The following is a 72,089-nucleotide window of genomic DNA, read 5'->3' on the forward strand; positions in this document are numbered from 1 at the left end:
ATAGAGTCTGAAATTTTATCTCATAAACAAAATACTGGGCATCTATGAAGCCTGACCGAAACATCTTGGACAAAAGTAAAACTAAGTTTTAGGTAGGAAGTGCTGAGAGATCATTTGAAAATGCCTACGTTGTATACATACAGAATGACCACGGGCAGGGTTTCTGAAGATCTTTTGAGAGGTCAGTTTTGGTATCTCCACTGAATGTGAAGGTGCCTCCCTCAGTATGGCATGTGAGGCTGTCCAGCCTTTAAAGCAGCTGGCATATCATGGAGCAACATGCTCTTGTGAGAAATGGATGCAGCAATAGACAGATATGACTCACTCAGGAGGTGAGAAGGGTGAATGCCTGTGTGCCAGATGTGGGGATTTCAAGCAGGAAGCAGGACAACAACAGTGGAAGTGAGGGTATTACAGAATTGAAGGCAAAGCAAGAAAGTAGGATCCCAACTTCTCAGGTGCACCAGAGAACATGCATAACCAGAGTTCTGGACCTTAGCCCTTGAAATGAGGGTAGGTTTAACATTACACCATCATCAATCAAATGTTGACATTTCCAGGACTACCTTTCCTCTGCAGAAGTCCGAACCTAGAGGCTTATCAGGGTTCTTCTTATTTGTCTTGCTTGTAGGAAGAGAGATGTACACCCAGCATAGCATGGGCCTGACATTTGAGGTACCTTCCTGGACCTTAGGTTCATGTCCCCTGAGGCAGTGGGGATCTAGTACTCACCTTTCTCTTCCATCAATGTTTTAACTACTAGATTATAATAGAAGAGAGACTCAATCACAGCTGTTATGTTAAACCACAGCTAAACTTTCCCGTTCCAGCAGGGAGAATATAGGTGTCACAAGGAATAAATCTAATTTTCCTTCTTTATAGAAGGAGGTTCCTATCCTGCAAGAATAGAGTGTTTCTGAGTACACATGCCTCTAACTATAGACAACTTGGGAGCTTTCCACAGACTACAGGGAAGCACATACAAGGTTTTAGCACTGAGGGCTGAGTAAGGCTGGCGTGTAGGCAGTCCAGATTATTAACTGGGATTTAGGTGGAACTTTGGTGCTTAATTCACAGTTTTGACTGGTTACGGAGGGATGGCATGTGAACCTTAATTTTTAAGCAAGGGACCTAGTAATATCATAGAATCACTAGTTTTAAGAAGTAGATTTTTTAAAGTAAAACAGTAAATCTTACAGCAGTCACAATAAACATTGCAATACAATTTGATAGAGCCAATATATCAGAAAAATAGATTTTTCCCATCCCAAATCCTGCAAATGCTAATATGCTTTTTATCTGCTAAAGATAAGGTAAGAATTCAGTTAACAGAAGGCCTGAAATATAATTTAATCTTAGTGGGATCATTAGCAAACAAATGCAATTGCAACTACTAACACACCTAAATCAAGCAGGAATCCTTCATTACAGGAAGAACAATATTCTGCAGTAGTTTCTGTTCTGTTTCCTAGTAGTACTTCTTTAGTGTTCATGGGAAAGTAATTAATATTATATGAAGCAAAATGCTGACGTAGTAATAATTGACAGATAATGCATTGCAGTTTAGGCTAAAAACAAGCAAACGAACAAGAAAAAAACAAAACACACACAAAACCACACAACACAGACAACACATAGATCTGAAGAAAAGCTTTTGAGAACTATGGAAGTCCGGTTAAGATTTGTATCTTGGGTCACTAGCGCCTTCCCTTGATAACTTGTCTCCCTTTCTGTGAAGTATTTGTTGAATCATAGAATTATAGAATCATAGAATGGTTTGGGTTAGAAAGGACCTTTAAAGATTATCTAGTTCAACCCCCTCGCCTCCTGCCTTGTGCAGGGACACCTTCCACTAGATCAGGTTGCTCCAGGTCCCATGCAACCTGGCCTTGAACACCTCCAGGGATGGGGCATCCACAACCTCTCTGGGCAACATGTTGCAGGGCCTCACCACCCTCTGAGTGAAGAATTTCTTCCTAACATCTAATCTAAATCGCCCCTCTTTTAGTGCAGACTCTTGGGCTGCTGAATTCAGTAGTATGTCACTTATTGCATCAAAACTTTCTTTTCTGCTATCTGGACCACTGGATTCTGTATGAACTGATAGCGTCCGTTGTGCTATGACTAGGTGGTAAAGTTGTCTGTCTTCTATGAGGAATTTAATAGTGGCTGCTAAATGCTATTTTTCCTTATAGCTTTCTGCATTTTTTGAAACAGCTGTTAAAATTAACCTATGCAATGGGCTAGGGAATACTGTTTCCAAACTCCATGGCTGTCAGGTTTCTGAGAACATGGTGGATTTGCTGCAGATACGAGTCTGGTTAGAGCTAAATCAGAGAACAACGATTGTTATGGGACTTGGAGAAAATTGCCTAAATTAACCCCAATAAAAACAAACAAACAAACAACAACAAAACAAAACAAAACAAAACAAAACAAAACAAAACAAACACACGAAAACCAGCATTACCAGAATGGTTTGGTCTGTAGGAATATAAAGACATGCTCCGTTTCTGAAAGCCCAATAATGTTTTTGTTAAACAGAATTATGTATGGTGTGAGGTAAAAGTGCGTTCAGCAAGCTTCTTTTATTTGTGGATTTATTCACCCAAAATCAAGAGTTTCATATGTGGGCGTGTTGAACTCCCTGATGTCACTGAGCTAATATTTTAGTTTTATTTATTACTAAATATTTTGAAGATGAAAGATACTGTTGTGCCTTGGCATGCTGTATATTATCTGAATTAAGTGTAGTCCAGCTTTTCAAGAACAGGAAGGAAATGCATGACAACAGAGAGAAGATTAGCCAGAGGAAAGTAACTGCAGTGCTATCTTCACAGATTTGGTTTCGATTATTTTATAGAGGAGTCAAAGGTAGGCTATCATTTCTTCTGAAATCAGCAAGCCTGAACATGTATGCGTGGGTAAAATTTGACCCATAGGATTAAGTCTGCCATTCTAAAGAGAAGATCAGTGCTATCATACACAACCATGTATACACGTATGTTTAAGAATGATTATACAGATAAGGAAAATCATGTCTACTTTATTGCCCTTCTAAATGTCCTCCCAGGAGCTTTTCTTAACACTGTCAAACATTAAAGACTTTTGTTTGAAAGTGTGGAATTTGCTTTGTATTTCCTTGGAAAGGAATACATCTTTCACTACCACAACCTTCTGTAACCCTACTGCCCTCCTCACTCCCACACCCCCACACAAAGACACTCCTTAATTGTATTACTGTTAGGCTGACCTCCAACCCCTACTAAAATGAGGACAAGGCTAGTTTTGTGTTTCATGGGATAACAATTTATGAGCAATTAAAAATGAAGAGACACAAAGCATTCATCACAGTCTCAGCTAGACAGGCAGCTGAGGTCAAAGGTTCTAGCAATGAAGTGTGCACAATATATTTTTATTTCTGTTTTCACTAAGAAGGAAACGGGTTAGCTAAAAATTATGGCATGCAGCCTCCAGTTCAAAATAGGTGCACTTAATCTTTCAAGACAGTCCATGCTTGGGCAGATAGGTTATGACAGCACACAGACACACGCGCATGCGCACACTTTCCCTATCTGCTAGAAGAACTCAGAACATACAGTTGGCAAACTCAAACATGCACTTGCTTAAAATGAGATGCACTGTGTGCGCTGAATGCTTATGCAGCTTACGACTTAGCAGTTATATCTGTCATAAGAATCGTACCTTTTTCTGTGATCCCTGAAAATGAAGTAGGGCGGGATTTTATCACTTTCGTCTGTGTTTCAAACTGCATTTGGGAGTTTATGGAAACTTCAATTGTTTACTTTCCTGAAGCTACAGTTGATACTTTACATAAACGTGGAGATTAAAATTTCCATGTTAGCATCAATATCATGGTACTTTTGTGTCTCCACAACCGAAAAAGGTGTCTTGTGCCCACTTTTAGATTTTTAATTTATTTAATTTATTTTAATTTATTTATTTATCTATTTTAATTGTTTATTTGTTTGTTTTAAGATAGACCATGCAGTTACAAACCTGACAGTGATTGCTGGTTTCAGGTCTGTTGTCTCCTCCTGACATGAGCAAAAGTATCAGTGAATCATTACAGCTTTATGCCATAAATCCATCTCAGTATGCTTTTACAGTTTGTAAATGTTCCCAACATGGATCCAAACCAAAAGCTCTGTGTGAGCAGTTTTGAATTGTCATTCTGAAATGACTTGATCTGCTTGTTTAATCAAAGCACCTGAACTGCAGCGCCAATGAGAACAAAGTAAAGCATTGTCTAATAGGTTCAATTTTGCTAGAACTGTGAATAAACACAGGCATATATATATGTATGGTGCTTGTGGGATTCCAGGAATTGAAAGTCCACTTACATAAATAGGGACATTTCTAGCCTCCTTTAGTAATTTTTCCATTAGAAGAGAGAATGCAAGTTAAAAATGTATTTCATTTGCATCAGAATCACATCACTTTACAGGTGGATACATAATGCAAACTACCAAGGGGTGCCTAGGATCTTTGTGCTCTGTTTTTGTTGACCGAAATGACACTACAGTTTATTCAATAAGAGATTCTTCTGAGTAAAAAAAGTGATTTATGTGAAGCATGACATCTTTTCTTCTGAATTAAACCAAATGATCAGTAAAGAGGGTTGATATTGATTGGACTATAGAATATGGTGCATTTGTTAAATGGGAGTTTCTTTTCAGTGAGGCTGAAAGCCAGTAAATAGTTCTCATAGAAAAAAGGGTGAAGGTAAAAACTCAATGAGACTTTTAGTCACTGCTGGTAACTAGAAAAAAGAGAGCTTAAAAAGAAAGCAAGATGAGAGAATTAGTGGATTGTGTTGGAAGGATTTATTTCATTTCTGCAGTTTTGAGAGCATTCTTCAACAAAAGAGGTGGTTCCATCAAAGACTCTAGTCAGAACATAAACATAATAATGGGAAGATGCTTTAAGCATCGTAAGTGTCTATCACACAAGCATACTCTGATAGGGTTAAGTGTTGTACTGCATGCTAGCCATAAAATTCCCAGGGGTCATGTATACAAAAAGTTGATGGGAGCTACTTCTAATAGTCAAGTCAGTTAACACCTCAGCTATGTTTGGGACTCTAAAGTTCTAACTATTGTGAGAATGTGCCATGGAATACGAAATTTTTAGTCTCATCTTGAGTGGAGCAAGACATCACCAAGAATTCAAAGTCTTTCTGAAAGAAAATGCATACCTGATATTAACGGTGACGTGAAATTATGAGTTTAAGAATGCAGTTTTGGGGAGGACAGCTATTGTATCCATAAGAATTCAAGAATGAAACAATGATCACTTTAATTCAATATTCTAGCTCCAATAGCAGCTAATAGCTGATGTCTAGGGAATAACAGAGCAGGGAAAGAAATGAAAATACAACCAAGCCTTCACAAGTCTTTAAAATGATATAAAAAAAGCCTTTCCTTCAGCACTGTCTTTATTTTGTCATTCTTTTCAGGACAGTTGACATGCTTGGGCTGAACAGTGTGTTTTACTTGTAGAATCACATGCACCTAGCACCTGTGGGCAGTCTGGCCATAAGGGAACCAACACAATGGTCAAATAGCTCAGGAACCTGAGACATGATATATCCAAAGGGTAGGGCTGATGCCTTTTTCTACCCAAGGTCTTTCAGTTCCTGGCTGCAGGAATTCCTGGGATTTAGCATGCAAAATGGTAATTAGGATGGTTGGAATTGGATTATCTTGGATGCTTGTGGGGCTCTGTTATGGAAAGTGTCCTGTTCTCTGTAGCTATATAGCTGCCTTCGTTAGTTAAGTTAAGGTTAAGGTTAAAGTCAAGTTGTGTCTGCATGTCCATCTTTTTTTTTGTAGGCATAATGACCCCTCAAATTCTCTGCTGTCCTGTTTTTGGCAGAATCCATAAATATTTTCATTTGTCATTCAAAGACTGGCTGGGGGAGGGTTGGGGGGGTGGAGGATTTTGTTATACTGGCATAGTGTTCAAACTTTCAGCATTGCCCAATGCAAGTGTTCAAGAATTTTGTGCTAGTCTGGGAACAGGTTAATGATTCTTTCTTCTTGCACAGCAAGAATTGCCTTTGGCATGTTACCAGATTGCAATTTGCAACGGTTATGAGAAAATCCGTTGCATGCATTGCCTTTAATGGGTTTGTTTCCTGTTCTTTTGGAATCCAAGTAGCCTACCTGCAAGGAGCGTTTGAGCTGGGAGAGGATGTGATCAGTTTGGTGACAAAGTTTACACTTCTAAACTACTTCCAATTGCTGGGTGGTGTGTAGAGCAGATGTTAGGGCAGTGTGATGTTAGTGGTGGGTTGTACTACCTTGACTGGGTTCTGTGGCAACCTGGCCACATACGGACTAGGTTCAGTGCTGTTGCTTTGGCTGGTGCAAATTTGGACTGTAGCTGGCAAGTCTTGACAAGAGGAATGGTCACTTGTTTTGATCACTAAAAGTTATCGACTGAGTTTTTTTCAAGATGGTCACTAACAACACAGAGGTATTTTTAGGTTGTGGGTCTGTGGTTGGATTTCTGTCCACAGTTACTCGCTCTTATGGTCATCTATCACCCTGCTCGAAGTCTTCCAGTGTTCACAACATGCTTCTGCTTGGGATCAAAGTCAACAAAGAGTATTTTGCTGAAGGCCGTAATGGACAAGTTCAGCATCTTCTTCTGCTTGTTCTTCATGGCTGTGAAGGATGGAGGGAGAGACGGAGGGCTGGGAGAAGACAAGGAGTGTATTCTGTAGATCCCCTCACCCAAACAGGGGTGGCTACATCCCCTCTGAGGGACATCTGATATCCTCTAGAGAGAGCTCCCTAGGAAACCTCTGATCTGATTATGTATACTGAGCTCAATGGGACGACGTTGGAGGGTACCAAGAGGTCATAGGATATTAGTTAAAGCGTCACCACATTTTGGGGGTATTAATTCCGACATTATGCTTTCTAATGTGGAACACTTCTTGTTTAATTGAGTTAATAAATTCAATCAAATGTTAACATTTGGTCTGCAAAATGAGAATCAAGTCTCAAAAGCATCTTGATAAATGACAAGAATCTTAAATAGGTGGCTTCATAAATTACAGATGCATTTATTTACAAACACAACCGCATACACAGCAGTATGAACATGTCCTTTAGTAAATGAAACACATCACACCTGAAGCCTGCGTTATCTATTTGGTGGGCCTTGGAGATGTGCTCCTGAGCAATGCTGACTGACTGCTGAGTGGGCAGATTATATACTTTTCCTCATAGCTGCGCTAAGTCTGTTTCGCCTTGGTCTTAGCTCAGGCCACTTCACACTTTCAAAGGCTGGACATAATGCCTTTAACCCATTTCTTTCCAGATACAAGGATTCTGGTGTAACCTAAGGGTAAGTGTTGGAGTTTACACCGTGAAGAACTGTAAAATCAGGAGTATTAAAATGCTTGTAGAATTGCTGCTCCACATCTCCTCCTTTCTGCCTTCTGGTCTGCTGTTGCAGTAGCGTTGTCCCTGAGGGAGAGACCTGACGCAGGACAAAGAGGATCCTTGAAGGCAATGGGATCCTCAGACGGAGCTTCTGGGACGCTGGGGACATTTGGAAATCTGCCGGCTAGTTTTTAAAAGTCCTGCCCTAAATATTTACAAAAACTGTGTAATGTTTCATGCTTCTCTGCTGTCCCGCTTTGTGGCACTGATGAAAAGCATCACAAGAAGAGGTGCCCTGGTCCTGCCTGGCTTCCAAGTCTCATTAAGTACAATGGGTTTGCAAGTGCTTCTGTACATACCGGCTGCACTACATCATCCCTCGCATTCCTGGTGCTGAAAGCTGCAGAAGGCAGCCAATGGGGAGGGGATAAAGAGCACACTTTTTGAGACTCTCTTTTCCCAGCTTCTATTCTTTGCTTCAGCCAAAGGAATGAAATCACAAAGCCATTACCTCATTTCTGAATAGTTTGGAAGGCAACTCACTTCGCACTCAGAGGGGATTTTTCAGCAGCACAGAAAAGTGGGACTTTGTAATGGAAGTTTGTTTGTTTGTTTGTTTGTTTTATAAGGCTCAAACTTCATCACAAAATGAACATGAAATGGTAGTGAGTTGGAAGCTGAAATGCAAGAGTTTGCAGGGGCTTGTTTCCCAGAATTTGATTACAGACATATGTCTCCCCTGCGGCTTTAAGATTTTAGTAATTAATTTTTTCCCTAGAATTTAGATGATGCTCTGTCTTTTTTTGCATCCTCCATGTTTCTTTTTTTGAGTCATCTGAGTTTGGTTAGAAAAAAATAATGTCTGGATTTTGTGAGGCTTTCTGTAAATCCTCTGCTTTATTTATTTATTTATTTATTTTCAAATAGCTCAGTACAAAAATGTACTAAAAAAATCAACGCTAAAAGAAGCATCAAGTAGAGATGCTTTAATTGCTCAAGTATAATAAATTCTCATGTAGGCATAATCACAAATGGAGCAGTCTTGTTTGCACATGCTGTCTAATTCATTTTGTCTTTCTAATGATTTTTTTTTTCTTTCAGTGAAGAACCTCAAAATATGAGACAAACTTTCATGACTGCTGTTGAATCATAATGAAATCAACATACATTCTCACATCTGAGCTGGTGCTTGAAGCTGCTCTAGTCTTTGTATCCGTTTTCAATGGGGTATTCCTTTAGTGGGGAATCCAGGCTGGGCAATCTGGTATCTTCTGTGTGCTGGTGCTATAGGAAAGCAAAAGTCATTTTGCAATGCAAGTCAAAAACTTCTTCAGCAATAGCATTGCTTTTCTTTTGGCTGAGTGTTTATGGCAACCCTGATCCACTGTGCCTTGCACTTGCTCCTGTGCCCTTGTATATGTGTAGTGCTTGGGTACTGCTGTCCTGGTCCAATATATGGTCATTTATCCTTACTTCTAATGCTTTGGAAATAACTTGGTGGGACTCATCTACCTTCCCAGTCTCTTGTCCAAGAAATCTGTGGTTCCTATAGCTTAATGCCTGTGAGCTAGACCATGTCTCCTTCTTCTAGCCTATCCCTCTCCCATGCACTGAAAGATGCAAAGACCTGATCCTTGCCCCTCAGTGAATTACTTTGTCATTATGAGTAGACATCATGAAAAATACTTACAGAGCCAACTGAAATCTCCTGATGTGCAATTATACTGCATTTGTTCCTTGTTACTTTTTATACTGGTTAATTAAATTAGCTTTCTATTGCATCTACATCATACAATAAATTAAATGTTGTGTAATATATATTTAGTACTTTCTTTCCTATCAGCAGTATGGTAGTATAGTTTGCCAAGCTCTATCTGGTTGTATATGCAAAATCCAATAACGTCTAGCTATTTTTATGAAGGATAAAATCCAGTCTGAGGTGGGAGGCTTTGTACAAGGTCTATGTATCCAAATCTTCAAATTAGCACTTTGGTAGGACTTGAGCAATGTAAGTCTTAAGCTGAGTCAGTAGAATAAGATACTTTCATACTCTCAACTATAGAGATGTACCCCAATGAATTGTACTTTAAGATGTTGATATCAAAGTGGTTTCTGTAGGTGAAGAGATGTATTTTAAGAACTTAGGAGAAAATCCCATTTTATCAAAACAGTGGTGTACTGGCCAGAAGGGTAGAGGGTAGAGAAAAAATATTAATGTAAACATTTTTCAATGGAAAATCAATAACTGAAAGAAAGTCTAAAACATCACAAATATGAAATATCTTTTTTTTCCAATTTTTAAACAAAAATTCAGTTTCCCTGATGTGAAGAAACATTTTTTTTTTGAATTTCATTTTCAAACAGGACTTATAACTCATTTACACATGCAAGTACTTTGGATTTTTCTCTCTCTCTTTTTTTTTTTTTTAATTGAATATAACTTTTATTGAATACAAAAGCTTATGTATAGGATGTTATATAATTAACAGTTACTACTGGTGAGTAGCTATCATATGCTACTACTTTTTTTTTTATGCAACACATGAGTGTTATCCTATAAAACACCCATCAGAATAGAATTGTTTCATGGAATGTATTTATTTTCCTGATTTGCCAATGTTTGCCTACTCACCGGGCTCAGAGTTATGGGTTAATTTAAAACACAAACCCTCAAAATCACAGTAAATTGAATGTGGCTACTCAGGATATGAATCAGAAAGCCATATCCAGTAAGCATTTAAACATTAAAATTCATCTGATTTAAAACATGCTTGGGCTGTTTTTAAGTTGAAGATCCTGGGAATGGTATGTAGCAGGTGGTACCTGTACTTTTCTAAATTGTAGACAGCCAATTTGCTTTAGTAAAAAAAGAGCTAGGCAGAACATCTTTGTTTCAGTAAATGCCAAATTATTTTACAGAATTTGAATGGCTAAAATTTTAAAAGAGTCAGTCTCCCATATCCAAACATCTACTGAAAAGGTCAACTTCAACACAATTCCTTCCTATGAAATTTTTACAAAGATTTTGCTTTCCCTCCAACCCAGAATAAAAACAAGTGTTAAAACCTCATGAGCTGTCATGAAAAAGAAATGTTGGCAAATATGGTGGCAAATCAAAACCATGTTTCCTTCAGTGAGTGTCATCACTCGTAACCTAGAAGTGAATCCAACGTGAGTATAATTGTTGCTGTTTGCAATAAAAGCGACACCATCTCCTTGTGAATTATTGATGTCAAACCTTTAGTAAAATTTTCTTCTCGCAGAAGCCTCAACCCATCAAGGAACTTAAGAATTCAAACACAGACAATAATGCAGTATCAGTGAGATTTTTCCCAAGTTTTTAAATTTAAACATGTGCTTAACTTGCATTGGAAAAAAAAAAAAATTCAAGGAGCAATGATACAAGGAATGAAACCAAACTGTAATACAAATTGTAAACATTGAGTGCTTTTACTCTAAAACTAGTAAAAATGATTTTTAATAGATGTAGTTGAGCTGAGTTTATTTATAGCACACCATGCTGACTCTTTGGAGATGGAGTGATAGCGACAAGATAGACTGCTTTCTGTATCAGGGTTTTGAGCTGTCTAAAAGTATCTTATACAAAAGGTTGACAGAATATCTGAATGGCAGCATTATATAAATGGCGCACAACAGTGCATAGACAATTAATAGAATATGTCTATAACTCTTATTAATGATGTCAACAAAGACACACTTTCCCTTTTCAACACACTTTCCCTTTTCTCACATCCTACTCCTGCCTCTCCATGTAGCAAAATGTAGTAACATGCTTCATATGAATGGAGATGTGCTAGCAGTATAAAAAAGAAAACAGTGCAGATTAGTGTACTTCTAATAATAGCAAAAACTAGTGTACTCTTTTTCATTTAACAGTAAGAAAGATGTCCCAGGATACCTCAGTGCAGGAGCACAACGGGAATCCTTTTGGTTGTATTCAAATGTTGTGTAATTTTAGCTGTCATTACTGAATACAACTCTTCCCACAGCATATTTTCCTTTGAATCATGACTGACCTTCAAGACTGTCGATGCACCCTTTCTGCCACAAAAGCCCTTTTGTCTCTGTGGGTTTGTGTGTGTGTGTGTGCATTCTGGCCATTTCCTCCTTGCAGTGAAAAACAACTGCTTGGTTTTTTCTTGTTTTTGTTTGAGAATCACAATTTGATCGAAAGAGATTAAATAAATCAGCAAGCGATAATATGAAGCCATTAATACAACTTTTCTGCTCAAATGGTTTGGCAGCCTTTATCTGCTGGCTTAAACTTAAACAATCACAGGCTTCCAAACTAATTACAGTGCAGAACATTATAGGATTTATGAAATTTGGCAGCTATCATTTAGAAATGGGGGGAAGGAAGGGAAGGAAGAAAAGTTCATAACTATCCATTATGTAAATGTCCTGAAAGTTCCTCAGAACAGAAATTATATACTACTGGTACAGCCTTTCAGCAGCCTTGAGCATCTTGACTTCTAATTTGTACATTTTGTTCATTTTTCATGCTTCATAAGCAAGCATATGGAAAGTGCTGTGTAGATCTTATGCCAGCAGAAAGCCTTCTATACTATTTGTTTAATTTACAGCATCAATGCCTTAATTATATTAACTAATACAGAACCTGTAAATATGTTGACAGTTGTCTAGTGAAAACCCCACTGTAGCTCCCATCCTTTGGCAGACTTGAGAGCTCTGGTCCATGTTGCTGGAGCTAGATCACAAGCGGGAAAACTATGCTTATTAGTAACGGGTGGCAGAACACATACTGGTTGGGAGAAATTAAGGTCCCCAAAGTCCCATTGCTTCTGCAGAGGAACCTGGAGCTGGGTACACCATGACTTGGGGATAGGTGATGACTGTGGAGCAACATGAACTGTCTGCACAGGAGTGCTATGGGGGCATTGCTTCTCTCAGCCAGGAATGTGGGTCATTTAGTTTGTCAGCTGTTTCTCCACAGTTGAAAGGCCAAACACTCCAAATACAAGAAGGCTCTGGTCACTTTGAACAGGTTAGGGGCACATAGGAGTTGTTTTGTCATTTATGCTGATTATAGTCCAAGACAAATAGCTTCAGTAAGTGGAAAAAAAAAGTGTTTTGTGTGTGTGTGTGTAACACAGACCACTGCACATTTTGGAAATCACAGGTAAGAACTCCCCAGAATCACAAGAATTCCTTCAGAATATAGTTTAATGTGATTGTTATACTGATTTTTCATCTCATAGGGATGAAATACTCAGTGGTCTGGGAAGGCTTTCTAAATTCAAAGTGGAGATATAGCTGTAACGCATGGCTCCAGGAAAAAAGTTTACAAATAAATGTTAAATAAAGCAAGAGTGGGCAATGGATTACAGGGTGACGTGCTCCCAAGCTGAGAAACCATGAGAAGTTCCAGTTCCTGTAGAGCATATTGGTACTGGCTGGCAGTGTGAGCATATTTTCTGCTCAGGAAGATCTCCAGTCCCAAGAAGATCCTTAAGAAATTTTTCCATCCTTACAAAAATTTTAGTCAGTGAACATTCCCTAGATAATAAAACATGCTAAAGCAGTCACACTTATAGTACCAACAGTGTAATTCCTGATTTGCCTTTGTGTTTCATTCCTGATAAAGCAAAAGGGTCATACATAGGGAAGTGAGAGTAGATGATTGATCTTTTAAATTAAGACCAGACTACTGCTGAAGGAGATGACAACTGCCACCACCTACAACAGTGATTTTTTTTCTTTGTAATTTATTTACATGTATGGCTTATGAACCTGTCTAAAACAAAACAATTTGTTTTAGTGAGTGTCATTAAATTACATTGCAGTAGATTTCTAAGTAAGCAAACTCAGTTGGGCTCATTGTGAGACAGTGGCTAGGATGGAGGAGGCTGCATTTGTGACCCTCACTGCAATACACTAAGACGACTAGGAGCCTAGCTGTCCTCAAAAAAAGCATAGGTAAAACTTCAAGGTAACGATGCAGCTTTAAGCTGTTTTTATTATTTTAATTTGGGCCGTATGCAGGCTAGGTGCTATGTAAATGCTGAGTGCTTTTCCTGCAATGTCTCCTATCAATGTTTTATTTATTTTTTATTTTTTTTTTATTTTTTTTTTGTGTCAGAAGTGATAGGTGGGAGTCAACAGGATGACTTCTAATTCAAGGAAAACATGGGCTGGCATGAGTCATGTTCTGCCCCACGAACTCTTCCATCACTCCCAGTCTGTGCTGATGCAAAAATGTCCGAGCACAGTTTGAAGCTGTACTGTTCTGTTCAGTCCTCTGTTCTATTCTCTCTTATTCTCCAGACTCCTAGGCGTTAGTCTTACTTTTTTCCTGTGATTAATTAAGTGATCATCTTTTTTTAAAGATTTATTTCCTTTTCTGAAAAAATAAAAAATGGTATTTTTAAAATGGAATCCGAAGATTTGATCAATGTCCACAAAAGCTATACAAATATTGTAGGCAAAGCAACATTTTTTTTTCCCCCATATCCATCTTATTGCTCTGTGGAGAAAATTCACAGGTAAAAACTAAAATCCAGGCTGCAGTGAATATAAAAACAAACTGTGCTTTCAAAAACACACTTATAATCTGATGATCAGCACTGTAACTGATTCAACATGGATACTCCAGTACTTTTTCCTGGGGCAAAATGCCTTGAATAATTGCTGTGATATATACACATGTATGCAGCACATATAGATGAATAAATACACACATGCCTGAAGACACGTGCTTATAAACACACATATATATTTATTTTGCTAAATATTGCTAAAGAGCACCATGATAGTTGAGAAATATGACTCATGGTTGAGTAGCATAAACTTAATCTGGCTAGGTTTAATCTGGCTAATTTAGGTCCATTCAAGCGAAAGTAAATATATCAGCACGGCACACACTCCTCTATGTGCTGTAATATGTAGGAAAACACAGACATTCAATGTCATCTTATGCTGCTAGTTTGTAGCGAAGCGTGCTTCACCATGTTTTATAACCTACTACAACATCTGCAAACAGCATTAGAGGTAATATGAGTAATATTGTCCACATGGCTTTGTGGATGCAGGGCTGTTGGATACATTTTGATACGATCCACAACTATATTATCAGGCGGAGTGGGTGTAGATTCTTGTAAAATGCCATATATCTGTTAAAAGATACTCGTTAAAAATTTTCATAATGCTGAGGTTTGCATTAAATAATGCTAAAACCCACAGAAAGCATCCAGAATGCCTAGAAACATTGTGCAGTCCATGTTCAAAGAAGAGCACTCATGATTCTACTCTGCTTAGTCAACAGTTCTACTGATCTGCATTATACTCTGCATTTCATACAGACGGAAGAGTGCTGATGAGGTATAATAGATTTGCCAGATCTGTTTAGAATTTTTAGTCAGTTTAGATCTTTTCCCAGAGCATTCAAAACAGGATTGTCTGAAACATCAAATATGAAGATGATACCAGTGGATCCCCTTTCTTTGTTGCTGTGGCATGAAGTCTTTTTACTGGCCTGTTTGTAGACGAGATAAGAATCCAATGGGCAGGGGATGTGCCAGCCATCTTTACTCCTCCTGAGAGAATGGTACCCTGTCCTCCTTCATGAATGCTGGATCCAAATTCTTCAGTTCTAGATGGTCCAAGTTACAATCTTAAATTGACACTTGACAAACACTCTGAAACACAGATTGATGGAGCCAAATATAGAAATCTGAAAAAAAAAAACACAAAAAAAACCCCAAAAAACTAGACGTGCTAGTGGCTTTAAGACAAATGCTAATAAAGGAAACAGAAATGTGATGATTGCCTCTCCTGGAGGATTGCAGGAATCAAGCCCAAGTCTCCAAAAAGGTGCAAAAGTTTGGGAAAGAGGATGGAATAGATGATGTGTGACATGACAGAATTTTTAGCAAATCTAAAACTTGAAAGAGCTCAAATCCTTGCAAGAATTTCACAGTATTCAGCTTTTTCTCATTCTACACTGGAGATACACATTTCTTCTCTTGTGTGACTTTCACACGGCTTACCTCAAAATCAGGGAGACCAAGGGTAGTGCATTTCATGGCACAGAGTCCTGCCATGGAAGAGACTCCAGGTGATGGCCAAGAATGAGACAGTTGGAGATGCAGAGAAAGTCACAGTGACTGGGAGCAAGGGGTTGGCTGCATCCTACTGCCAGGATTACATTCTTCTTCTAGCTAGGACAGGGCTTTAAAAGAGCTGTGTGCTCGGAAATGATATATCTGCAACACAGAAGTTCTCTCTTCACTTGTTTCCTGAAGATCAAAGTGGACTGCTGTATCAAAACAGTTTTGTTTCTCGAAATTATTGTTTTGAAGTGTATTTTGATGCACTGTATCATGTAAATTAGTATTGGTAGACAGCATACAGATTTGAAATGAAAACAAAACAAAGCAAAACAAAACACTAAACCAGTTATAAAACATCAAATCTGTAATGCCATCATGCAGAAGAGATGGTGACCATCATTTTAAAGCCAAGTGAATAGTATTAAGCTCCCAAAAACATACTCAGGCCTATAAACAGGAAGTGGCCTGACTTCAGTGTTGGAGAATGCACCGTTTCTGCTAACTGCACAGAAGGTAGGGCTGAGGATTGGTTTTGATTAAACAAATATATCAGATATCATTTCTGGTTGCCTAATTGGGCAAACCTTGTGGCTGCAGTCTGCTGTAGGAAGAAGGACAGAGAATGGGAAGCAAAAAAAGGTGCAGGAGAAAAAGGAGAGAGAAATGAAGGGATTGCACAACAGCAAAAGCACATGGAAAAGGGGAAATTGCATGTTGGAGACCATGAGCTGGGAAAAGAAAGGAAAAGGGGAGAGTACAAGCACATATGATGAATGGAAAAGCTGGAGAAAAATGGATGGGCTGCAGCAAAGACAAGAGAAAGAAATAAGTGAAGAAAATCCACCCAGAGACTCTTGCCAGTCATGGACACAAAGCACTGACCCAAGGGGAAATGATTCTGAATCTGACTGGGAGACTGTCAGAGCTGTGGGCCTCTGCATGGGATTTTGAGGAAAGGACCTCGCTGATTCTCCTGAAAAGTGGGTCGCCATGGGTTTTAAATGTGGAAGAGTATATATGAAAAGACATTTTTGATCCCTGTCAGAAGACAAAAATTGGAAGAGGACTTGAAATGTACCATTCTGTATAGAGTGTCAGATAGCAGACAGAGAGAGAACAATTAAGACTGCACAAGGCTCTCCATCAGCAGCTTACAATGGGAATAGGATTTTCTTTTTCCCCGGATGTCAGCCCAGCCACTCAGGCGAGACGAAGAGAATTTCTTCCACTTAAGAAATCCTTTGTTCAGGAAAGAGCTGTTCAGACCTCTGTTCTCTCCTCAGCCAAATTGTATGTAGTTTTCACGGAGAAGACTTCACTTTCTGAGGGGCATTGGTAACCAAAGAGCTTCTGGACAAAGTGCAAAGTGCAGTGAGTCCAGAGTATCCTTGGAGTCTGACAGGGAGGCTAAAGAATGAACAGAAACATTTTCAAATGCAAAAAGGTTGATATTTGTTCTTGCAAAATTTGTCATAGTGATTTTTGTCCTGTGAACCTTGCAAGAGCGGAATTCAGGTTGTCTTCTGCAGGATGGCTGCGTGGTCTGTTCATGTTTTTCTTGCAGCACATTGACTGTATTCTCAATACAAGAAAACTGCATGTAAATCTGTATAAAAGCTGCCTAGGAGCTTGAAGAAGTGTAGCTAATTCTAAAAACTATTTAGCTGGACCATAAACAGCCAGCATCTATATTTGTTTAGTTACAGGCTTTCTTTTCTCCTGTGTAATAATGTGAATTAAAAAAATGCAGTGGAGCTGTTCAATATAGAAGGGAAAAAAGAAAGTCTCCACTACAAGAATTTATTCAGCCTTTGCTAACTGAGATTAAAACCACTGGACTCAGGAGAGACTACTTGTCTGTTTGTTTTCTTTCTCTTTTGCCTTGAATACATATGTGCACATACATGCAAAAATGCTGGAATCTATATGCACATGCATGCACATGCACACCTGCACACGTAGAAACTTGGAATACAGATTTTATCATTCAACTAATTGTACCAGTTTAATAAGATCTGTATGTTTTATTACCTTGCTGATTCCATGTCAAAGATAACAGGTTAACCAATTGACGCATTAATGTGTAAAACACTGAAAGACCAGAAAAGTTATTAAAATAAATGCACGACCCCCCAGCTTGTGTACATTTATTGAAGTTTCGTTGTAAGGGTAAAATAAATTTGGATATAGTTTGTATTGTAATCATCTGTCTGTCCATTTCACTTTTGTTTCACTGTGACTATGTATAGTGTCAGTATTTATTTGTAGTGCCCTGTTTGCTCTTGCAGACCAGACTAGAAGTCTCACACATGGGTTTTGACACTAGATCCTACTCAGTGGAAGGAAGAAACTAATCTGTCCTGTCATTTCAAGAAACCACATAACTAAAATGCACATTCAGGTCTTTATAATATATCCTAAAAGCAGAACTGCTTAGGAGTCCATTCTGTCAGCAGTATCTACCTTATTGGGTTACTGACTACTGGTAACACACCTTACGTGAATCTCCATCGTAAGATCACTTGGAAATTTCACCTGTTGCATACAGTAGTAGCTATTCACTTGTTAATGGGTGTTTCTCACCAGGATTTCGTTACATCTGTGCCCCATTGTCTGCCCTCACTTCCAGTTCATTTTCAAGTGTGATATTACACTTCAAGTTCATGTGCCTTTAAATAGTTTGGTTCCTTGATACCCAAAGGAAACGCCTCTCTCTTCATGTGTGACCAGGAAGCTGAGATCAGAAGAAGGGGATGAAAAATCTAACTTGCTTCCCAGGCTGCCCCATCAGAATGTGGGCTGGGTGGTTGATTTTAGATTTAGAACTTTGCTTTTGAGTATGTACTCAAGCATCACATGGCTGTATCCATAACTATGAGTGGATTCCAGAAAAAAAAAAAAAAGTGATTAAGCAATTAGCTACAGAACTTATATCCACAAGTGTATTTTTGCTGCAGCTTTGACATTTTCTTGCTAGTGTCTTGCACCAGTTTGTAGTCTAAATGTCTTTACATATCCTGTAACCGAAGCACTCTAATTCTCTCTTATTTTCATCAATTTAACACAAGTCAAATTATGTGTTATGACAAAGAAACCCTCCAAATTATGCATTAGCTTCTTTTTCTTCTTATTTATTTATTTATTATTTTTTATTTATTTATTTTTCCAGAACCAGACCTCTGCTCCCACTGACTCTTTTTACAAGGACTACACTATGTGCATAGGACAAGACTGAAAGCAAACTACAAACTTTAAGCAAACTACAAACTACATATTGTCATATTTTCTCTTTGACAATTAGGAATAAACACTGGATGCACAAATGAAAAAATAAATCTGAAAAAGAGGAGAAGAAAATCCAGAAAAGAATATAAGAATATCAGGTGCTTTGTATTCTCGCAGTTACCTGCTAGTACGTTGGTGCTGCATGTTTACTGAAGTCAGAGCTGTGCTACTCAGTGCTTCTCATTTTAAAACAATCATTTATGGGTGTTAAAGTATTCCTGTGAAAGGAAAAGTATACTATGTCAATCAAAGCTAATCACTGGTACAGGCAAAGTGCTTTTGTTGGCCTCCATGCTCTAAGCCGCGCTTCTGCATCTGTGTTTGAAGAGATTAGAGAGGTGCTTCATACAAGAACTGTATTAGTTAACGCTGATCGACAGTATTTGAAATAAATCATGAAAAAGTTGAGTGCCAGAAGGAAAGGCATGGCGAGCGAGTTTGAAATGGACTAGGGCTAAATCTGGCTCCTTCCCACCCTTCCCACTCCTGTCATACGCTTACAAACACTTACCCGCTTGTTTTCAGCTTGTTCTTCTGAGAGCAATGCTAGCTATCTTCCTTCAGCCACTTCGTAGCTAACGTGCAGTGGTGCAGCCAAACATGCCCCAGCTTGCTGTTACTGAGATGCATACTGTTTATTGGCTGAGGCACCAATATTGTATTCGATGTGTTTATATCAGTCAGGACTGGCAAGAGATGGGGAAATGGGTGTTAAAGAGAAAGAACAGCTCCTGCAAACTGCTGTATTTCAGCGTTCTGCCGCTCCCCGCACCTCCATTCCTAGCAGCACGCTTGCTTCGTGAATGCCATACACTTTCAAATAAATTATGAGTGACAAGTATTTGAACCAATAAAGAGGGCACCATATTTTATATGCAGTAAATTTAATTCCAGATTGTGTTTCACCTCAGCAGTGTGACATGTTTATTGCTGCTGAAAGATGAAAGCACCAGGAGTTAGAGACAAGCGTCAGCAGTTCTAGTGGGCACCAGCAAAATGAAGATTTGACAGACTGGTAGCTGAGCCCGTGAAATGAAATGCCAGATCAAATTTTACCCAAAAGGGGTCAGATGTACTGTCATGCCCCCAGACTCTCAATACCAACTGAATAAATGACTCTGGTTCAACAAGCTGCTGAGAAAGGTGGCGTGCCTTCCATAATTCACTGCTAGAGGGCTATGATGCCTTTCAAAATACACTGATGATTGGTAGTGCCAGAATTGACTTTGAGGATATAATATGATGAGGTAACTCTGTTGGCACTAAGCACTATTCAAAATAGCTAACAACCGGCTTCCAAAATTTACACTTCGGTCTGCCTTTGTCCCACAGCTGGACCGGACCCACAACTGCCCACATTAACAGTGGAAATCAGTCAATAAGCAATAAATATGCTCAATTATATATGCATACTTTGGAGTGATTTCCTTTTGCTGGTGTGGCCCAAATTTAAAGGAAAACCTTTTGTCAATCTGTTACCAAATGATTTTGGGATAGCATCGTTTCAGAGGCTGAAAATAATAAAGAGAAACATCATGTCTCTTCGTTCAAAGCCAAGCTTTGCTACCTTTAGTCATGTGCAGCAGCACTTACTTATGTGAGTTGTCCCACTGGGAATTCTTAGAAACTATTTGCTTGAGGGTTACTTAACATAAGTAAGGCTGGCAGAATTGGATCTGGTATTTGCATGCAACAAATTATATTAGGGGCAACTTGTATGCAGATTTAATTGCACAACACAAGAAAGACATTTAGAGAATCTTTTGGTTTTAGTGAGACATGGTCACTACAGACCTCCTGATCAGCAAAACAATTTCTACTGACTGTTTTAAAAGTTTCAGATCAAATACCGTTCATTGCCAATGGCTGCAAACAGTAAAAAATCTCTATCAGTGCTGGTATTGGCAACAACACCTCTAAGATTCAGATAACAGCAATATCAAATCTGTAGGTCAGCAAAGAAAACTGCCCTTCTCAAATCCATCCTGTATCTGTTGGAAGGACAAGACATATTTCAAGCTGCTGCTGCTTAGATGTAGTTATAACATTTTGTCTTCGCGTAAGAGAGGTGGCTGTTCCAGATGCTTACCTCAGTCCTGGTTATAAATCCTCTATTTTCCAGACTGAAGCTAGTCATGGGCAGTTTATACCTATTTGTTCTTGTGTCAATCTTTTCAAAATAGCTTTAAATCTGTGTAAATAGCTTTTTTTTTCTCTCCCAGGTGTTTCTAGCCTGATGCGTATGCAGCCACTTACTTGGGCTTCATTTTGCTAAACTGGCTGAGACCTTAGATTTCCTCCTAATATGATGAATTCTGGGGTCCCTGGCCATCACAGTAGTCTTTTCCTGTCACTACCTCAAATGTACCAGCAACAGTTATATACACCCAGCAATTTCAGTCAAACTAAACGTTTGTGAGTACAGCTGTAAAAGAAATTCCAGGTAAGGAATACAAAGTTATATAAAGGCCTTCATACCTCTGAGCGTCTGTTGGAAAGACACTGCTTGATCATCCTAATATTGCATTTGCCCTTTTTATGGTACCCCCTACAGTACGTGTACACAGAGTATAGATACCACAAGCACCTGGGCAGTGCATCATCTCTGACACCTGGGATATCCTTTTTCTAGTTTCTGGCTGTCTGAACTGTAAGGTGTTACCTAATATTCTTGACATTTACATGAAATGACTAACTACTTTTTCCTTGGGTTTCCCAGGGTGATATTGGGTGCTCACTCTAGGCCTTCCTCACCTGCCACTTCCAATTGCTTGTGTGCAGCCACACAAAAACTCCAGAGAAGATACTGATAGCTGTTTAGTTGGACCAGACATTTAGATGAGTAGAAATGAGTAGGCCTAGAGGAACCTGTAGGTCTCCAGGCTACTCATACATAGCTGAGGCTCAGCAGAAGGTTGGCAGCCCTAAGGAGACGTGCCAAATGAGGAACTTGGCACTAGCACTGCTAGGTCTGATTACCCTCCAAGCACATTTCTCAGACTACAAAAGCAAACGGTTTAAATGACACGTCTGAAAAGAAATTAGTAGATGTGGCTCACCTTCCTAGTGAGGTCCCTTGTTACATGTTCTGAACTTAGGTCTGACTGTCTACAAGTCACTTGGTGGTTGCTGAAGGTTTCCTTCATGATCAGGTTGCTGAGGCTCCTTGCCCTGTTTCTAACTTGCATGGACATGCAAATCTCTACTGTGGTGTCCTTCAGAATGAGGCTCAGTAGAACAAAACTAGAGGACAGAAGACAGAATTAAGGCAGGAACATAAGTTATGTGTAACAAGGTAATACGCTACAAAGAACCTTAGACAAGGAGCCTTCCTCTTGCTAAGAACATTGTCTTACGTTTCCTGCAGAGCAGTTTAACCCTAACATCCACTCATGTTGCCAGTCCTTTTAAATGATACCAATGGTTTATTCTTAAAGCATTATCATTTTGAACAAACAATACATGTTTTATTAGTTTAGAGTTTGTTAAGCCATGTTTTATTTTAATTCAGCTGTAATAAAGTTAATGAACTACATTAATTACTACAATAAAACCCTATGAAGTACATTGTACATAGAGTACAAATACGACCAGCCCTTGGGCGGTGATAGAAATATGCAGGGATTCCACAAAACACTTCAGCATCTTTTCTCCAAGAAAATTAAACAAAAACATCAAATTTATTTGGAAATTTACAAGATGACATTGTGTCAGTCCTTCTTGTTTTTCAGGCTTCATGACCACAAGTCGGTAAGTCCTAAGCTGAGCAAGTGCCAGGCCTAGGAAATGATCATCTACAGCTACATTTTTATTACAAGATTTACATATAAATATATATGTATATATACATGCATACATATACACATCTATATGTGCGTATTTAGCTGCATCAACTTGTGCATATATAGGTTTTTGTTTGCTTTTTAAACTGTTTTCTTTAGCTTTGTTCCTAAATTTAACTGATATTGTTCATGCTATGTTCTATTGGAACTGTCTCACAGGGAGCAAGCATGTGAAAAAGTCAGTGAGCTGAAGAAAACACTGAGCTGGTGTTTTCTCATCTCCAACTTTTACGATTTTATTTTATTCAATATATAGCTTTTGCAAAAGCAATACTTCATTGAATGTCACCCAAATCTCTTAAATTAAAAGCCTGAGAAAAAAAAAAAAAAGAAGAAAATAAAAAAAAAGGCGAAATATTGATCCAACTCCTTATGCAACATTGTATTAATTTTTTTTTTTCCATTTGCAAAGCTAGGCCATCACTGAAGCTTTTCTGCAGGAAAACTAAAGGTTTTACTCTGAAGGACTTTCTGCAGCTGAATTCCCAATGAGAACTGCAGGAACAGGCATAGCAAGTATATGAATACAGACAAGTGCCGTGTTTTGCTTTGGCACCAGTAACTTAATCTTTTTTTTTTTTTTTTTTTTTTCCCCCTATAAGCTCAGAACAAGTATTATTACTAGAAAAAAGGCAAAAAAAAAATATTTTTCTCTAAAATTGGGTCTAGCAAATGACAATTCATATACATAAACTGATTGTGGTTTGTGTGTGTGTGTTTATTGTTGTTGTTAAGTAGGTGTTTCTAATAACCAGATTGCTTATATCCTTCTCTAGTTTGTATAAATTTGATTTTTCTTTAAATATGGTAAATCATCACCAAATTTGATCCTGAGCTGTACATAGAAAACAAAAATCCTTTTATCTTTTACATTTTTTCTTATGATAGCTTATCCAGGTTTTTTTTTTTTTTTTCTTTAGTAAAAATCTACTGAAAATAAATGAGTTCTGTTGTTCTACTTCTTTCCAACTATTCCTTAAGTTGGTTAAGGCTAACTCCTGAAGTCCTGCAGAGGTCTTACTACTTTTTTCAAATAAAGCAGGAACATAAGGTATGTGTAACAAGGCTTCATACTCATTTGGAATTCTGTGTAACTAAAAATCTATTCAATTTAGCTTCTGCTCATTCTGTACTTCAAACCCTGCTAAAGGATAGTTTTTGTTGTTGTTGTTGTTGTTGTTTTTCAATGGGTTCATTTGCATGAGACCTATTTTAGTAATAAATTTTAAGTTTTTTTAACAGCTAGCTGCTAATCAATACAACATATGTAAGTGTTTAATTTTAAGCCTGTTCTTAGATCCAACACTGTTGACAAGGTTATCTATTTGTTTGAAGTTATGTAAGCACTTGCAGAATTGGAGACAATTCGGACATCTTCCTCTGCCAGACCCTCAGCTATGTATATGCTGAAATAGATTCAGCCTCACATAATCTTGCTGAATAGTTCTACTGTGTAAAGTTTATGTTATTCTAATATACAACAACCTTTTTGGAGGGAAAAGTATTGAGCATGGATTCAGTGTTTAGCTCAGGCAAAGAGTTTCTTTGTCAATTTGGGTAAATCCTTTGATTTTTCAGTGCCTCAGTTCTCCATCCATAAATTGAGGAATTAATATTAACTCTTTTATCTGATTTGCCTATCCATACAGAAGACACCTTCAAGCAAGGATTGTCTCTTCCTATATGTATTGCATTATTGAAGTGACATTGTATCCCTTGCCTTCATTTCTTTTTATGTTAATCTGAGTTAGCCTTTAAGGTTCTAAAAGCATGTGCTATTTTATTAATTTCTGTAATGTGGTTAGTGCTATATAAATGAGTAATGGTAAAAATGAAAGCAAATAATAAATCATATTTAGCTATGAAAATACTATATAACTGCAATTAATGGCAATTTCAACATATCCCCAGTACCCCTCTGTGAAATTCTCATTTTAAACTCTTCTGATAAACATTCTGTATTAATTCTAAACTGTCTCAGATAGTTTTTGTTCAATAACCTTAAATAACAAACTACTTTGATCAGACCACTTATCTTTTAAGCCTTTAAATTGTATTTATCTTTGGGGGGAGGGAGGGGGTGACTGAATGAACTTATACACTGTGGCCATGTATATATATCTTTCTCAGAGCAAGATTCTAAGGAAAGAGTTTTATTACTTGGCATCACCAAATTAGCACCGAATGACTAGAGATGATTGTAAATGAATACATATCATTTTCTTTAAATCAGACTTGTTTTCTGTACTGATGTAGATTACAGTAGTTAGAATTGGCAGTAACAGATAGAGACAGATCCTCAGCTGAAGCAAGTCAAACAAGTTTCAAAGTGGTTCTCTCGGTGGGAAGCTCTGAAAAGCAATAGTGACCTGCATGTGCTGATTTATTCCGACTTGGATCTCCTGTCTTCCTTCACACCACGGTGAGGTTTTGGCCCACTTCCCCTCAGTGAAGATCACAGAAAACTGTTAACATGAGAGCAGATCACACCACTGTCTTTCCTCCAAAATCAGAAAGGTTTATCTTCTCAAATAACTATTGGCTACTTTTGCATTTTAAGTTTTCTTTTTTTAATTCACACACTTAGAAGTTTCTGGTTAATTTGAAAATTTACTTTGTTAACTAAGTAATTATCATTTTGTGGGAAAGATCTCTCCCATTAATGTTAAGTTTGTCTAGAACCTGCATCTAAATCTAAGACTCTTTTTTTTCTTTTTTTTTCTCTTAAATTTGGCAGAAGAGAATGCATCATAACTTTGTATGTATTCACCTCTAGATGTTAAAGAACATGCTGGCGTCTCGTGGTGATAGAGAATATAATTATTTTAAAATATTTCTTCTAACATAACAAACAAAGCTTTCAACCAGAATCTTACTTGTTTGCATTACTTCTGAATGCCTTTACAGGATTAGGAAACATTGGGATGAGTTTTCTCTGTGTCAAGAACATTTTTGCATTCTGAGCTGTAGAACAGGCATAGAGGAAGGCTTCAATCCCAGGCTCTGCATTCGTGCTCACCCCTGAAGAGACCTTTTGCACAAGAACACCTATCCAAGCTGTCTCTGTGATCAAGGGTCTGGCTTCCAAGATAGAATATTTATGTTACAGTATTATTATTATTAATTTTTTTTTTTGAGAACCAAATTTCATGAGATATTAAGGAAGAACACTGGCTGGAGAGAAAGGCAAATGGCACTACAGAACACAACTGGAAAGAATAGTCTTGTGGTGTTTCATGAAGGAACTTTAAAAGCAAAAGAATCATTATTCCTAACTCATCTTTGAATTTAAATTGCACACTTAAGCAAACTTTGAACTGTACCACACAATAAGCATAACAAGTAAACCTATGCTTTTAATAGTTAATCATCTGATGCATGACAAGTATCATTCTGGATTCTGTGTGAACTGATTCACAAAAATCATTCAGTAAATTAATGTGGTTTTTCAATATTATCAGTAAAATAGGCAAGCAGCCAAATGTCTAATGACAAATTGAAGGGTTTTGAGATGTGTCTGTCTCTGTGCAATATTGAAATTGTTTTCAAAACAGAAGCACCCGGGAAAAAAATTGAGCAACGCCACGTGAACTATAGAACTATTATGAAAATTCAATAAATAAATAATGTGACTTATATGCAAATAAATTTATCTACCCTTCAACTTTACCATCAACCATTTTTAGTGGTCCACTCTGACTTCCAGTAAAATGAATGGCAACATTTCTATTGGCTTTCAGAGAAACAGATTTCATTCTTTATCCAGCATTTATTCAGATCTGGTGTACCTTTTAGGCAATATAAATACTGTTTTTGTAAAGACTAAAAAGCAACCCCTCTGAAGAGAGGGCAGCAATCTGTCAAAGCAGTGGTTATTGTCTAGAGCACTACCTGTCTTGCAGGTGCTATTCCCCTTCATTTATCTTCCAGCCTTGATCTGATGGATTGGGGATTATTGCTCTTTTGGCAATCAGATCCTGAACATGCCTCCTATTTAACTCTGGGCAGTAAAAAAGGGAAAATTAAAAACCATTATGAGACCTCCATATAATTAATCTTCAGATGGCTTGAAGCTTAAACATGTAACGTCCTCAGTATACTGCCTGCTATAACAACTAACAGAAGGGAGAAAGAGACGACGTATCAATACACTTTATCCAAGGGAAGAAATTCCAGTTGTAGCATTAAATATAAATACAATAGTGTGTTGGAATAATGTAGTAAGGTTCCTGTACTATTAAAGGCTTTGTTCTAAAGCGTATCTGTGTACACAATGAGATGATGAACACAGTGCATCACATAGCTAAATTTAATATATGCAGGAGTATGATGTTTGCAATGCATGCATTTCAGCAGGTCCCATTAGTGTGCCTTTCCCCTCCAGTGAAAACAGAATGAACCACAGCCCCTTCTGGTTTGCATAAAGCAAACAAAATTAGATTTGCTTTGCTGAATTGAAACCCGCTTGGGATTGTGAGCCTCTCTCGGGGACAAATTACTTCAAACAATCCCTTTGTACCATAACAAAATCAAAAAATTCAGGCCAATCAACATGGCTCAAAACCCTTAACACAAGAATTAATAATACAACGTAGTCTATTTTTATTGCTTCTGAGCTACAGATTCTTGTTTTAATATAATTACACTTATTTGTGGTCCACATGTTAAATAAGCTTGCATATGTTAACTAATGTGACATAAAACAACTTTTATAATTTCACTATTGCAACCAGTTTTGTTCCCCCTAGAGTAACATCCCTAACATAGGACAAGCTAAACTTTAATTGCATTAAATCAAATCTATATTATGATTTTTTTTTGGCATATGTAGATAGAATTGTAGACATTTCTGAAGTTAAATATGTCAAAAATATTTCATTTAAATTCCACTGTAAGTCTGATTTCCTGGTGGGTTTCAAAACCTAACCCTTCCTTCAAAGAAACAACTTACTCTGTCTAGCAGAGAAAACTCATTTAAGGTGGCACGTTTTCCCCACTTACTAACAGAATACCTTTACACTTAATAGTGTAATCCAGGTCACAAGCATGAAGAATTTACAAGCCATATTTCAGTAAAAAGTAATCTGATTTTTACAATATTTCCAGATTTTTTTTAGACTACAATATTTTAAGCATTGCAGCTACTTAAGTTGAAAACACCCTGTAAATGAAGGCAGATATTTTATTTGCTTTCTTCATCAGACACACCCAAAATGAACCACAGGGAAGTATGTTTGTCTTTTCTATTTTCATCAATACTTTATGTATTGCTCCAGACAGTATTATTTCTTAGCATTTTTCAAACTCCAACTTTGGTGTTGCACAATATTATTTTAAATGCAACAAAATAATGGCAAACATAACCAGCTCTGATTTTCCATCTTAACGTAATACAAGATTATGGACAAAAAAGCAGGAGGTCACTTTTATTACTTTCTAATAAGACTTTACCTTATATGAGGCTATAAGCAATATATCAAGATGTCACTTTGTGCCTCCTAATATGACATTGTGGTGATGGAAGGAACCAAGGAGTTAGCACAATTTTCTGAAGTATTCTCCCCAGAAGCATGTTTCTGCAATGCACAGTCTCAAGCACTTGGAAAGGAAAATGCTGACATAGGGCAGAATTATACCCTGACTCATAGTCCATGTAACCCAACTGATGGATGCATAACGTATCAATCAAGACAGTTCTGCTCCTGGAATATATATTTTCTTCACAGAAAACAAAAACAACCTTTGCCCTATTTAACCTGAAAGCCCAGAGATACACAGCAGAAATAAAATGTTGAGAAGGGTGAACGGTGCATTTTTGCTATAGCCACGAGAATGTTGGAAATAAAATTTGCATTTAAAAATGGTGCAAAGAAATAAAAATACAGAAAAACTTAACTATGCCTAAGACCTTAACTATGCCCCATAGTGTCACTGTGCATACATACATGGCTATCAGATAATAACACTTCTAATCTCAGTAAAGTTTGCAATGATTTCTAAAGACAGCTTTGAATTTTCCATTTTTCCTGTCTCATGTTGCTGTAAAGTGGACTTAGCTGGACTGCATCCCCTCATTCTTTCTGCTATAACTCCAAATTCCTTAGAACTATAACCAACACCTATTTTCCTCTGCCTTTTAATACTTATTTTATTTGTAGAAGGTAATAGTTTATGCCCTCTCCGCTCTGGACAGATAGATGACGTTTTGCAGTAGTATCTAAATATCATTTTATGTTGGAAGTAGCATGGTCTCCAGAAGAAGGTCAGATGGTTTTATGCCAGGTATTAGGGGAGTTAAAAGAAACACTGTTACTAGGGAGAAATGATACCTGACAAGGCAGAATAAGAAATAATAGAAATTGGTTGAGCTCCATGTTTTAAACAAATTATAGTAGTTAAAACGAATAAAGACAACAAGCTTGCCTTATGCATTCCTTGTTTTAAAGAAGTTAGTCCCAGCAAAATCAATTTCATTTTTGGACACTGGTAGGTTTGTTGAGCTTAAATCAGCAATCCACAGGAGATAGAGAAGCTTCTGCAAAATGAAATTCAACCCAGTTTACCACGATGAGTGGGTCAAAAGAGGAAGCAATGAAAGGGCAGCTCCAGTAATAGCAGCAGATGTGAGCGGTGTGAGTGTGAGAGAGGAATGACTGATCAAGGGGAACCTTTAACACAACAGAGAAGGACTCTGACTTCACTGATCTGTCCAGCTGTGATCACCTGACCTGAATGCTAATATTCAAAATACAAAATTATTTCATGTTTTATGGAACTTTTCTTACCTGTTGTTTTCCATCTGGTGGTGCTTGTGTTATTCCAGATCCAGCAGTACAGGCAACCCTACACTCTGGCCCATAAAACCTCAGAGTTATGATACGTTTTTTATTAAAGTCCCCACTGAGGACCACTGCACAAATGTTTGAATGAACAGGAATTCTATAGTGTGTTTAAACACCAGTAAAAACAACTTGGAAACTTGCTGTGTGGTATTACAAGTTATGATCCATGCCAGGTGTTAAATGCTATTCTTGTTTCATGAAATAGGAAAACCCCTGTTGCACCATGCAGCCACTGCATGTCACTATTAAGACAGAGCAATAGAGAAAGGTTTCAGAAAGATTTATAAATTTCTAGTGAAGATGGATGCCACTGTCAGAAGGGTAAAAGCTGCTCCTGTACATATATATTCATATATTGTTTAAACCCCAAACAGTTGAAGTGCTCAGAAGAGTTCACAGTCCACTCTGCTACACAATTTAGATTGTGTAGGGTTTTCCATGCATTTGTTATGTATTTAAGTGTGTGTTAAACCATTAGATCCCAAGAAAATCATAGTCATTCATGATTCATTGAGTCATTCATATCTGAAAGTTGTGACCTAGCACCACTGTATTTTCTTGGGTTGAGATATGTTCCTCCTACAAAATATATAAAGTATTATCCATGGGCAATTACCCACTTCTAACCATATTTCAGAAGAAGCACTTTTAGCAATATAAATTATTCATATTATATAATGCTGCATACAAGTACTCTACTCTGTCAGAAACTCAGCCTTTTTTGTTTCGAGTTGTTTTGTTTGTTTGTTTTTTATTTTATTTTACACGAGGGCAAAACTCTCTTTAAATCCACATCACAGCAGTTTGCTTCAGCATTCTGGACTCCTTAGGGGTGCAGATTTCCAACTGGCATAAAGGAAAATACATAGGTCAGTATGGTAGATCAGTGTAATTAAGAACTATAGAGCAGGTGTGAGAGGAAATTTTGACCTTATAAGAATATATCATGCCTTCAAAGGCAATTTTTGAAATTTATTTTATATTATTTTATTCCTATACTTGAATCAATTATTGATGCCAATGTATTTCTTAAATTGTAGGACCTGGAAAAGTTTCTTGTCTACATGTTTTGGAGCACTGTGGTCTGGCTCCATGTCGAGGTAAGACTCAGGTCTCTAGCATCCCTCCATCTTGCTTCTTTTCCTCCTGCACTGGGGAGAAAAGCAGGATTTGAATGGGAAGGGAGGTCTCCCAGCTTGGAGAAGTGGGGCATTGAGAACCTGCCTCTGTTAGTTCACACCTGCTGCACAAACACAATGACAAAATCAATGCAAGTTGTGGCTCCTCTGTGCCATGTTGGACAAATATAGATTAAAAACATCCCCACTGTGAAGTGCTTATGCTCACACCTGAGATAGTACACAATATGATGATATTTGATCGCTCTGAGAAGTTGGATTATATTTTCCCACCTTCGGCCCCAATTTACCTTGTCACAGTCATTTTGCTATGAATTGTTTTATAAGCGTTCACAGAGCAGTGGTTGTTATCCCTAGCAGTACTTTTCTGAGGAAGTTAGGCATCACCATTGCAGGGAATGTTCTAACAATCGTATTAATTCACTAGCTTTACATGAAAACCTTGATACTGATCTTATAAATAGTTCCTGCTAATGCATTTTGGGTGAAATGCTGCCAGGTTTTAGTGATGCAAATTAGGATGACTGTAAAATTGTTACTTAGCGGTTTTGTTAAATGTAAATTTGCAGTGTTGGATAGTGTCATTCTGTTTCTTGCCGTATGTTCAAACTAAAAGGCAGAACCATGCTCATTTGTATAATGTTAATATCTTCTTGCTTAACTTTTATAACATTCTGCACAAATTAACGTAAGATCCTAATAATCAGGCCAGCTATTAAAGAATTCTGTGATGTGTTCTAAAATGAAGTGTGTAACGCCTATTGGGTTCACACAATAATTACAGTCTGACTGCCGTCTGCTCTTCTCATCACAGTGACACCTGCTAACAAATATGTTGCTAACTGTGTTTGCAGCATTACAAATAGGTAGGTGCTCATTGGCTGCTACAGGGCGAGGGCACTTGGCCTATGTACCCACCAGTGGAAGGTGATTTAGCAAGTCTGCTTTGATGATCCGCTTTTCACAGTGTGAGACTGTATTTTGCACCCTAGAATTCCCAGGTACAGTGTCACAGTGCAGTTACTTCTCTTCACCTCTCCCATTTCCTGCTGTTGCATTCTTTTGTGGTTGCAGGTTCTTTTTTTTTTTTTTTTTTAAAAATTTTAATTAATTAATTAATTATTTTTTATTTGGGGGGTGGGTAGAGTGGATGGGGATGATTATTGGCATTTCTGCAGAAAAGCATTTAAACAATTTGGGAAACGGGGCCGAAAACTTCCTTTTGTGTATGTCAATGTGCATAAGCGTGTGTGTGAGGGAGGGAGAAAGAGCAAGAGGGAAAAAGGTTCCTGCTTTACCACTGCAGCTGTATGTAGGCAGTATTTAACTACATATGGACTGACGTGGAATAAAAACATTAGGAACACCCTTTCAGAAAAAATCACATGCCCTTTCTGGAAACATTCTAATGGGCTAAAATGTGCTTGTGCAAATACTTGTAGATGATGAAAGAGCTAATTGTAAACATTGGTGAAATAAATTCAGGACATATTAAAAGCATAATGTCTAGTTCTATACAATGGACAGGGTCATCCCTGGCCCTCAACCTACTGTAGAAAGTCTAAGATCTGGATTCAACTTTGAAAGTTAAATTGGTGTAGTCAAATATTCCAATGTCTTTATTATCGTCTCTTTTATTTATTTGTTTATGAGTGTCTCATTTAAATTCCAAATACAAAATCATAACCTCCGAATAATATAATCTTCATGAAGCAGCAGCTTCATGTTCCTTGCTACACTCCAGATAGTCAGTGATTAAATAACCCCAATGAGTATACTCAGGAAATAGCTCTTATATAGTTATAGGATATATGCTGACTTCCTTACTGCTTCTGACTGCTTCTTTTGGATTACTAGAAATAAACTTTTCAAAATCAGGTTCTTAGTTTTTCAGAAATGTGTGACATAGGAAAGTTAAATTTGCAGAGTGAAAAGAAAAACTGCATCTGTGGATTTGCACGTAGAATGGGGTGTTTTAGTGTTTTTGTTTGTTTTTCCATGAAACTGCATTGTCCGTATAATATATTGAAAATTTGGTGATTCAGGCACAAAGCAGTCTGAGGAAAAACTTGAGATTTGATGACTAAAAAGTCTGGTCACAAAATCTGAAGACTACTTGCGTAGATGGTTGTTTTCATAATCCACAATGTATTGGAAAAAAGAGCTGAGAAAAAAAGGGTAGATTTATGAACTGTTTGATCTCAAAAGTAGCTTTCAGTTCAACTCAAGACCTTCAAGGTTTGTCTTGCTAATACTTGAACTATTGTAGTGTGAACACTTTAAAGTGTAGTTCAACTTATTTTGATGTAAGATGTAAAAGTAGCCCTCCTCCTGACTCCATTATCACTGATTTTTACATTTCAGATAAATCCTGCAAGGTAGAGAAAAAAAAGAAATCAGTAAAAAAAAGCCCTCTGTACTCACTTTGACACGCAATCGTCACTCTGTCTCTTACCAGCCCTTGTGTTATTGTTCATAACAGCGATTCTGAAGGATGAATTAAGGCTGCACTTACACTTCTGCAGCCCACTGTTTTCAGATGGTGCTGTCCTTGTAACGGAGACTGATAAGCCAGGTGTCTCTGAAATACTCTGAGAGCAATGAAGATTGAACAGAACCATAGGTATAATTTGGCCTAAGCTTTTACTATTAATTTGCACTATTTAAACTCCTCCTTCTGTGGTTTCCAACCATTAAATTTGCTGATGCATATTTTATATTTCAAAAAATTTCAAGTCACTGTCACTGTGAAATACAAAAGAACTGCCAAAGAACACCAAATGCTGTAAAAGCAATTTACGTCTTTCTGCCTTTTAAAAAAAGGGTCATTTAAAAAGGCTATGAGTGTGAGCAAAGTACTCCACATCTTTGGCTCTTGTGAAAGGTCTTTCACAGGGAGCATACGAGTAAGTCCCAGAGGCTTAGCTTTCTCATTAAGAAGATGTAATGGATCTTCTGACCTTCTGAGCTTCCGCCAGTTTATTCTACCTCATTTTTATCTATTTTTTTAACTGAAGATAAGAAACTTTGTTTCTGTTGCTTCCTCACGTTTTTCTCCACTACTTTATATCCTCCCTTACATCTAACTGTGAAAAACTGAAGCTGGAAAACTAAACGGTAAAAATATCTAGAAAATTCCCAAGCCTAGTCCTACTCAGGACAGATACTTACTTTCTAAGAGTCAATCATCCTAACACCCATAAGGTAAAGTGGGAATGACAGATGGTGGCATGCCTCACTCTAAATTTAGGCTGGTTAGATAAATTGCCAGCTCGGCAATCTATCTAACCTATCTAATTCTCTTCTGGCTTGGTCTGGACCAGGAACAACCATTCCCTCAGCCATTGTGTCCAGAAGCTTAGGAGACTTCCAAAGAATTTAATACTAGTGGAGGATTATTCTCAATATCCAGAGATGCATAAAATCCCAGTGGATATAGAAAAGGGTTGGTGCTGATACATATGCTATTTTTTACTGAGGAGTATTTTTAATCTATTTGAACTATGTAAGTGAACTGAGATACTAAATGACTTTCTTACAGCACCTCACTTTATGAATATTCTAATTTAACCAGGCTGATTTGTAATTTTTCCACTTTATTGCTGAATGGTTTAAGATCAAGCACATCAAATGTGAAAAATAAAACCTAACTAAACAGTTTGAGATTTAAAAAATTCATGATGGATTTTTAAATCCAGATGAACAATTGCTTTCATAATCTTATCATTTGTTCTTGATTCATTTTTTCCCAAAGAAATTCATAAAGGATCTAAATTTTATAACATTCAAAGGACAGAAATGTTCAGGATTTAAGTGATTTAAATTCATACTCAACAGGAGACTGAATGACACGGGGATTGTTGCTGGAGTGTGCAGTCTATCACCTCCATGGCATTGGGTTTATCCATCTTTAAAGGTGCTTATCTATGTCCATAATAGTGGAATCTGTTAGTTCCAATCAAATACAGAACAGATTGTAGTATGTAATGGTTAATCAGAGGTGTATGGCAGTCAGAATTAAGAAAAAATACATCAACACTTGCCAACAGATTTCACGCATTAGAATGTGAGACAACACAGCTATTTCATCATCATGCTATCATAAGCATAGGTAAAGAGATAAAACTGATGTGAGATATTATGGTGGGAAACTGTTGGTACGTGCTGGCTTGTTAATGGAAACAACTCTGAGGTATGACTTGGTGGTTCAAATCTTGGTGTCCATGTCAAACAACCTCCCCTCCCCACTTCTTCAGGGACAATGATTGACAAGCTCAGCAAAGACACCAAGGGTTGACTGAACATGGAGACTGAAAAATGCATTCATCTTTGGAAGTGCCATAAGTAGGTCAGGGTTGAGACATGTTGACAAGATAGCTTACGGAAAATTGCACTGCCTGCAACATATCTGTAATTTGGATAAATTGAGAAGTTCAGTCCCATATGATACCAATCCAGCTTCTTTCAGAAGGCTGAAATCAATTTTAAAAGATAAAAATTCATTTCTATAAGTTACTGTAAAACACCTGGTGAATACTATACAAAACCATTTACATTTCTAAGCTACATAAATGCAGAGACAGCTTTGAGTATTTTTTCTTCATTTTGGCACACTGAAAAATATTATATTCTTTAGAATATAATATTATTTCATACTTACAGGTACAGCATTGTACTTTTGATTAATAGGATGTTTGTCAACAACAGCTGTCTACCTCTTACTCAGTTATTTCACCTCAGCCACTGTTGCTAAAACTACTTTTCTGGTACTTAGGTTTCACTGATCACTCTTTATATAATTGATTCTGATAAAATCAGATAAGATAAGTACTTCAGGATAAGATTTTGAAGGCTTGATATTATAAGATTTATTTTAAGTAAAATGAATTTTATTTTTAAAGGGTTGTCTAGATGTAATTTTTCTTTTTATCAACAATGTTGAAATGTTACTGTTACTTTATCCAGAAAAAGAAAAGGAATGTCCTCTAATATATTGAGCCTTTTAGCTGAACGTGTCTCTCGAACCTGTTATCCCAGTGCTTAGCATCCTGATTTCACAATCTTGCAATTAAATCATGACCTTTCCCACACGACAAAGTTGTTGTCTTTAATAATCTTTTTTTTTTTTTTTTAAAGACTCATGGCTAAAATGTCATCTCAAGTCTTATTTCCTATTCCTCATCTGTAATTTGGCAAATAAGAATAGAACTCAGAAAAGGTTATCCATTATCGGTTACATACTTTAGCTCAGAAGCATCTTGCATTGGCAAGAAGCTGATGATCTGCCAGATCTTTTCCACCTCCGACTTCTAAACTATATTAAAATTTAGATCCTGTAAATCAACTGCAATAGAAAGAGTCTCTCTTTAATTAATGGCCTAGATGTATGTCAGATACACTGCACCACACAAAATGCTCTATCCCATCATATTATTTCTGAATCTGTGATTTTGTACGTTAAATAGTTTAGGAACACAAATAACTGACTCAGCTTTCTTTTCCTAACGATGCATGAAGACCAAAGCACAGCTGTGTCAGAGGGATCTCCCAATAATCAGTGTCATATAGTCATAGCTTTCTTTCTCCTTCCTTCGTCCTCTAGGGAAATTACACTGTTCTTTTTGGGAGCTTATTTCTTCTCTGGTATTGAATCTGCTGTATTGACTAGCGCTTTGTGGGATGGGGGAGAGAAGAGGCTTTTAGAGAACCATGGCTCCCCTCCAGCTGTGTCTTGCTGACCAAAATGTAAATAGTGTAAAAGAGTGAATAGCAACACTAGATAGCTGGTCAATGAAAAGGGTACTCACACATTTGTGCAAGAAAAGTCACCCTCTTTGATCCCTTTCATGCTCATTTCAGTCTCATATTTAACTCAACTCATCTGCTGTCCAGTCTCTCAAAATGACCTTAAGTTGTTCTTATTTGATGTTTAGTTTATCTAAATATAGAGAATTCATATGGCTACTCAAATCACTTATTCCTTTGATGAGAAGAAAATTTTCTAAAATCAAACTCCCTCAAATAGGTCTAGAACTGTGAAGTATAATTTTAGATAAAATACGAGCATAATAGTATTTTATCAGTAAAGTCATGTCACACTTTTTGGCTTAGAAGACAGGGAATTTGGATGCATGTAAAAAGCATGCAAAAGTTACACGTGGATAAAAAGTGTACATATTGACTTTATGGCATGAATATTAAGTGTCATCTTTGCAATGCTTTTGGCCTTATGATCTCCTTACAGACTTATACATGGGTGTATATCCCACAAATGCAAGCCCTTATCTTTAAAGCCAAGTATATCCACCAGGGCTGTAAATGCTTATATGTCCTAGAACAGGACATAAAAGGCAAAGTAGTCACAGTTTCCTGGTTTTGTATCTATATAAACGTTGGTTAATGGACTCTGTGGGGAGGGAAGGGGAACCAAAGGCAACATGGGATCTGTCTACCCAAAAGTGTCTCAGAGAACTTTCATTATAAAACAATCTTTCTTCCTCCAGCAGTGGTCCACCTCGATCCCTCTGTAGGCAACTAACTACCAATTACCTCACAAGAAGACAGGCAATAAAATGTTAATTAGATAAACAACTCTAGGGGACCTCATCTAGAAGTTTTCCTGAAGCAATATTTGGTGAGCATATGAACTGAACTCAATAGCTGCCCTGCATAGCTAAGAAGTAGGGGTTGCCCTAAAACGAGCTACAGATGTTGCCTGAGCCTTAGTAAAGTGAACCCTAATTGAGAGGGGAGGGACAGTTTGTTCAATACATGTGAGACCCTCATACAGTTTGAAACCCCTGTGAAAGCCTCTGGGAAGAAAAAAAGTCCCCCTAGATTTATTACCAAAAGCTACAAAAAGCCTGAGAGATTCTCAAAATGGCTTTGTTCTAGAAAGATGAAAGGACATAGCTCTACGAACATCAAGTGTATGAAGTTTAGTCTCTGTGGGAGAGTCATGAAGCTTGGGAAAAATACTGGTAAATGTATAAACTTATTTGAATAAAAACCCTAAAAAACTTTCACACACACAAAAAATTCTGGACTGTAGGGAATAAGCTGATGAGGGACTTACCAAAGTCTGCATTTTGCACATTCTGCAAGACGAAGTGATAACTACCGCAAGTGCTGCTGTGTTGGGAGATGATAAAGTGATGATATGTATTCAGAAAGGAGGTACATCAAGAAAACACCACAATATTCAATTGCAGATAAAACAGATAAAAATCCATAATTTTTTTTTTAGGGGAAAAAAAAAAGTGGTGAAATGCGAAAGATCTTAACCTGCAGAAATTTATGTAAACAACAGTGAAAATACAGCCCAGTAGAGCTGACACCAGTTCTAGCATACGCCATGTAATTTACTGAGGAACATTTCTTAATTCTTTTAGTTTGTTTACTCCTTCCTTCTGTATTTGAATGTGATATATGTATGGTTTTTTCATATAACTTCTCAATATTTTATGGAATTAGGGTGGTAGAGGGAACCAGGACAAAAGAAAATTTGGTTCCATTCTTAGCTCTGCTGAGTAGCTTTGGCAAAGTTACTTTAATGTTCTATGCTTTGGTCTCCAAATGTATAAAAGGAAGCTAATAATCTTTTTTATGAAGTGCTTCAAGATCTCCAAATAAAAGGGACGATATCAAAGCATGGCATTATTATTATTATTACTTGAACAGATTGAGATATTTCAGAGATAATACCTAGTTATTTCACAGAAAAAAAATTAAAAATGGAGAACAAAAGATCAGAAGATTGAATGTACCTCTGAACAGACAGGAGAAAAAGCACTTCCTTTATATACAAATCTTGCAGACATCTTTTTGTCCTGGATCAAAGTCTCCTGAACTGCTCACAAATAGAAGTCCTTTAGTGATCTTGACTCTATGATATCAGGTTTGGAGATGGGGGTCTGGGAATACGGGAATAAGGCCAAATTTGTTCTATAGTTTTTTTTTTGTGTGTGTGTGTGTGTGAGCTATGGTAGAAATCACTCAGAACCTCGAGGAGAGAAGCAATGCTAGAAAGAAACCTTTAAACATGAGTTTTCCTGCTACATATAAAACATACATTATACTTCCAAACTCCTAAATTTAGTCTATGATGAGGGGATAGCTATATAGGTAGTTTCAGAACACTATCTCTGCCCCAGACCTAAAAGTCAGTCTAGCCCTTATGCTTCATTTACAAGGGTATAGTTTAGTTCTGTCTGAACACCAATGCAAGGTAGTAGTACCACAGCAGCTCTTTTGGCAGATGGGTGAAGTTATGAACCAGTAGCAAGCTATCACAGAGGACTAACTTCAGCATTAGAGACACCTCTTTCGATATTTCCATCAGAAATTAACTTTATATATCATGCCTTCTGACATCTGCTTTGCCAATGACTCGTGAACTGAGCTGCGATTCCTGTTGGCAAGAAAGGCATTTAGCCTTTCGGTATTCAAAACCACAGCTGACACATGGGCAAAGCAGATTTCAAAGTCTGGAGCTCAAGTGTCAGCCCTGAGACCTGTGTCTCAACACTCATTTGAGACTCAAAGGCTGATTTGTTTATTCCCTTGAAGGGTTATTGCATGTTTTCTCTCCTTTTGTCAGTAGGCTCTAGAATTGCTTACAACAGCAACAAAAGCTATATGGAGCTGAGTAGTTGCTGGGTGGACAGTGCTGAGTTTTTGAGCTCTTGTGACTAAAGACTATATACCTACAGAGTAACCTTGTCAGAAATGTTTCAAAAATAATTCTTTTTAACTTGTCTTTCTGTAGAACTGAGTCTTAAGTGTTTCTGTCTGCCAGTCTGTGTACATTATCTACCTATCTAGACAAGATTTAAACACAATTTGCAGTTGGCTGGCAGTTTTAATACTCGTAAGATTCTTAAAAAGTTCATGAAAATAGACTGCTAGGAGTGGGGGGACATTCTAGTGTTAGCCTGAAGGAAAACTTTCAGCAGTAGACAGGTGCTTGTCACACCAGAGAACCTGCCCAGGAGACAAGTGCTGTGATGCCCCAATGACACAAACATCAGTCATGGCTCCTCTACAGAGAGACACTGAGTGGCCTGACCATAGGACACAAATTGCTGAGAAGCCAAGCTTCACTAATGACACTCTTCCTGGACCTACTGAAGCAAAGTAAAACAGCAATAGGATGCTAAGCTCCAGAATTTCTTGTCCCGTTCTGGAAGCAGAGGAAAATAACTGAAGGAATGAAGTGACAGCTGCAAAACAGGCAGAAAAAAAAAAAAAAAAAGGCCTAGGAGCAGATCTGACACAACTGCCTTGATCAATGTTTGCTTGCAAACGAAGATTTATATTCCTTGTTGTTTATATCAAGAACCTGAAGTGAAATACTGACCACTGTGAAGCTGGTGACAGATCTCCCATAACCAGAATTTCATCCTGGTTCTTTTCTGTAGACTTTTCTGTGATTTGTGGTATGTTAATAGCAAAGGGAAGTTAAAATGCTCCGAATCAGGAAAAATATTTTACAGAGCTAGGTAATTTGAGAAACATCTTTCATCAGTTAAGGTTTGAGCTTCTCCCAGTAATAACAAGAACTTGATCAAGCATGAACACTCCCTAGCTATCTATAGATTTGTACTACACAACCTCAGAAATGTCATTGGCACACTTCACAGTATAATCAATACATTCTTTTTAACCTTTGCGCAAGAAGGTTGGGATGCAGACTAAGATTGATAAAAAGACTCTCCCACAGTGTGAAGGGTGCAAAATTAGAGAAAAAGCAGAACTGTGTGATTTTGCTAGTGTAGTGCACAATCTGAAACCTGCTATGTTCACTCCCAGGGGCTTCATGTTTGAGTGTAAGTGCAAGTTTGAGTCCAACCCAAACTTCCAGAGCAGATAATCCAGATGCTCTTTCTCCTCTGGTCCCAAATTCTTTTTCCTTGGAGGCATCAGTGTCTTGCCACTCTCCTCTCTTTCATGAAGCTTTTTTTGTGCTCTCCACCATCATTCTTAACATCTGAAGAGATTCTATTACTATTTTTATTAGTTGTGATGTCTGGGAGAGACATCACAACTAATAGGCCTGCTGCTCCCCTTTCCATCTCTAGGGCCTGTGAGAGCAATGGGGATCATTTTCTGTGATGGAAAATAGGTCATTAGAAGTTCTCCCATAGGTACTCTACTGAGGGAAGAATAAGAAGCACCTCAGATTGCTAGAGCTTTTACCTAGTGAATTCCACAAGGTTTTCTCACAGCTGGCCAACAGGAAAAAAAAAACCAACCACATTATAATCTCCACAATATGATGTTTTTTATGAATCTGAGAACAGCTGAAGTGCTTAGCAAGTGTTTTTCTTCTCCTGCTGTCTTATTAGAGGGCAAGGATTTCTTGACTGTTGACCCTGTCCCCCATCAAAAAAAAATCTGCTGTGCCAAAAGAAATGTGCAAGTGACTGTGATGGGACCTTGTAATGACATTACAGGATTGTGTCTTGAATATTGGCATTGAGTACTTACAGCACATACTGAGTGAGCCCAAAAAGGAGCCTGATCCTGTCCAGGTATAAAGACAGGGTCTTGTCCCTGTTAACACTCTTAAGGACTTCTCAGCTCATTTCTGAACCTGTATATTGTCACTTGGCCCCAAACTAACTACTTTTCACGAGCAAACCAGTTTTGGCTACAGTCAATATTTTAATATCAGAATCTGACTGATGCAGTTAATAACATATCACTACCATTTACAGATATATAGGAAGTTCAGTGATAAAATATCTATTTTATTCTTGTACAAGTTAATCTCCACATTGCAGTTTACAATTGTTTCCAGGAAACTTCTTGAAAAGCAAAGAGTCATTTGGAGGAATAAGGAGAATACTAAAATGTATCAACTGGAAGTCTTTATATCTTGCTTGTTGTCTGCTGACCAGTGTCTGGTAGAAACAATAGGCAAGAAAAACTGACACAATAATGATTATCTCTTTTTTTTTTTTTTTAATGAAATTGTAAGCTATTTCTTGCCATGTTAAATGGATGTTGTATGGTCTGTGCCAGTGCCTTTTGTACAAGTTAATTTTGTAAGTGGTCTACAAACGTAGTTGCTTATTATTTGCTCTTTACAGATCCTGTTACGTTACAGTTTGCAAATGAAGGAAGTACAATAGGCAAAGGAGGGAAGCCGTCTGCAAATCAGGAATCCAGGAGATAATATTTTAAATCATGAATGACGCAGAAGCAACCCACTTAGTAATGTGCCACAAAGTAACAGAGAAATATTTGGCAGCTGTGAGGAAAACAATAATAACTAGATAACTTTCGGTTTGACACGTTATTCTCAGAGGCAAAAGAAATAACTCATTTAGGATTTCAAATTACATAACTGACACCCCAAAAATTAAGTAGTCTAAGAAAACTGTGGTCAGTAATTTTTTAACCAGGTTGCAGAGCTGGACAAATTAGCCAAGTAATTGGAATTCTGCTGAAATACGCACATAATTTTGTTGTCTTCAGTAACTAAAAGAGATCTGCATGTTTCTGTATTGAAATATTATTTACTTGTTGATTTGTAAATGATACAGATTTTGGATATTGTGACAGACAACTGTCATTATAATTACCATTTTATTATTTTACAATTTATTAATTTTACCATTTTATTACCATTATTATTATTATTAGCTAACTAAACTCCATGGTGTGTTTGTGTGTGTGTGTGTGTGTGTACATATATATGTATAGAGTATTGATGGAGAATTTATCATGTGTTATTTTATTTTTTAAAGAAGCAAAATAATTTCTCATTTGTCAAGTACAAGACAAAGCACAAAACAAAACAAAGTAGTGAATATCTTGAAGTCTTCCTGAAAATAGGAACTGTTTGAAAATCTCTATGTAAGTTTAAGGTAGTCAAAGTGCTCTGAGACAAAAATATTCTCAGAAAATTTGCTGTCACTGTAAAACATGACAATTAGTCATGAGAAAGAATGAAAGTAGAAACAAAAGTCTTTGATGCATGTTGAAAGTAAACAAAGAAGGTTAGGAAATGCATTGCTAATCCGGGAAAGAAACAAGTATGTTCAGCTGCAAATCCCGCTTTTAAATAACATACCGATATAAGGAGATCTCCTTCACTCACTCTTTTCTTTTATATATTCTGCTTATATAAATGCATCTTTACCTCATGTGTATGAATACATATGTACATGTATATACAATCTAACTTGCAGTGTGAGACAGTTGAATACACATTTATGTTTTAATTCCAGCATCTTATCAAATTTGCTCTTTTTTTCCTTTTTTTTTTTTTTTTTTTCCTTTGCCCAGTGTTTTGCACATCAGGTAAATTTCCAAATAAATTAATGGATGAGCTGCTAGTGACTAAAATGGAATCAGTATTTCACCTCGGCATGACATGGTTTGCTTCCTTCCAGCTAGCATTAAATAGCATGCAACAAATAAAGACACATTGCAGTGGAACCAACCACAATTGTTTCTTCAGTCTATGTACATGACAAATACCCTAAAAGAAGATGTATAAGGATTCTCTTATACTAAATTTAGTATAGGAAATCTTTAATAACTAGCACTGACTATAATTTCCTCCTTTAGACTCTTCTGTTTCGATGTTTCATAAATCCTTGTATTGATTAGCTTTATGTGGAATATTGTACAGCTCTAAACACAAGAAATTAAACTGAGTGGCAGGTGAATTTTAGCACAGTCCTTCCAGTCAACTGTAGTGGGTTTACATACAAAGTTTTTGGTAGTGAGGGGCTGCAGGGGTGCCTTCTGTGAGAAGAATACAGCAGCTGCCCCATGTTAGATAAGAGACAGTTTCAGCAGGCTCCCAAGGGACCCACTGCTGCCCAAGCGCGGAGCCAATAAGCGATGTTGTTTGTGCCTCTGTGAGACCATATTTAAGAAAGTGAAAAAAAAAATGCGACACAACAGCAGCTGGGAGAGAGGAGTGAGCACCAGCCCTGCAGCCCCCCAAGGTCAGTGCAGCAGGAGGGCAGGAGGTGCTCCAGGCAGGCAGCAGCAGTTCCCCTGCGGCCTGTGGAGAGGCCCCTGGTGGAGCAGGCTGTCCCCCTGCAGCCCATGGGTCCCACACGGAGCAGATCTCCACGCTGCAGCCCGTGGAGGAGCCCCCGGTGGAGCAGGTGGATGTGGCCTGGAGGAGGCTGCGGCCCATGGAGAGCCCCCGCAGGAGCAGGCCCCGGGCCGGAGCTGCAGCCCGTGGAGAGGAGCCCACGCAGGAGCAGGGGGTCTGGGGGGAGCTGCCGCCCGTGGGGGACCCGTGCTGGAGCAGTTTGCTCCTGGGGGATGGATGGACCCCGTGGTACGGAGCCGTGTGGGAGCAGTTCTTGGAGAGCTGCTGCCTGTGTTAAGCCCCCGCAGGCTCAGTTCGGGAAGGACGGCATCCCGTGGGAGGGACCCCGCGTGGAGCAGGGGCAGAGAGGGACCCTGAAGGAGAGGCGGAGACGAAATGGTACAGGCTGCCCACAGCCCCGATTCCCCCATTCCCCCATTCGCCTGCACCACTTGGGGTGGAGGAGGTGGAAGATGGTGGATGGGGAGATTGTGTTTTTGGTTCCTTTCCTTTCGTTTCTCATTACTCTAGCTTATTAGTGATAGGCGATAAATTTTAGTAGTTTCCCAACTCTGAGTCTGTTTTGTCCATGACGATAATTGTTGAGTGATCTCCCTGTCCTTATCTCAGTCCTTGAACCCTTTTCATTGCATTTTTCTCCCCCTTTCCTTTTGAGGAGGGGGAGTGAGAGAGCGGTTGTGGTGGAGCTCAGCAGCCTGCCTGAGTAAAACCACCATACCAACACAGCAAAACGACAAATCAAGAAACTGAAACACACAAGGTATAAATCCAAATATATACAAAGGAATATTAATACCGGTAAATGAGTTAACTGTTAAAGTTCTAATGTTGTTTTTGTTGAGTTTCCCAACAGAGAAAAATACTTTGGATATACTTATGGCACATATTAATACTTGGTTATAAGAATTTAATGCATTTACTAAGATGTGCAAATAAAATTAAATAATGGAGTATATGTAAAAATAAAAAGTAAGCTAGGACAGCTACTTAACAGACATCTGAGGTAGTTGGTGTGAATCTTTCCCACGCAGATTTTTCTAGTTGGAAAGATCCCTTATGTTTATTTTCTCTGACCTCCTCCTGTTTGGGCTTTGAACTCAATTACTTGTGCTTAGCACTTCAAGGCATTAAATTACACTGCAAACCATACCCTATCTCCACTTTTTGCCACGAGGTCTACTTTTTATATACTCCAAAAATATTTGTGCTTGATTTTAATTGTATGAGTAGTCTCAAATTAATAAATTAATCCACTGAGACCTTTCTTTGGCTGAAAATATATGAAAATATTTTGCAGGAAACCAAACTGTTTGAGAGAACATCCTGAAAATGACTGATGCTGACTTGACAAGGAAGGGTCTTGAAAGATTCCATCCTCAAGTGCTTTTAACTGCCTTTTAAATAAATGTGGTTATAGACTGAAATCATCAACACAGTAAAAACAAACTTCTGTACAGACCACTGTATTTACAAAGACCTCTTTACAGATGAAAGGCCCACTGGCTGCTTTTTGGCTCAACATGACCAGCAGAAAAGGCTAAGGATCAGGGGGACCATGGGTGAACATGAATTTAATCTGCAAGCAGCCTGCTTACAAGATCAAATGGCCTCCTTGTCTTTTGGGGTATACTATTCTTGCAGCTCAATTTTTGTCAAATTTTGCATTGTGTTTAGCTGGGAAAATGACAAAGTTTAGATCATTTTATACATTTTTTTTTACCATTTCACATTTACATGGGAGTCAACAGAAACAACGAGCAAAGTCAGAGAAGCCTCCATCCCTCTCATACTGTCTAATCCAGCAACTCTTGTAGCCTAGGAACCAAACAGATTTTTCCTCCATTTGATATTATACTATATTTTTTCAACAAACTAGAGTGTGCCACAATGTCCTGATGGTAACTGCCTACTGAAATGCTGTTCTGTTTCTGTCTTTGCTGTTTCATGTGCAATGTGGTTGAAAACTGACTTAAAGTTTTGGCTTTGGGGAGATTAAATTCATTTTTGGCACAGAGCAGTTCTATACTGAATGAGGAAAGAAAGGACATGAAAGTACTGAATTTCAAGCTTTAACATGATTTTTTGTTGTTGGAAATTTTGAAGTTGTCAAAAAGAGAAAACTGAAGATTTTGATCAAGAATAACAATGAATGTTGTTTTCACATTTTTACTGCTCTAAGTCTGGCTATCTGCAGAAGAGAAAAATTTTAAAAAGTGTTAATATTTCCGGAAAAAAAAACACAGCATACGTTCAGTTTATTTTAGATTGGAAGGACTATTCAGAATAATGGATGTTCTCAGCAAGCAAAAAGAAAGAATATATCCATGTCTCCAAAGAGCCATTAGCAGAGAAAAATAGAGCTACATCTTGAAGGCATTTTAAAATTTGTAATCCTAGGAAAAAATATCTAACTGCAGCTCTAGTGCCCCCCCCCAAAAAAATTATTATTTTTTTAAAATTTGCAGTCAATTTTGCTGTATACATGTGTTTTTAAACCTAGGATTAAACCAGATTTTGGTTGTATAAAGCAAACTTTCTATCCCAATGACTTTAGACACCATACAAAATTGGAATAGTAATATGATCGAAATACTGTAAAAAATTAACATAATATCTGAGAACATATATTGTATGTGTAGACTATTTTAGTAGTGAATAAAGTTATCTGATTACTACATTGATGCAAATATATTTATTTTGTTTCTGGTGTGCTGGGTACTCGTACAAACAGCCCTACATGAACCTCCATGTATCAGACAAGAGACTCGAGGAAATGTGGAAATGTCCAAAACCTTTATTAAGGTTGCCAAGTCAAGGACACAGGCCCAAGGTAATGTTTAGGATCTGTGTTGGGTTTTCCTCCAGAGACATTATATATACACCCAGCAGTTCAAACTGGATCCAAATTAAATGTGGGGACAAAATTACGTTAATGTTAAACCAGCAAAAGCACCTACTTCCAAGCTTGTGTCAACCTTATGTTTCTTTGTTGGCTTCAGGAATAATCCTTGGGCAGGACTGAAGCCCAAGTGTACGAACTGAAAATTTATGGACAATTTTTCTCCCCAAAACTTGTTAACAATTTGGTTTGGCAGAAGGAGTTTAAAATAAATCAGCATTGTCACTGTGGTACTGTGTTGATTTCCCAGTTCTAGGAACCCTTAAACTGGATTTACTTTGTCATCAAACACTGGCCATAACCTCCTTACTCATGTCTTCTGATGCAATCTGTAATGAGACAAAAATATATTATTATTTTTCCCTGGGATCCCTTCCTCCTTCAGGGTGCAATGTAGATAATGGCCATGCAATGAACAGCTCACTTTTTAGCTATCTGGCACCTTCTCATTGTTTTTCATGGCTTTGTGCCTTACTTACCACTCCAAAACCTCTCATTTGAAGACAAAACTACCTAATTTACTTGTGCCTTTTTATTTTACAGTCTGACTGCTTCTCAGATATACACTAAATTTGTGTTCATTATATTCTTGGAATTTGAGGGTTATGATTATTATTCACGTTTTCTGAGTGCAGAAGCAGGGTATGGGAAGATCAAGATCCAGTTTGTACATTAACTCTGTGTTCCTAGCTCAGGTGTTTAGGGTCTGTGTTTTTTTTTTTTTCCTCCAGAGGTGATGTTGGCATTCCACTGTACAGTGCTTCATGCAAAGTACAGCTCCCATAATTGATTCTGATTGCAGGTGTGACTGCTCCAAAGCTCTGTAAATCAAAACCCAAGGTGTACAATGAGGAACCCAGAAAGCATAGAAAAAAGGCAGCATTCCCTAGCTTCTCAAATCTTTCATCTCCTATGAGAGCATTGATTTTCAGAGCTGATTGGGCCTCCTCTGAAGGATCACCTGCCCAAAGTTTACCTTAAGTGACTTTACCAGCATCTTGGAGGAGTTCTGTGGCAGAGACTTGGATAGAATTAGGTCTGCTGGTCAGCATTTTTTTGGCAATAATTAGTGCCTTTCCCTGTCTTTTCCTGCTGTCTCTATGTCAGCCTGCATGTCTTCGCACCAGCCAAAATAGGGACCATAACGAGAGCAACACCCTTCATTACTTAACTCTGATTCATCCCTACTGCAGGTGCATCCCATGCCTCAAACAATACAGGCGAAAAAATAACAAGCAATCAGATAACTCAAGAGTGTATCATAACGCATGTAAAAGGGGGTGTGCATGTAAGCATTAAGGTTACCCGGGCAGCACAGATTCTGGCATTTCTTAACTTTAGAGTGATTCAGATAGTAACGGTGACAACTGGAGCTGCTCATAACGTTTTTTTTTTTTTTTTTGAAAATGCTGCTCTGCTGAAAGTTGGAAACAGTCTGCATAGATGTGAGGATTTTAACCACTAGACTGTTGGTAAACAGCCTGCCGGGGTCCCACTAATTCCTTTGCCTGGCTGTAAGCTAGGCTCAGTACTCCTGCACAGGTCTCAGAGGTCCTGCCTCCAGGATCAGCTCCACAAGCATGTAATGGCACCCCTGGTGTTACACCTGAAGGAAGAGAGATAACTAGGAAAGTGGGACAAGGCTCAGTTTTACCCAGCTCTGATAGCTTGTGTGTACTTTCTAAAATTTTCTGAGTTACCCTTCTGCTTTTTTATCTCTTATTACTTAGGAGTAAACTGAATCTTGCTCTCCTTTCAGTCTTCAATAATCAATCCCATTGCTTGATATCACACTGATACAGGAAGGGCTGGAAAGCAACCCACCATTCTGCCCTTTGCTTTGTGATCCGGAGGACTGTCACTGTAGGCAGCATGGAACCTGGGAACACTGGTCCCAGAAGCAGACAGGGTCATGGTGGCAGCAAGTTCACTGTTATGTACTTACCAGGAGCAGAGGAGCAACAATATTCAGAAATCCTCATTTGCATTTCAGCCTTAGGAGGCAATAGAGTTTTGTGGGCTCAGCCTCTCCTCAACCTCAAGGGCTTTTCCTATTCCCCTTCCAATGTATTTCACCCCTCGTCTCTTTTCCCAGCCCCATGATCCCAATTTAACTAGTCTAAATGCCATTCTTCCTGTCTCTCTCCTGTGCTAATCTGTTGCCCTCATAAATCTTCATCTCATCTTTCTGGTATTTGCTTTTCTCTATCTCTTCTTTCTTCTTTCCTGCACCTTTGTAGGGTAGGATGTCACCTCTCCCTCCTTCAGCCACAATTCCAGCTTCAGTTTCTTTCTCTTTGCTGTCCCCTTCTTCTGCCATCAGTGAACTTGTTTGAAATTCCCTGTGTCATCTGCACTGCAACTAAAGAGATAGCTTGGGAGACAGACTCCCAGCCTGAACCCACAGCAGACACCTCCCACACATGCTCTTGGGTAGTATGGCAGTACGGCTGCCTATTACACGTGTGATTGTGTGATTTCTTCCTGTATTTATTTATTTATTTATTTATTAAGATTTATGTCTTAGCAAATCTGTGTTCATATTCACAGGCACTGGAAAAGACATGTCCTTTTTTACAAAAAGTACTGCCCTTGCCTGTAAGAGAAATACACTTCCAAAGAAGAATTATCTACGTTTAGCATATGATTAAACTTAGCGTGAATAATTAAAGAAATCCATGTAAGTGAGTAATGAGGGAGCAACCTACAGCTCGGATGAAATACTCTGATGTGCAAAAAATAGAGCCAGGTGGGAGTGTGAGAAAACCCTGTGTTGACTACAAGTAGGAAGCAGAGCAAGCTGCTATTATCTGTGGCAGTTAGTTATTCCAAACGAAAACCAAGAGAACTTACCCCTGCTGAAAACAACTGCTCCCAGCACCACCACACATAAATCCTGACATCCTCCCTTTCTCAGGAGCTTTTGAAAAATGTTTTCCACCAAACTTCCCATAGTAGTAGAGCTATTACCAATGCCATACTACTTATAGCTGTAAAAGATTCATGAGGGATTTTTTACGGCAGGCCTTGTGACTCTGAAAAATCCACCCGAATCTTCTCCACTTCATTATTGAAGTATATGCATTCACTTCACACCAGCCCAAGCACTAATCATAAATAAAGTGCAACAAGCACTGCAAGGTAGTACACAAAGTTACATTTCAAAATGTTATGAATAATAATATCAAAAATAGAAGAGAAACGAGACAATAAGAGTGCACAGCTTTAATACAATTAAAACCCAATTAATGTATAATCATTGGCTGACATTCTTTTTTTTTTTTTTTTGATATAATGTATTAAACTAATTTGTAACAGTCATTTTCCTTTAAAGGTTTCATAACCATCCTGCTTTTTCACATCTAAAGTAGGGTTCATCTGTAGTACTAATGACATAACTAAATTTTTTTGATTTATTGTTTTACATAGTTTCATGTCATGGACGTCTTCTCAATAAAATGCTGTTATAATGTCTTTTCTGCTTTGTTACTTCTACTGTAAATTACAAGCCATACAGTTTCTTCACCTCTCCCCCTAATGCTTTGAAATAACTGGGCTTAGTGTAAAGCTTTTCTTTCTGGATCTGGGTGTTTTCTCCATCTCACACTTTGCTTTCCCATCTTCCTAGCTGCCAGTATTTCTAAGCTTCTCTATACGTGATAGTTTTGTACAACTAAGCTAAACAGCATCGGTGGCCTTCTACCTTCTTATGTTCATCCCTGTCATCGTGTTCACCATTCACAGCTTCAAAGGTTTCCCCAGGGGTCCTAGCACAGTAGAAAATCCTGATTATAAGTGACATTTGAGTGGATTTTTAGAATTAGTGTATTAACAATTATACCCAACCTTAGGCTCTTTATTAACAGTATCAAGACTGGAGTCTAGTGCAGAATTCAATGCAGCTGTGTCATCTTTTCATGAAAGCATTTCCAGTGTATGCATTGATCTTAGCAGTGGTCTAAGGATGGGCAAAGAGGTTGGTACTAGCCTTTTCCTAAGTAAAATGGGCATCTTTGGCTTTTTCTGAAGGGTGAAACATGGTTGGAATCAATGAGGCCTGCATCATTTGAGGTAAACACCTTATTTTACCCTACACAACAAAATATTTCCATTTGCAATATTGAGGGCAGCCTGGGAAATATTATATGTATTTTATTTGGAAGGGGTCCTCTGAAATAGGTCTTTGGATGTTATGTAGAAACAAATTTGCAGTCCTAAAAACATTTACGTAATCATCTCTGTATATGCACTTAAGATATAAAGCAGTAGAATGTAACAGTCATGGGACAGCAGCAGTTGTGGATGCTCATGGCTTTGTCAGAGTAGACATAACTCCATAGAAAATGTCATTACCAGTGTTCTAACAATGCACTAAGACACTTTCATCTGCTGTGACGTGTCAGCAATTTTCCTTACTGTTCTGAGGTTAAAGACTAAAGCCTATAAGCTGGTATGAATATCTGTGAACTGCTATATTTCAGTGCCAGAAGATTCTTGTTTGCTTGTTTGTATGCCAATTAATTACAAGCGAGTCTTTTCATGAACTGAGATTAGACGCTCTAACTGTAGTCTAAATGTAAGATGGACTCTGCTACCTGCCTGTCAACGCTTTATTAGTATTTCTGTTGTCATATATAACACAGGTCAAATTTAAGAGTAATGAGCCTGTAGAAAAAAACGATGACTACAGATGATAATTGCAGTTATTTCAGATATTGATTAACCTATAAAAAATTAATAACTAATTTAAAATTTTCTTTCCCCATAAGAAACATTTGTTTTTAAGGGCCTACAGAAGAAAAAATTAGATAAGTCAAGTATCAGGACAAGGTGATTACTTAACATCTGTGACCAAGGAAAAGGCTCAAGGAGAAAAATCATCCAACATCTGCACTGTCGGTAAAATACTTGTAAAAAACACAAGTGAAGTGTGATTAATCACCATGGATGTATGATTGAGTCAATTGACTGTTACTTTTTCATGATGATTAATCAGCTACAAAAATTATAATTGTCCCACTTGTAGTGGCTGCATGCTGTGCTTGATGACATCATTTGGGCTACAGATACTCAATGAGTGGTTTTCAAAAGAATATGCAGATGAACCAGAAAGGGTGGGTTAGGTTAAAACTACATTTTGAAGATCATCTCTTGCTTTTGTAACCCAGACTTTGCATTGTTTTAGCAACTCACTAAATGGTCAAAATGTTCTGTTATTCCTATTTTGGAAAATCGTCATCAGATTGAGATAAAATCAGAGGCAAGAATTTTGTCGTTTAACACTATTAAATAATATTTCCATTAGATAACAAAACCAAAAATATTTTCATAGAATTAGATAAATGAATGATACACCCTCAGCATACAGTCTCAGGAATGAGATGGCAGAAAATAAAGAGCTTCCAAAATGGCAAATAAATGTTTAGACAGATGTTAACATAAAAAAATAAAAAAGTACTGGAATTGCTTGCTTTAGATCAGAGGTGAATAGCAGAAAATGATGAGTGCTGAACATGGTGGGAAAAAAAAGTGGGTTATTTATTTACTCTTTTTAGGAATCAAAAACATGAGGTCAACAACAACACAAATATCATATCCAAGAAAAGAGACTTAAAAATGCCTAAACCAACCCAGTTGAATTAATTAATTGCTACTTGGTTTCTGTGGCTACATTTAAACAGTGTGCTCTTCCCAAAAGAGCTGGGAAGTAGGCATCCTCCACCTCCCACCATCTCCAGCCAGGACCCAGCGCCCAAGAGAAAGACACTTGGCCACATTGGCCAAAAGGGAACAGCAGCCTGACTGGGCCAGCCCTCAACCTGGATAATGATCAGGGAAGTGGGACTGTGCTGTGCAATCTAGACATAGCCTTGAGATCAAGACTGTAATACACATATTATAAGGATAGTGACAGCTACTGTAATTATAACAAAACCCCTGTACTTTTAAAAGCATACATGCAGTCATGCTTTAGGGCATGAACCAGCCACTTACTGAGGGTTTAAGAAGCAACTTCCTTTTACAAGCAGGTGTTTCTACTTTTTTTTTTTTTTTTTTTCCTAGCAAGGTTTCTTGCACCTTCCTCTAAAGCAGTCAGGATTTGGCATCTGTCAGAGACGGGGACCACACTAGATGGATTGCTGATCTAATCCAGTGTGGCAGCTCCTATGTTCCTACGAAGACTGTGCAAGCTTCATAGCAGATATTGGTTTTGCATGTAAGCCTGAAAATGTCATCCGAGTGTTGAGTGGGTAAAGTGCAGCATTTTATAAACATACAACCCTCAAGGCTCCTAGGGAAAGATTGTTACTTTGGGATCTTGGATAATCTGAAAGGGATGATGTACTAAGATCTGACACAATAACCCAAATGATGAATTATTCCAGGCAATTTTTTCCCATCAGGCTAAATTCAAATATACTAATGGACTGTGCAAAGGACTGTGCGCTGCAAAAACCTCAGCCCCTGTTCTCTCTCACTGTTATTTTAAATGTCTTTGTGCCTACAAAGAAATAGTTGCTTGCAGAGTACAAGATCCTGCTTTAAACCTAAAGTTCAAAGTCTTATTTAGGAAGAGAGATTTTTTAATGGAAAAATTCTTTAAAATCCTCAGAGATAACATCCTTGGAGGAATACCATCTTTTACACTCATTTAAAATAGATTTCAGACTTCTTTCCAGTCTGTTCTAAGCAGGCAATACCTTTCTGAGCTGTACATAAAACCTCACTAATGATCTGTAATGAAGTGCTTCTTTTTGCACATCCAGCATTTTTGCTCTAAAGTTCAAGAAAATAGCACAATTTTGCCAGCACTATTCTCCTTTTAGTACACTGGCTTTGCTTTTGAACTATAGTACTGCCAGTGAAGCTGCAAAGTATAATAATCCTCCGTCTCTTCCCTAGGTTGTCAATGTCTCACTGTCTCACATCCATGGATCTTAAAGTTTGTTTCTGTTCTATTCCTCAAATGTTAACCTCAATGAAAGCACATTTTCTGAAAGCCACAGAAAAAGGAGATTTTTTACAAGGCTTATATTTACAGGAGATAGTCTTGTTAACTTCTTAGATAAGAAAGGGAAACATGGGAGCTCTAGTCTCTTGAGTTTTTCCTAGGTACCTACTAATTGTTAATTATTAGAGACTAACTAAGTCACTGAAGTGAGTCGTTTGGCTGGTGTCTCAAATGCTGTCATTTACTACTACACAAATCAGCCTAGTGATAGAGTGTCTTTAAATTAGGTTACAACCATGCAGTTATTGGACAGGGAGTAATTGATAAAACCATTAGTAACACTTGTAGAGATAACAGCTAGCAAAATCATGCAACCATAATTATTCCTAATGGATACATGCTATAAATTGTAGCAAGAAAAAAATCTTGCATTATCTTTCAATCAAATTTGACAGTCCTGGTAGATTACTGTAGACTAAATGCTCATGTATGAAAAAAAAAAAAAAATGACCTATCAGAATATCTTTGCCTTTTTTTCCCCCCCTTTTCTTTTCCCATCAAATTATGTTTTTTTTTTTTCCTTTCTTTTTTCTTTTTTTTTTCTTTTTCCTAATTTCTTTCTTCAGTGGCTTTCAGGCTAAGGAAAATACAGTCCTTATTAGTTGCCTTTACCACAGTGTTTTATATTTTCAGTCAGACACAAGACTTTTTGTAATGTGACAACATGAAAAGAATTACCAGTTTGAATAAATGATTCCAGGTTGCATTACATTTTTCCAACAGCAAAATGTATTCTTTAATAATACATAAAGTTTTATCTGTAGTCTGGTGTTAACATTTGTTTCACTGAACAAAGGCTCCTATTCTTAGTGCCCTGCCCCACCCCCTTCTGACTTTTCTCCCATCAAAAAATCACTGCCTGTTTCACTGATTTTTCCCCCTTCCTCTGCAAGTGACAAACACCAGAAACTGCCCCTATTGATTAGATCAGCCTTATAGATCACCCATATAGCTTGATTATGTCTTTCCCCCTCCCCCATGTGCAAGTTGACACTTCTTAATCATATGCGTGAAGAGTTTAAGAGGAAATGAGTGAATCAGCCAAAAAAAAAAAAAAAGCAAGCTAATTACATATGGAAATTGATCATATAATAATAACTTCTCAGAAGAGAGGTGCGTTAATTACTGGACTTCTGTAGTACTTTTTAAAATACTTTGCTCCTGTGACTATTTTTGTGAACTTCAAAAGTCACAAATAATTTGTACAGTAATTCTTTTGCTGCAGTGTACCCCACACATTTTCATTTGCACTTTTATGTGCATATTAGCACTTTCATCCCTTAAGAGAGAAAGCAACTCAGGAACACAGCTTAGCTTGAGAGTATTCAGAGACTGCAACTTCCAGGTCCCCTGGTTCAGTGAAGCATCTGATGCTTTATCTTTGAGGCTGATGGAACGAAGTCCCCGCAAGAAAAATAGTGCTGCAATTAGCATGCACTGGTGCTCTTTTGGCATCCAAGGCAAAGTGGCTGCAAATGCTGAACTCCCTCCGTGCCCAGGGGAGGAGATGATTTGAGAAGAATCTTTGAATTATGCAGCTGGCCACTGATGCTGGTTGTACTGTTGTTGCTCTGCAAATTAACAGAGAAATCTGCTCGCAGTGTGTTATTCAGCACCATATTGCAAGTGGGACTCCATAAAGGTATGAAGATTTTTTTTTCTTCCATTTTCTGTATGCACAAAAGCCAAAAAAAAGAAAGTTCCTTGAAAAGTCACCATCAAAAAATGTTTTCCCAGGCTGGCCCTACCACGGGGCTTACACCAACTTGTAAAAAGGCATGCTGGGCATCCTGAGCAGAACTTTTCCTTTCTGCCTTTTCCCACTCACGTTCCTAAGTCCTTGTGGGCAGCTTCTCTCCTTAGTCATGTTTGTACACTCCAGGGCACAAACACACAATGCTTGCAGAGCATCGCACATCAGAAATGGTACCTTTGCCATCTGCCACTTTGTAGAACTGGAGGAATATCTGTAGTTTACCTTCTTCATTACTTACTGTGAGAAAACTGCTCTGGGCCATGAATTTCGCTGGAAAAGCACAGGCATAAAATGTAGTTAAACCTAAAAAACATGTCCTACTGCAATGTAAGTAACTGTATGCACCGAGGGATTTTTATTTTCCTTCTATTTTACTCTGACACACAGGTCACAGCATACCTATCATTTCTGCATTAGCCGGGCTTAGATTTGCTTAGCAATATTTCTTGGCAACTCCTGAAGTCACACTAAAATGAGTCATCAGCATCTTAACAGCATGCCAAAATGATTCCGTTACTTCTACAAACAAGCACCCCAACTTCTTATTGATTTGCTGCATGCAGATTTAATGAAGATAAGTCAGCATTTACTCAGCAATGATAGAGAGAAGGAGCAAAACATTTGGCCATTTCAGAAATCTCAGGTGTTGCCTCTGCGTGGGAGCAGGGTAAATTTATTTTCTTAGTTCTAAGAAATGATTTAGTAATTGTCTTACTCTGCTGCAGGTAGGGCAGAAGTGAGGGTTCTGTCTTTGCTTTCCAGTGTGGGTGCTGCACTGCTACTGTTAGGTGGTGACACACGCTGCAGTCTTGCAAAAATCTATTGTGTCTAACTCCTCAACTTGACAATCTAAATGGATTAGTTTCATGACTGAAGCAAGGACATCCCCTTATGTATTATATGCATCAAATTTCAAGCAGGTAAATGCTATCCTCATCCTCAATAACCACATCCACTTGATTTTTCTTTCTGAATGATTTGTTGACTGTGAATACAGACCCATACATAAAATGCTGCTTATTACAATATAAAATTGGAATCCAGCCTATATTTATGTGCATTTTTATGATACCACCCCAAACTATAAAAATTCTATTCAGAAATCAAGTTAAAATTCAACATACAACAATCTTTCAGTTAAAATCACAACTGAGCTTTTAATAATGTTTTTAATGGATTGTTATATGATTATAAACCAGCTTTGAGTATAACAAATTAACTCAGTGAAAATTAGTTCAGGTGAAACCCTTTGATTTTCTTTGTCCTCTAAATTAGAAATTAACCACCCTGGTATATATACTATACCAGAGCTGTACAAGCTTTTAATATATCCAGACTTATACAAAACTCATACTTCCCCCGAGAAAGTTGAGTTTCTAAAGATTTAATTCAAGTTCCAAGGTCAAAGTGAATAGATCTGAATTTCCCCTTAAAATGGGAGTTTCATTCCAATGAGGACTCATCTTCAATTTACTGCTTCTTCCTAAGTTGTGACAATATGGCACATAACATCACATGCAGATAGCAAATCAAGTGCACTGACAGCACAATGCCAAAAAGCGTGCCCAAGAGCACACTGCGAAGGCTAGTTTTAAGATGGGATTCCTTCTTTTTAAACCCAGTTTTAAAAGACTTTTCTAAACTACACTATTGCAACTTTTAAACAAATCCAATACATTTTCTGTGTCTTGCAGAGTGTCACAAGAGTAATGCAAAACAAAATCTCTCACCTATTTTGCAGGCAGCAAAACTGTCTGACAATTATATTTTTCTTTTTGAACACTTTTTTTTCTGTAAATCTAGCTGTCTCCATTATTTAGTTTAAATGATGAAGAATGTAACCACACATTTTAAGGGACATATTTTGGCCTTTATTAAATCTCCTTTAGTAAGCAACTTCAGATTGAGAGATGGAAAATTTTGATTTTCTGCAAAGAAATTGCAGTGATGGAGTTGCCTGGCTGACCCTGTGCTTTGCTTTCCTCATTTTATGGAGTGAGCAGGATGCTGTGTATAGGAAGACCACCAGACTTAGTTATCAACTAGTCCACGTCAGACAGAAACCTGTTATTGACACTCAGAATTTCTCTTAACTGGGAAGCGTGTTGGAGGTTCTCCACAGGTGAGTGAAGGTCCCTGAGCTTTTCTACCTCATCCCAGACTCTGCTGCACCCAGGCCATGGCAACACCTGAGAATTGGCCACATGTGCTTACACTGTGCAGTACAAATCTCTGCAACAATTCATGCTAGGTCTTAGCAAGCTGGTATGTCTATGTAGCAAAGAAAACAGCTGAGGTCCTGGAAACAATCAAAGTCATTAGGAAGGTGTTCCATCTGTGCTAATGAACCACGTGTGTCAGCTGATGAGGCTGCTGTACTGCTAGCTCTGGAGCTGCTTCACTTGGAGCCAGCTCAGGTATCTCTCCAAGGTGCTGTGCTTCATAATGATTCCTGTTGGAGAAATTCATTGTGCTTTTTGTAGCACATCAGAGAGTTAAGTAAGGATAATTACCCTGTTTGACAGATGAGAAAATGAGGAGCAGGCTGCAACTAAATCAGATCCTCCCTTCACTGGAGTCAGTGGTAAAGCTTCTATGATTTGCTACGCCCCAACTCATCACAGTCATTTGCTAAAGGTACAGATAAGGTCTAGGCCCAACCCAATGCAAAATACCCATATCCTGGCTCATTGTCTTCCTTCCTCATTTTTCTATCCCCCAAATTCCTTTCCATTAACTATTTCTAAGGTACAAGACCCTGCCAGAAAGCGCTTCTCTGAGAGCTGTACATCTCCAACATGCTGGTAATTTGCTTGTATCAGTGTAGTAGGAAGTTACAAGCCAACACTACAGAAACTGCAGACGGTGAATATCTCACATTCAAATCTTTACAGGGTCTTCAAGGACATGATTTAGGTAAGATTTTTATTTATTTTTTAGTGGGGTGCCAGGAAAAAAAAAAGAAAAGCACCAACATACAAGCATCTGAGGAATATGCTCATGATTACAGCACATGCACTAAAAAAAGACCTCACTTGTGTTACCTGCTATTTGGTATTTTCTTCACAGCCAAGTTTCTGTCCTTGGATAATTTCCATGCTCTTTCTGATTCTTTCCTACACTACGGAAATTAAGCAGTTCTCTGCTGCTTGGATATTGAAATGGAAATAGCACTCAGTAATAAGTCCTCTAATTTATTATGGTATTTTTACAAATGACGTTCTGCATAAACTATTTGCTATAAAAGCGGAAAATGTGCCTGTAGCAGTACTTTGCTGTGGGACTTGTATCTGAATTGGAAGTAGGATGGGAAAAATGTGAAGGTGTGTAACTACCAGTCTAAGAGCCACAAATTAAAAATTGGTAGGTTTCTATAAAAATAAAGCACATCAAGAAAGGCAATTCAAAATATCAGGGATAAATAGTAATGAATAACATTAAAGTTAAATTAAAAAAAAATTGCTCCATCCACTAAATGGGTATTTACATGATTATAAGAACTAACATTGTTAAAAAAAATGCTAAGCTCTGGTGTCAGAAATATAAAGCAAATTTAAAGGTGAATTGAATATAACTAAAGCAGGTGACTTTGACAAGAACCTTTAAGAAGTGATTCCAAAGACATGTTATCTAGGAGAGTTAGCCAGGGCAGCAGAATATACACTTAAGAAAGTCAGAGACAACATTCAAGCTGCACAATGTTACCTTTGCTATGTATTATAGATAATATTGCTGTTCTTGAAAAGGTGGCAAGGTTGAAAGTATAAGTTCTGAGGACAAGCTGAACATCTAAATCTATGAAGTCTACAAAGAAAAATCACTTAAGAGAAGATTTAATTGAAGTATTTAAAATTTTAAATGGAACAGATAATGTCAACATGATCTGCTATTTTCAAAGGGGCACAAGAAGATAGGACAAGAGGAACATAAATGGAAATTAAAGGAGAACAAATTCAGAACAGGCATAAGTGCTCATCCATGATGAGAATAATAAACATGCAAAAATTGGCCTGGCTACTGAGGATTTGAGGCAAAAAGATTGGTGTCATTCTGACAGGATGTGCAGTGGATGTCCTAGGTAAACTGCTGTCAAGTAATAAAGGCATAGACTGGTGAACAAAATGCTTTTCCCATTAACTTTCTGTCTTACTAAAATTATATCTAACTTAAAAATAGTCCTAGAGTTCAGCAGTCTTGCTCTTATCAAGGCAATTGTTAATGTTTAGTCCTGTGAAGTCCTATGCTCATCCTGAAAATTACAAGCAACCTTTATGCAAAGTGGCATAGAAGATATTCTTTTCATTTAGTTGTTCAAAATCAACTTTGAACTTTTATTAAGCCTTTCTCAAGAAGGAATTTATAATTTGTAGGACCAAATCTATGAGAATTACATGTAGAACTATACAATAATTCTTTAGGACAGAAGTTTTTTTGTTTGTTTTTGTTTTTCTTTTGAGCTACTATAAGAGTAAATACATTTATTTTATTTTATTTAGTTATTTTTTTTTTTAAAGGAGGTATTACAGGCTGGGATTGATTCTCATTGATGAGAAAAGCTAAGATTTCAAGGGAGTTTTGTATACGTATATATTCATTGCTGAAAACAAAACAAAACCTCTGAGAAACCCATTAATAGCCTAATTCAGGTTCGAAGTATAAACTATGTCCAATCACATAACACATGGTAATAAATGTCATAATAACCAAGGAAAATGTGTGCTTGTGCAGTCCTTGATACAAGATTATATATAAAAGTATAAAATATGCAAATATGATACACACTACTTATTTATGTGTTACTGTTTGCCCAAAAGACTTTGTCAGCAAGGAAGGAAAGTTTTTGTATTTATTTTATTAAGTAATATGTATTAAAATATTAGTGATGTTATTAAGTAATATGTACTGCAATACTAGCAAGGGTCCGGGATTTCCACAGTGGTGAACATTCAAAGACAGAAGTGTTATAAGTTTTAACTTTTAGATTAAAAAAATTCAAAGTAAATCAGTACATTAGAGAACAACTGGAGAAATCAGCTCTTCAGAGCCCAGAAACAAGATAAATACAAGCAGCTGGGTAAACATTGCTTAGTGATGGACTGGAATAGAGGCAATATTGCTCTAATTTTGAAAAGGTATGGCAATACCTTTGACAAAAAAAAAAAAAAGACAAAAAAGAAGCAAAACCACTCCACCTTAAAGGGGAAATTAGGGGGTTCACAACAGAAAAAGCAGAAAATTTTGAAGGGAAAGGAATCTGTGAAGAACTGCCCAAACAGATGTTAGTGATCATGAGTTATGGTATGTATTATTTTAGGGGATTTTGCCTCCTCCCTGTTATTTAGTTTCACAAGTTTGATGTGTTTCTATCACTATCTTGGAATGTTAATATTGAATTATTGGACCAGATATTGTCATCCTTCCTGTACAGGGATAAAGCAAGCAATTTTTTTTGGAACCTGTGCATAAAGCTTGCTTTATGGGGTCTCAGGTAACCCATTCAGCAGCTGAATTTTCCGGAAACAAGTTCTAAGAAGTGTAGGCTGCTATTGTAAATATCCATCTATCAAGATTCCCAAAGAAGTCATAATTATCTTATAGCTTAGAATACTGATCCATCTTTTAGGACAGATGGCATTACAGAAATCCTGAAAAAAAATATCCCACAGTAACTAAGCAGGCATTCCACATCAAGGACAGTCATTATTAATCTTAAATGTGTTTAGGTATGGTAATGTTTATTTATGGCACCAAAATAGCCTTCAGTGTTCCTTTTCATAATGATATACAATAATCAGGAAGTCAAGCTTAATGGAAGCAATTTCATGCTTGTAGTTTCTGATTACAGAATTTCCCGTGTCCCTCTGTGTCCCCCAAAACCATAGATTCCCCCATGTAATGTCACTGCATGGCAGTGCTCAAGCTGTTTTATTTGCTTCCTGCACAACCATATCTCAACAACTGGAGATCAATTATTTAATACTGCTTATCCATTTTGTGGATTGATAACATTTGCATGGAAAATTGGAGTGACGTAAAATGAAATGTCATCTAACTTGCACATGTGCACACACTCAGCTCTATCTTTTGGAACTGGAGACTGCCTGAAATCACCAAAGACTCAAGGAAAAGGGTCAGTCATCCAGTATCTACAGGCAAAACAGTGAGGGTTGAGTGAGGACAGGCAGTGACACAAGAATATGATAACACCCACAGGGCCTACTGTTATGCAGCTGCAGTGGTCCAGCTTGCTCCCTCCCACCTCAGAATAAGCTAAGTTCTTATTTCGTAACCAGTAGTGGAGCAGTGTAACAGCACAGTAATAGTTTAGACAAGGCCAGTATTGCTCATAGTAATTAACAGATTTACTTGTAAATGCTCAATAAATTAATTCAGTACTTAGGGAGTAAGTGCTATAATATTAGGAAAGATATCTGTTTTATTCTTTTTTTCCTTTTAATTCATAACCAAGAGGTTGAAGTAATAGCTCTAAGGACTTTTGTGTGTGTGTGTTTAGCTAAGTCACTCATCCTAGTTCAAGCAGGGGGTATTAATTAAAAAGTCTGAACTCTGTGTTTGCCCTCCCTCGCCAATATTTATATTTTCTTCAAACAACACAAAGTAGCTGGTTGATAAGGGAATGTTTCAGTCATTTTCAATTAACTGTAAAGTATTTTTTTTTTATTATTATTTTTTGTTTACTGTAGTCTGGTTTCTGGTTAACTGACCAACAGAACAATGATGGCTATTTTATACTACAGAGACAATGCTGACAGGCAGTATAATGAGAGAAACTGTCTCAGATTTTCTTATTAACAAGTGTAGGCAAAGCCCCCATTGGCCCTGCTAAATGGGTAATAGCATATTACTCTATCGGTGGAGGTCTTTAGGAGATTACAGACAAAGTTGGTTAATTAGTGGGATCTGAAGTGTTACTTCTAACACTGTCCCAGCTCTGCAGTTTTCCTACAGTTTCTAATTATTTGCCTTTGAATAAGAATACAGTTCCAGATTTCCCAACCTGATTATTTCATAAAATCTGAATGGATAATCAAGCACTACTTATTTCAATCAAAATACAGTCAAATTGAGCTTAACCACAGATGTATGCATACGGCAGATTTGGTATTGATATTGATTTTCCAGTAAATCATCTTAAGTTCAAATGATCAAAAATCAAGACAGGTCAACATCAAAGAAACAGGAATATTGGCATAAAAGCAAGCTCTCTTGATTGGTACAAATTAAAAGATCATTTATTAGTGATTATGCTGTATAATACTGCCAGTGCCAAATGAATGCAATTAAGATGAAATGGGCCCCTGCAGCTACAGGGGTTAATAAAGACTGAATTCCTAATGATTTTTCCATTAATTATGAAGATGTCCACAAAACAGCTTTAACAAAGCTGTGGCCACCTCAGACAAATCTATGTAATCTGTATAAAATGCCTCCCTTAATTGACATGTTATTGGGATAATGTAAAGATTTAACAACTCTGAAATTATTACATTGCAAATGAAGGTATTTTGTTAAGAATGCAAAACCTGGGGTGTAGAAGAAATGCAACAGCTATACTTGTTTTGACCGTCTGGAAAAAAACCTACGTTGATTGAAGTCTAAAACTGCTTACCTCCTTATTAGAAACATTGCTGTATATTTGCTGAAATCAAGAAGCCTTCACCTCCCCAAAGCACTTGTATTTTTCAAGGGCTAGGGAGGCAAGGAGTATGAAATAGGGGAAAAAAAGAAACATTTGAGAAAGCACTCTCCCTAACACTGCTATGGGACTAGAGGAGCTGCCTCTACAGACATCTAGTTTATCTTCTGAGTATGAACGTGGCTCTAAAAGTTTGGGTATGATGAAAAAATAATGCCTTACTTTGGAAAGCTGCTTACCTGAAAATGCATTCCCCAGGACCCTCACTATAGGGTCTCCCAGCCCTGATGTGTGACTGTTGGACATTTCCAGAGCAAGAGAAGAGCCTGACCTTTCTATGGGAAGGGTAAAACCAGATAGTGCCTTTCTCTCCTTTTCTTTTTTGTTCGTTATTGACAGAGCTTTCTCTGATTGTTTCTAAGTGCAGGCTTGCCAGTCTTTTGGCTATTTCTTGCTTATTCATGGGATTTCCTCAGGATTTTTAACTGATTCATTTTCATCAGTATCATAATTAGCTCTCATCTGTCAGTTAACAAGGAAAAAACCCCAAAAGATATAAAAATGAGGAGATTGCATGGATGCTCAATTAGGCACCTGTTGCCTCTCAGCATTAAGTTAATTTCCCTGCTAATTATACATGTTTTTCATAATCTCTGACTCTCTGTTTTCTGTTTTCAAGATAACATCAGCATTTATTTTTTTTTTGGGTGTGTTTGGATTTCAAACAATTAGATCTGCCTGAAGGGAACTCCAGAGTATTTGCAGATGGCTGTATTCCCAGGTAAAAGATAATTTTCCTGCAGACATTCCCACCAGCTCCTGTAAATGGGATGAAGAAATTTAAGTCACAAGTAACCTGTCCAGTTATGCAAATATCATCAAACTTTAAATAGGGTGAGGACATGTTTATGTCTGCTCCAAACAAAAATAAATCCTGCATTTTAATATGCAAAACCATGTTGTAGAAGCAATCACATAGACAAGGATACTGAGAAGCTATAATCAGCCCAAAGAAAGCCGAAGAAACTCATTGGAAAAAGCCAGAGTAGTCAGTAAGTACAGGGATAAAAGAAGACTCTTCAAAATTCTTTGCATTGTTGCTAAACTAGGAAATTAAGCCAGATATTTCATATGCATTCATGTAAAAATGTAACAGGTAAAGACACAGCATTATTAATTAATTGGTATGTAGTCAGGACTAAAAGTTATCTGTGTAGGGCCCCAAAACTAAACAAATATTTCAGTTTTCAATAAGAACAACATCACCCATAGATAGGGCCACCAAGGAAATGCAATGTGGTTAATAACATAAGGGTTCCACATCAGGAAATGAAATTCTGAGCTTAATGCATTTTGGAGTAAAGCTATTCACTACATTTTTTTAAATGAGCACAAATGGGAAATTGCTAAGTGACTAACTTAGATGTAAGCTGTAAATGGGAAACTGCTAAATGATGAACTTAGAGGTTAGAACAACTTGTGTTGTTCAAACTGTTGATTACATTTTCTTCTGGGGAGAGAGGTTGCAAATGTGAAAAGTCTCAGGGAACACTTGAGAATACAGGCTGACTCCTAGATAATAAATTCCTTGAAGTCATACTAAAGAGGAGACTTAGTGTGGGTAAAATTGAAGAAGTCAATACTGATTTTGTCATTGGAAGTCATGCCTCACAATGTTACAAGAGGTCTTTAAAGAAGTCAGGAGATATTTGTTAGTTTCATTTTATCAATATGATCACCATGAATTTTCAAAAATGTTCTGATAAATCATATTTTAGAATCTATCACCCCTGGAGGTTCCTTTTTCTCTCTGCTGACAGTAGATGGGAACCCAGACACTTGCCTGGATTTGGACAACTGAATAGAATGGTGAAACTTATGCAATATTTAATCAAGAAAAAAGATGAAGACTTTCTCAGTAGGAGGTTCTGAGTCTGAGAGTCTGGAAATAGAAATGCTGACCTGCAGCTGGTCATAGCTTCTTCTCTGACTTGAGGCCCAGGTATAGAAGACAGAAAGACTGACCACTTTATTTCTGTACCCATTTCCTTACTAGCTTTTGGCTCATCCGTGTACCTTTGTAGCTTTATCACTAACGTGCTCCTTCTACTTACTTGTACTACTTGTTGCTTAAATCTTGCTTAAATCTTATCTACTTATAATTTAACTCTTTCTGCAACAACCTTCCCCCCCCCCCCCCCCCCCCCCAGTCTACCTTATCCCAGTTGTGGTTTTATAGTATGGAATAGCTCACTGGTCTTTGGTCAGAGTTCTTCCTCTAGTCTTTGGCTCAGTTCATTTTTCTCCCATTTTCTTTTGATGATCCATGATTTTGCCATTTTCAGAACTACATTTTCTCCCTAGTTCCTCGCCTTGGTGCATCTTTTTGATTTCTCTGAATTCTATCTAGCTCAACTGTCATATCTCATCTAAATTCCTAATGTTCACTAATTGGACTAATGATCATTAGTTGTATGCACTATTGCACTATGCAAGTGCATTGGAATTTTCTTGAAATGAATTGTGATGACACATTTAGAAAACAAATAAACAACAACAACAACAAAAAACAGAGTGTGCATTGCATGTATAAAAGTTAGAAATATTTAATTGGTCTCATTTTACAGGGTATTCTTACAAGAGTTAGTACTAAACAACAACAACAACAAAAATCTGATATATATAATGTATTTAGGTGTGAAATTGGATTTTCAAAATAAAGATAAAATTCATTCACTTCAGTGATGTTGCACAAGGCATAAATTGGCCTTTTAGTCATTTTATTGCACCTGCAAACTCATACCTCATGCCTTATCTTTGTCTGATCTGCTATCAAATACTTATTCATACAGCAAATAACTTATTTGACTCTTTAGTAAAAAGACACCAAATTCAAATGATATCTGCTAGGCCAATAAATACGAAAATGCTGGCAAATGTTCATGAATAAATCCCCATAATCTTACTTATTAGATTTTCATCCATACAGGATATGTAAGGAAGAATATTGTAGAGGAACTGGGTCTAATTTTCATCTCTGTGGTATAAATCAGGAGTAGCTCTTTGGTAGTCGATAAAATTATACTGCTATACAGAATAAGTATTCTTTTTATTTATTTATTTGTTTTTAATGTTTCACCACTGTTGGTTTAACAAAAATCTGAGAAGTAGAAAAATATTCAGATTTTATTATAATTATTTCCCCCATAATTAAAAGTTAGACTTTTTCCTGCACTAATTATTATAGTCATTGATTTTTAGAACACACTGTGGGGTTGTTTTGCAAATATGCTAGGTGAATCACCAGTGAGCAGAGAATTTAAAGAAATAAGCCTGTTATTAGACAGAGAGCAGTTATTTTTGTGTATAGTTGTACATGTGTATTATTTTCAGAAATATTTATATAGAATTTGTTACAAATTTTACATATTCTGCACTTACAATTGATTCAGGGTTAAAATTTGTGGTGATTTCCATCTTTTTGTCAGTTTGTCAGCATTTTGGTAAAGTTTATGAAATGGTTGTGAACTATGTAAGGAAGTACTATTCATTGATGATACAAATAAAGCAACTGGGGGAGAGAATTATGACCTAACATTTAACATGCATGCTTATAGTTATATACACTTCAGTCATACAAATCAAAAATTGGTGTGGGTTGCGCTGCATTGAAAATGCAGCCATAAACCATGCTGTAAACTATCATAGACTTAAGAGTTATGAAAGTGGGGAACTACAGCTGAATGGAGATTCAAGTTTCTGTTGAAGCTCCATGGCTGCTTTTGGGTCCTACCTAGTCTGTAGAATGTGACTATGTATTTTTATGTAAATTAACTGCATGCATGTTACTCAGTCATCAGTTCTGCTTTATCTTGTTCCAGTTGATCAATATTGTGTGAAATACCAGCTTCTGCAAAGGGAAATAACCTGCACTAATTGCCTCTAGAACAGTGTCTTACAGGTTCACTTCCTCACATCCTCCTTTCCTTTTCCTCCTCAAACAAACTGAAGAATTAATAATCAATATAGGCATAACATAGACTTCCAGATGCTTTGAAACATCCTAATAACACATTTAAAAGCAGTTTAGTTAGCATCTGCAGTGCCTGGTGCCTTTATGTAGACCTGTAATACCTTCATAAACACATACAATTCTGTAACATGTTGGCATTATTTCTGGTTGTGTTACACCCTAAGGCAGAGGCAATCCAGATTTGCTATCTGTTTCATAAGATCTTACTAAAAATATGGTTGAATTGCTTCTTAGCCTTATGGGATGTTGGGATATTAATCACATATGAGTCTTCTGTCTTCTGTTGCTCGTGACCATAGTTGCTGTTCTGGATAAGTTTAGAACAATTTTTAGATGCTAACAGCTTCTGGTTTACACATTTATACATCTGGCAAAGTCTCTGTCATCAGCTTGTTACAGTGTAGATTTTCTCTGTTACATTTTCTACTGAATAAAGTTTGAGCAGGTGAAAACTCCAGGTTCTGACGCCAACACTTTGCAATATACCTGTGCTGAATATACCTCATAGAATGACCATCCAGTCTTCTTTTAGCAGTGTGTTTCTGTATCTTTAATCTGTAAGATTAAGGGCAAGAGAGCAAAATTTACCTATTTACATACTCCCATGCAAACTGCTTAAATATGTGTCTGTGAAAATATTGCTAATTGTTATACATTACTAGCTCTGGTAGGTTGTGTTTAGCAAAGGAGTTCCTACAGCACCTGCTTAGTAGATGTTATCTTCCACTCAGGATACCAGAGTGAAGAGGGAACAAATAAGTTTGAACGATACATACCACAGAACAACTTGTTACCTGGTTATTCATTTTCATAACAACGAATCAACAACAGCAGAGGAAAAAAAATCTGAATTGCAGGATCTGTCAGACTCAGCCTGTATTTTGCTTAGCCTTCCCACTGGCTAGGAGAGTATCCCAAATGTCTCCCAGTTTTTTGATTTCCTTGTTCTTTCAAAAAGAATAAATTTCTTGATATCTATTCTTTGGTTTGATGAAGTGAACACAAATATATTTGATCAGAGTGGCATAGAATATATGCAGAGCAGGAACCATACCTTTTTAAAATCTCACTTAGACCACTGTTTTGCATTTTAGATCGCTTTCTTTATTACGACTTACCTCTGTATGACCTCCATCTTGTACAGTTTGCAGAAAGGAGCAAAAGCATGCTACCGTCTATTACATCTTAGGATACTACATAGAATCTCTATAACAAGAGTTATAAAAGTCAACACTTTTATGCCCAATTCCAATGTTTAAAGCTGTAGCAAAGTCTTGGTGTGGAGTAACTACAGAGTGCAGATCTTAATGCAATACATGTTATCGTGAGGAGATTCCCTAGTTCCCTGATGAAAAAACTGATGATGGCACTGCTCTTGGTGACAGGCAGGAGTGAGCTTTTCCTTCTTTTCTTTTTCTCAGAACTTTTACTTTATCTGAGAACCCTGTCTGCAACAGTCTGCATCACTGTAGTGCAGAACAATACGTAGCTTTAGGTCAATCATTGCAGTTGCACAGTGGTATGGATACTAACTTTGAGCTGAACTTTTCACCTGGCACTTTGATAACGTTGACCTGAATTTCTATGAATTCTTTTCCATTTATTCACACATGTAGTTATACCTTGGTGCATGCCTAAAGCACATCCTTTCTTAAACAATGGCAGAGTGGTTCCATTGACATGTTTAGCCTTTTACACATTATTGTGCTACTTGTGACAGATCTTAAGTGAGCCAAATAGAGCTTTCTTAGAGGAATTTAAATACTATTCCTAAAAAAAATTAAATATTTCTCCTTTGATTTGGAAGGAAAAATAATAATAATAAAAAGAGTGGCAAGCTTTCCAGCTTTTGGAGTTATGACCACTGAAAATGCGTATGATATCCAAGAAGCAAATAAATAAAACTTAAAAGACTGACTTGCTAAACAAATAGGGGAAATTTACACCATAATGAACAAAAGTTTTCTCTGTAGTTTAACATTTTACCTCATATCTGCTAGTGTTCAAGTAATTTAGAAAGCTGGTATCCTTGTAATAATTGTAATGTTTTTTCACTCCTGTACTTAATATGCAGCTCCCAGTTATGCTAATTGCCATTTCATGCATAAGTTAAGAATATAATATGATAGTAAAGCTGGATAGTATCTCAGGATGTCCCAAAATGTAAAAAACAAAACAAAACATTAAGACAGTCTGTCCTAACATATGTCATTTCAATATTTTATGAGGAAAGAAGTTACAAAAAGATACAACAGGTGACATACAGGTGAGAAAAGAAACCAATTGTTCTCTAGTTGAGATATCCATCAGATTCAAGTATCATTAATTCTGACATCTTTTAGGAGATAAATCCAGATTTACAGTATGGGGTGAAAGCAGAAAATGAATGGTTGAATGCTTGTATACAGGGAGCCTTTGAGATGGTTCTTTTTTCTCTTTCCTTAAGGACAAAGTATTTGATAGCTGATATCTATAAGAAAATGTGCTGCTATTGTTCAGGTGCATTACCAATTTTAAAATATTTGCTAAATCTTGGTACAACCACATTTCTATTTTCAGCTTCTAAAGGTATATTTCAGTGTTCTTGATGCTGTTAAAAAACCAAAGCATTGCACTGAAATGCAGACAGTGTAGAAATATTGTGTTAAGAAACAGAATACTGTTTCCTTTGACTACAAAGTAAGCATCTGGAGTACAAAAGACCCTTCCAGAGTGCAGAAAACATGTTGGAAAAATACAAGAATATTCTGAAAAAAAAGAAGTGTGCGTGTATATATATATATATGTACATATATATACACATAAAAAAATCATTAGACTTTTAAGTTTGCATTTTGTAAAATATGATTTGTGTTTTAAGCAAAAATACATGTTAAAATATTAGTTAAAATCTTGTTGGCTAGACAACAGCAAGAGCAAATTTTTTACTGGGAAAGATAGCATAAGGCAGTGAAACAATCTACAGTAAATACAATGTTCAGACCTCTCTCTGCCTTTCACATTCTTCTACAAAGCTTTTGAAGGTCAACAAGGAACTACAGGCTTAAGAGACTCTCTCTATTCTAACACATGGCTAATGGACTACCTATTCCAACGTATAATACTGGGGTCTGTTGAGTTACACACAACTCTGAAGGTTTTCCAGGAGCTGATACATAGTGATAGCAGGGGAAAGTTCCCAGTTTTCATTGTAAGGGTGCTAGATGTCACTCTAAGTTGTTGCACTTTCACCTCAGAAGCCTGGGTCTAATCACAGAGAAGTGAATAATAAAGTAGATTTGAGCCTTTCACACTACTAAACAACAACTGCTACACAGTTTTAAGCAATTGTCCATATCCTCATTTTATAAGAGAATCAACTATCAGAAAGATTTACGTTTAATAAGGAGATATTTCTAAAAACATCCACAATCACTTCCCTCTAGTTTGTCTTAGTCTTCTGTTTCATTATCTCTAGTTAAGACAGAAAATGTTTTGTCAGTCTGAACATTAGATAACAATAATCATGCTTCATTTTCCCCAAAATTTTCAGTTGATTTGTAGCATGTAAATCAAAGCTGGATATTAAAAGGAATAATATTGCAAAGATAATCTTCAAAAGTAAGACATAATGCATATCACTTAATCCTCATTTACTGAGAGGTACAGTTTATTGGAAAAATAGTATATTTCATGTATTTTTCCTGTACATTAATTTAGTATATCTATTGTAGAATCCCTTGTGTATTTCCCTATATTTGGTTAAGATGTTTGTAAAGCTGATAATTAGAAAATCAGTTTCATTCCCCTTAGTTTCCTAGGTCATAGGTGATATACTTCTCAGCTTCTGAGATCGATGTTTCACAATTATATTTTTATACTTAACCATGTCTCCTAATTTGTTATTTTCAGAAAAGACTAAATATATTTGTTGGAATTCCAGAACAGTAAGATAGCACCTCATGGGAATTAGAAATATTTACATCTAGGATGCTATTTTAGACTTTTTTTTTTTTGTAAGTCAAGTTTCTAGCTCTATAGAAGACATTTATTACTGCCTTGAAAATTATCATATAGCTCCATATATAAGCAATGAAGGCATCTATGGAGATGACAAGCATCCTATAGTTCCTGTAAAAAAAAGTAGGATTTGCAGGTCATAAACATACCTAGCAAAAATATTGGTATTCGACATGAGGCTTTTCAGCCTGTAATCTTTGGTCAGTGTTTTTCTATTATCTGGTAATACTCTAGGTTGCAAGAGAGGGACAGAACGAGTGGGATACCAAATAAGTCTGGTACCATTTTACTTATTCCTCATCAGAATTTGAAGAAGTGAAAGAACTTCTGACCAATTTCTTCCTTTGAAACCCCAGGCTCTGCATAGCTAAGCTTTTTACCTCTGCCACCTGCGGAAATCAAACCAGAGTCTTGTGATGAGTGATACCCAGCTGAGCTGGTTCCTTCTGTTTTAGAAGAATAGGAAGGAAAAAAGAAACCCAGCCCTCTTCTGTACTGTACTCTTTTTTTTTTTTTTTCTGGTTTGATATTTGTTCCTTTTAGTGTAGTGTGGAAAGAAATATTCATAAACAGCCTTGCATCCTATCCTTCACTAAACCAAGAACGGCACTGAGGTAAATCAGAGAACATGAACAAAACTGTGCAAGCACAAACTGCTTTTAACCGTGTTTCATCATTAGGAAAAAAAAAAGAAAGAAAGAGAAAGGACAAGGAAGCCATCAGTATAGAGGAAATGCTAAAAAGTCTATATATTATTTTGAATTGCCTCAATAATGTATCATAATTGCAGAGACAACCTTGAAGAATGAATACAGGAGAATCATAAAGATATCCATGAATGAAAACCAGGAAGACCAATTAAAAAGCCAAGGCAAGTTCCTTTTATTTCTCCATTAGCTATAGCCCAGGGAGGGTATTTGAACAATAATAACATCACAAGAAATTTACAGAGGGCAGAACAAAATGAACATCCTTAGTAGCAGTTTTCCATTTATCTCAAATTCCTTTGAAAAAAATCTAACAACAGGTGGGCTTC

Source organism: Anser cygnoides, chromosome 3 (assembly GCF_040182565.1).
Source record: "Anser cygnoides isolate HZ-2024a breed goose chromosome 3, Taihu_goose_T2T_genome, whole genome shotgun sequence".
NCBI lineage: Eukaryota > Metazoa > Chordata > Aves > Anseriformes > Anatidae > Anser > Anser cygnoides.